Consider the following 50,620-nt stretch of genomic DNA (forward strand, 5'->3'; position numbering starts at 1 on the left):
CTACGGACCTACTGGGCATGCGCGAATCCGTGATTTCAGTATGAGCTGTGCTATTGTCACGGTTCAAAAAATAAATAAATATAACCTTATTAAAATCTCAATATTGATGTTTTGATTAAATTTTGGAGTATTTTTTAAATTCTTTTTTAATTGAACACTTTTGCTCAAGGTTTTGTTTATAAATTTTTTTGTGTAATGTGGTGTCATGCCCAAATGTTTTTATAATTATTTGGTTTTTATTTTTGTAGCACTACTGACAGCTGACTATTTACACTGCATATAAACACAGTGCCTCCGTGATTTGACTTATCTCACGGATTTGCGCATGCTCAGATCGCTCAGAATTATGTCGGCCATGTTTACAAGCGAAATGTTGCTTGTCGTGAGTTTGAGCCCTTACGTTTGCAAGCTAGAGTCAACATCGATATAAATACATAGTATGAATATATAATAACAATGGCCATAAGTGATGACATGCGAGCTCGTTGAGTTATTGGAGTAAAACGATTGAAAAATATTCTATAATTCAATATGACGAATGGATTCGACATTTGACGAATTAAAATATTTTTCCTTATATAGTTGATTCTACGCATTCTCTTATAATCATCTTCTTCGTCATATATCAAATTAGCTGTCCCAATAATAGCTCTAATATTTATTATGTGTTTCAATGGATAATCAATCATTTAATGTAATAAATTGTTTTGACAATTACAATGAGGACGTGGGGTTATGGTGTCATTCATGGGAATTCATATGTATTTATATCGATGTTGACTCTAGCTTGCAAACGTAAAAAATGAGCTCTCTTGTCATGGAATAATTTTTACATAGAATTGCCATAACAACATTTTCGAACGTCCTTATCGGCCTCAAAATGTAAACATTTCCTTAGAATTGGAGTGCTGCACCCGTATTCAGCAGTCCAATTCACAGGGCATTACAATTTAGGGCTTTTTTTCACCACTCACGGCGCTTGTGAAGCTTTTGTATCCTATATAAAAAAAATTTTTACAAGCGTCATCAGCGGCAAAAAAAAGCCCTAAATTGTAAAAAATTTGCCCTGTGAATTGGACTGCAGAGGATGTTCTCATTAGGGCTTTTTTTCCGATGGTGGCGCTTCAAAAACTTTTTGTCAGAGTTCTGCAGTGTTGGGTAAATGGGCGATTTTTCGAGTTATTTACATTACATGTAATTTACGTAAAAAACGTAAATAATGTAAATAGCGTAAAAAACCCATACCTAGCCCTACCTGACGCCAAATAACCTGTTGTTGTAAACAGAAAAAAACATATGTCAATGTCATCTAGCTTTTTTGTGAGAATAAATACAATAATAAATAAATGAACGAACGATCATAATTATTAGATGAGTTTATATAAAATAGTTCATTATATTATTATAATCAACAGCATTAACAAAAAAATTTAGTAACATGTGTGCCAAAAAAAGCAGAGTTAGTTAAAAAATAAGCATGATTTTTGCATATTAATTTATTTAATAATTACGATTATTTAACTAAATGTGAATAAATTTATCGTTTTTTTAATTAACTTAAAAATGACATTTTCGTCTAGTCTCATAATTAAAAAATTTTATACGACTTTGCATTAACCAAGAATTTTATGATAGTATTACACAAGAAAAAAATAATAATTTTTTTGTATCAGATATTTGTTAATTACATATTATATATTTATTTGGTGTTCTGTAGAAAAATTTATAATAGTTTCATATTATCTTTAGCAAATTATTGAAATATTAATTATCTGTTAAGCACAGAGTTTTTTTTGGGGTTTTATATTTAAGCCAAATTCTTATTCAGCTATTTAAAATATTTATATATTTGTATTTAACGACATTTAGTATTATTTTCATTTAAACTACTATAAAATACATCTCAAGTACAGTCTTTCGATTTTTAAAAGTCACATGTAACATTGAATTAAATAAAATAATAATAAGATTGAATAAAATTAATAATTTATAATTTTTATATTAAAATTGTTTATAATTTTAACACCTGACATTGTTTACAATTTTTTTTAAAATAACCAAAGAACAAATTTATGTTAATTAGAGAATATAATAATAATAAGAATAACAAATAACAATAAATATCGAGAGTAATGAAAACATAAAACATATGTTTGCAAAATGGCTACGAAATACATAGTTCCAGACTCTCCACGGCGAGGCGCGCAAGTCGTGTAATTTACCATGTACAAAACAACGTGTAAATTACATTGTAAATTACAATGGGTTTCATACCTACCCAACACTGCACCCGTATTCAGCAGTCCAATTCACGGGGCAAATTTTTTACAATTTAGGGCTTTTTTTTGCCGCTGATGGCGCTTGTAAAAATTTTTTTTATATAGATTTTACATACAAAAGCTTCACAAGCGCTGTGAGTGGTGAAAAAAAGCCCTAAATTGTAATGCCCTGTGAATTGGACTGCAGAGGATGTTCTCATTAGGGCTTTTTTTTCCGATGGCGGCGCTTGTGAACTTTTTATATAGATTTTACATAGAAAAGCTTCACAAGCGCCGCCATCGGAAAAAAAAGCCCTAATGAGAACATCCTCTGAATACGGGTGCTGGAGAGTGGAGTTCTGTATGAAATGCATGGTAGAAGTACTACAGGTATGGCAGTAGTTCATGCTTTTTTCGTCGCGTTCTGCGCAGCCTTATTTTTTCAACCAATCAACAACGCGCCATCGAGCTGTTTTGCTTTTCTTTCTAACACGCAATCTCTATTATAAGATCCTCTCTCTCTAACATACTGTTTTGACAACTATTTTTCATATTGTTGTAAATACTAATAAATACTATGTACACATACTATGTACACAAATAAATGGATATGTGGAGCATGTTTATAAAAAATCAAAAAAATAAAAAAACCAAGACAGTTTAACAAATAAATTATAATATTTTCATTATTGTTGTTTTTTTTATGCCACAAACAATAGAGGTTGTGTTGTATTTATTATACTTGGATTTATTTATTTAATATAAATAATTAGTTTTTATTTTTGATGTATGTGAATCATTATAAAATATACCAAATCTAGTTGAATAAATATGATAACTTTTGAAAAATTTTAAAAAAACTTGAAAATTTTCTTAACAAATTTGTATCGCGCGCGCATAAAGTCTTCCATTTTTGTGGCAAGAAGGCGACCTTTTGATTGGTCGATTCACAGCGGCCAAACCAGGCTGCGCACTGCCATACCTGTAGTATTTCTACCATGTATGGAATGTACTCCATGGACTCCATGCAAGAAGACTAGAAATACAGGAGGACTTACTCCCTATCTCGCCTGTATATAAAAACCGTTCCGCTATGTGATCGCCGCATATTTGAGGGGCGCTAGTAGTACCACGGTAACGTGCGCGAATTGTATCGCTTTTTTTTTACAATGCGCACAATACAAACATACTCTGACAAACATCATATGTATAATGCTCTATTAGTGTTTGTCAGAGTATGTTTGTATTGTGCGCATAAAAAAACGACTTCGCGCACGTCCGTGGTACTACGCGCCCTGTCACGGCGATCACAGCGAAATTTTTTGAGGCAAGTTCGTCCTCCTGTATTTCTAGTCTTCTTGACTCCATGACAAGAGAGCTCATTTTTATGCTGCCGACAAGAAGACTAGAAAGACAATAATTTATCAAATGACCAAATTGAAAGTCTTGAAATGTTTGGAATACGTCAAAAAATGATTGAACGTGATGCAAATGAATTATGGAAATTAATACCAATGACATATTATATTTTTTTTGTGCATTAAGTAGTTATATTGCTTCGATATTATTTTATATATTATGGGTAAGTTTAATGACAATCAACTTATCAATGACAATTTAAGGAGGTTATACACAAATTCATTGCGGGTGTTGCGGGGAGCTTCTGACGTCACAGTCTCAAGTGAAACTTGGCTATACTGTAAAATAATAAAGTGTATAGCGCCTGCGCCCCGTATACAATATATGGGATTGCGGATATGTGTGTGTGTTTTTTAACATGCCATACGTTGCCACATCTAATTTTTGTCAAGTTTATAATTAATTTCTCATTAATTGACCGATCAACATATGAAAATTTTTCGCGCAATTAATAAAACTCGGTTTCTAGTATATGTGTGATTTTTTTCAAGACTTTTTCATCATTTTTTCTATCCGAAAAAAATGGTTGAAATCTCCATAAGAGCCAATGTTAAATATTATTTTCAATAATTAATTACAAAAAATTTAACCGATCAACATAAGAAAATAATTATACCGTTGTATTCAGAATGAAAAGATCTACTTGTATACAAAATTTCAGAACATTCTCATTATATTTTTTAAAAAAAGAGTAATTTGTGTATAACCTCCTTAATAATTTAATTATAAAAAAAAATAGAAAGATTATATATCTATTTAGGGTTAATTGTCCAATTTGGGGTGAATTAAAACCACCATCACCAGAAAGATTATTACGTGATATATGGATGCAACAATGAAGGATGAAATACCAGATGTACCACGTCCAGATTGGGGACATAATATGATTGTACCGCATTTCAAAATCAACGTCATTGTAATTTTTGTTTTAAAAAATGTAAAAATTTTGAAGATTCAAATTATAATCTTTGTTATATTTACACATCATTACAAGTATGATTTTAAAATCAAAGTTTTTTTAGAAAAAATTTAGTTGTATCAACTGTTTTACTCTTATTTTCTTTAGATTTTTTTATGGATATAATGACTTGGTGTTGGTTTCTTGGACTATTAATTTTACTATTGAGAATTGCAATTGTTAATGATTTTGATTTACCTAAATTAACAATTTATAAATGTCCTGTTAAAAAAATTATTGAAGAAGATGAAATAATTGATAAAATTATTGAAGAAGTTATTAGTTATCCAAGAAGACTTAAACGTTTGTTATTTTTTATGCCTGAGTAATTTTTTTTTTTATAGATATTCATCGAATTTTAATTTTCCAGATAATTTTTTTTATTATCACTTAATGTATTTCCAATTTCTTTGATTTTTAGCTTTAAATCATTAGTTTAATTTGATGAATATATCGGTTTTCTCATGAATTTTGGATTTACCAGAAAAAATGATTCTTGTTGAATTTTATTATTTATTTGATAAATAAAACTGTCCAAGGAAAAGCAGTAGCTAAGGAAAAGATGTAGCTAAGGAATCACAGTTGCCAAAAAAATTCTGTTTCAAGCAACATTACTTTCTTAAAACATAATTGTTTGGCAACATTAATTTCCGAGCTACATCTTTTCTTAGCCAGTGGGTGCATGGTAGAAATACTACAGGTGTGTGCGCAGCCTGGTTCGGCCGCTGTGAATTGACCAATCAAAAGGTCGCCTTCTCGCCACAAAAATGGAAGACTTTATGCGCGCGCGATACAAATTCGTTAAGAAAATTTTCAATTTTTTTTTTAATTTTTCAGAAGTTATCATATTTATTCAACTAGATTTGGTATATTTTATAATGATTCACATACATCAATAATAAAAATTAATTATTTATATTAAATAAATGAATCCAAGTATAATAAATACAACACAACCTCTATTGTTTGTGGCATCAAAAAAAACAACAACAATGAAAATATTATAATTTATTTGTTAAACTGTCTTGGTTTTTTTATTTTTTTGATTTTTTATAAACATGCTCCACATATATTTATTAGTATTTACAACAATATAAAAAATAGTTGTCAAAACAGTATGTTAGAGAGAGAGGATCTTATAATAGAGATTGCGTGTTAGAAAGAAAAGCAAAACAGCTCGATGGCGCGTTCTTGATTGGTTGAAAAAATAAGGCTGCGCAGAACGCGACGAAAAAAGCATGGACTACTGCCATACCTGTAGTACTTCTACCATGAGTGGGTGCATTCCTTTAATAAAAAATTTTTTTTCGTTTTGCAATTTCGCCCTGTAATACCGGCCAAAATTTTATAGGAAAAAGCTGTTTTTTGTAGTGGCAGTACTGGCACATGACATTATTTTTTTTGGCTTCCAATTATTAGATGCAATTAGATGGATAACTGTTCAATGTTTATATCAAACTGAAATAAATAGAAAATTGACTTGTTGTGATTGTTTGCTATTGTCACATAGCTCGTACCACACATTATCGTAACCAGTAAAGCCTGGAATATTGCATAGAGAAATTTATCACTTTAGTCGTTGTTTCTGTTTCTAGTTTTTAGTCGGTATTACAGGGCGAAATTGCAAAACGAAAAAAAATTTTTCATTAAAGGAATGCACCCACTGCTTCTCGTTGATATCTTATATATTTATTTAACAAATAAAATACATATACCAACATATATCGAGCAATGACAGCTAATTGTCGAGTCGACAGTCGGTAAGAATGTTCAAAAATGGCGTCTCAGGTATCTTACAGTATCTTACAGTATCTTACTGTAAGTGTAGGAAACCTCAAAAATCGACCATTTACCCATCACTGCATCCTTGTATATCCCTGCAGACTTTTATCTGTATGCATTATAAATTTATAAATTTAGTATACAATCGGTAAATACATATCTGATAAGGGTCAGTTGAATTAAAAGACACTCGTTTCGATAAAAATAGTGTACTGAATGTAGAAAAAAGTTTCCATTCATAAAAGACAGTATATTAAAGGCAAAGTTGTCAAGTAGATGAGAAATTAAAAATGAGTGAAGCAAAAGATAACCCTAATCAGATGGAGGTTGATGAGAATAATGTTGGTCCTGAGGCACCAATGGAAGTTGTAGGTGACGGAAAAGTGTTTACACCATTACTTTTGACCAGTACTTTTGCAAATAGTACACATCGAGTTATGGCATCTTCAGGCACCGTTGGATCAGTTTCTATAAGTCTTCATCCGCTTGTTATAATGAATGTTAGTGAACATTGGACGAGACTTCGGGCACAAGAAGGCAGTGATCAACTTGGTAAGAAAATAACTTTCAAGAATAAATTACATTACTGCTGCTATTAATAATAACATTCTTTATTATTATTATTAGCTTTATTTCATTATTTCGTAAAGCATTTTTGTAATATGCATTCAATTTACTAAACTAATGAGTTTTTTCTTTGTCTTTCTGAAATTTGTTAGTTTACGGTGCACTAATTGGCAAACAAAAAGGCCGTAATATTGAGATAATGAATTCATTTGAACTACTTTTTACTACCATTGGTGATGATATTATTATTGACAAAGACTACTACAACTTAAAAGAGGAACAATTTAAACAGGTTTTTAGTGAGATGGACTTTTTGGGATGGTACACGACTGGTGAGATACCAAATGAGAGAGACATCAGTGTACATAAACAGCTATGCGTTATCAATGAAAGTCCTGTTCTCTTGAAACTCGATCCCAGACCAAAAAATACTGATGTAAGACAACAATTTTTTTTCTTAGTAGTTGAAAGTTTTATATGTAAGATTTTGACAACAATACTTTTTTTTTTTAGCAATTGTCGGTATCAATGTACGAATCCGTTATTGATTTGGTTAATGGGGAAGCCACCATGCTTTTTGTTCCACTAACTTATACGTTGGCAACTGAAGAAGCTGAAAGAATTGGGGTTGACCATGTTGCCCGTATGTGCAGCAATGATTCCAATGAAAGTTCGCTAGGTAATCTTTCATTTAATGAAGCATATTTTTTCCTCTTATGTTCCATTTTTTCAATTAATAATCATATTTTTCAGTTGTTGAGCACCTAATGGCTCAACATAGTGCCATTAAAATGTTGTATCAACGAGTCAAACTTATTTTGGCGTATCTGCAAGCAGTTGAAGCTGGAGAATTCAAAGGAAATCATGAGATTTTAAGAGCAGCAAGATCACTTGCACATCATCTACCTGTTCTCAATAGTGAAAAATTCAAATCTGAGTTCTACAATGTAAGTAGCCAAAAAATGTTAAAATTTATTAAGTATTCAAAAATTTAACTTTCATCGTTGCTGTCTATAATATTTTGATAATAGTTTTTCAATCGATATTACTTTTTGTAATAATTTTTTGTATAATACTTTTTCAATCGATAATACTGAATTGATTTCGTGATAGAATTATACAAGAAATAGAATCTAGTTACTGACTGATAAAAAACCTGACTGTTTCATTTCATGACTGAAAAAAAAAATTACTTACACCTAGTTACCTTAAATTTTATAATAGTTTTCAACCGATCATAAGCAGTTTTTCGAAAAATAAACTTAAATTATTGAATTTAGTAAAATAAAGTATCATTCACATTTTCAAATTTTATTATACGCGGGAAACGTATATTATAACGTATGTTCTGACACGACAAAAAAAAAAAAGAAACAATGACTGTCATTATCTCAACACTATTGAATATTGTGCACAAATTTTAAAAATAGTTTTTACAAGTGTTATGTACTTTATCGATTATATTTTCCAATTTAGCAATGCAACGACTTCAGTCTTATCACTTACCTGGGAATCATCACTAAAGGATGCAATGACATGAACCAGTTCGTCGGCAAATTTAATTTTTTATATGAACGAGCTGGTATTGGTCCTGCACATACAAGACGCATCCGGAATTTATTCTTCTAAAAATTTTTTACTTAAAGTTATTAATTTATAAAAAAAAAATTCTGTTGAAACAATTCAAATATTTCAGAAATTGAAGGATTTGTATCATTCAAGTTATCTTGTATCGATATATAAATAGGTATTGATGATTAAATAAATAAGTTTAGAAGAAACTTTTTTTTTTTTTATGTATGGGTGAAAAACGCATATATATTTTATATTTATGGCATTTAAGTTATTTTAAGAAGCAATTTTCCTCTACCCTGATAATAATTAACACATGTGTAATTTTCGTAAATGTAAAAAAGCTGTTTTTTTTTTTTTTCAATCTTCAATATCTTACGAACTATCAACTGAATTGGCTCGCACCAAGAGTGAAAGTTTTTCTTTTCAATTTTAATATTAAAATCCCGTTATTTTTAGATTGGTATTATGAAAATTCGCGAACATATTACGGCATTTTTAAAAAATTGATGTATCTTGTTACATACTTTTTGAAATGGTTCGAGATAACAGAATTCCGAGTGACTGGGATACCTATTTTGCTAAAAAAAATGAATATGCGACTTCTCAAAGACACAATTTTTATTTGTCACGTTAAAATTAGTAGCGTTCTCGATGAGTCACTTTTCAGCTGCTGTTTATCATTAGTTTTTATGCTCATATTTATGACTTTTAAGGAGACAATTTTCTCAAAACATTTACTACTAAAATTCGAAACAACTACACATTGATAATTATGATATAGAAACTTTTCTCCTGTCTAGTATTTTAGATAATTGATTCTGAACATTGAAACTTTTAACTCATCGTAATCGGAGAATCAACATTGGTTTTTTTTTTTTTTCTAGATTCATTATTTAAAAAAACTGTTCTTACCAATTTTGCGAAAAACTAATTTTTTTTTATTAAAATGTTCTAAAATATTTTGGTGAAAATTTCAATTTTTCAAGTCATACTGATCTAAAGATATTGATAAACAAACATAAATTAATTTTTCATCGTTAGCAAAAAGAAGAGCATCGACAAATTAACAAACTTTCATGAACTTTATGCCATACTTCGATATTTGATATGATTACACAGTCTTACAGGATTACAGATGAGAGACCCGAGTTCAAGTTTCCGTCTATTATCGTTATATTAATTTCATTATTGAAAAAAAAAACAATCTTAATGATAAAATTTATCAATAATTGAAAAAATAATCATCAATAAATTATATTTTTTATTTAATTTTACTACATATGTATTTATTAAATATGCCTGGGACACAATCTTGTAATAAATATTAACAAATTTTAACAGGTACTGACAAAAGTTGATAAATTCTGACAGCAGTAATGAATAGAACACTGAAAAAAAAAAATTTTATCATGTGAAAGTTTACTTCTTGCAAATTTTTGTGTTTGAAGTATGAAAAAAATTTTTCCAAAATATAAATTGCGCCCGTGGATCAGTTATATCCCCCACGGAAATATTTTATAAAAATTTTACAAAAATTATATAAAAGTCATTTTATAAAATCACTTTGTAAAATATGGGCAAAAAAATTAAAAAAATTATGTAAAAGATTTATAAAGTTTTTATAAAAATTTCAATTTTTTTTTATAAATATTATATATATAATATATAAAAAGTTTGTAAATATTTTATAAATTTTTTGTAAATATTTTATAAATTTTTTGTAAAAATTTATCAGTTTATTTCGAGTATTTTAACTCCCCCCTCCCCCCTCTTTTTTTTGTCAAATTTTTATAAAAGAATTATTTAAATTTTCAGAGAATAATTAGAAAAAAAAACTTTTCAACGAAGAAAAGCGTGTAGACTGAGAGGCAACGATGATTTATTATAATATCGGTTATTTAGAACTTTGATATAAATAATAAATAAGTAATTAGATAATACAAGACAACAAAAATATATGTCGTAATTAAATTGAAAACAACCAACGAAAGAAATGAAAAGAATATATACTATGTTTTACCTCGTTAACCTCATGAATTACCCTTTAAAAAAATTAGATCCCCTTAGTTTTGTATCCTAATCAATTCATTTTAATGTCTTCTAAAATTTTATCGTGACAAAATAATTTTAAAAAATGGTACTCTCATGCCAGACTATCATAAGCGCGAATTTTCTATGTTTTTCCTCGTTAATCTCATGCATTTCCCTTCAAAAAAATTAGATCCTCTTAGTTTTTCATCCTAATTAATTCATTTTGATGTCTTCTAAAATTTTACCGTAACGAAATAATTTTTAAAAATGTTCCCCCTATGCCAGACCACCATATAACTGATGGTGTATGGAGATTTATATTTTCACGGGGTTGTTGAGAATTTTTCTGACCGGAAAATCGTTATATAGAAATATAATATGTAATAATAATATAAATGATATTAATTATAAATTTGACTCTATATTACTGAAAACTAATTAATATTTTTTTTGGCCTAGCGGGCGCGAGTCGCCCGTTTGTCGCCCTAAATTTTTGGCGCAAAGCATGTCTTTGTCGCCCTACAAATTGCGGGCGACAAACGGGTGTTTCCCGCTCGCTCGGCCAAAAAATCGGCCGCCCTCGTCTACGTGCCCCGTCGACTCTGCATCATCTGTGTGTGTGCTTCATGCGGGCGACAATCACTCACATTGCGCCCTTGATACACAATATACTATTACTGTAGTCTACTGGAAATTTAGAAGTTGCGTGGGGAGGCCACCAGGATCGATTAGAATTTCCTACTACACTGCAGTAATTTTAATCAAAACAAAAAAAAAAACAACACAAAAAATTAAATAATAACTCAATAACTTGCTTATTATTATAAATATAAATCAAAACTAAAATTACTTTTCTTATTAATATCGATATTTCCCTATCCAATGAGCCTATCTTCGAATTTTTCCGATGTCTAGTAAAATAGATATGATAACCCGTAAAAGACAAGATTTGACTAAAAAATAAATATTTTATCAAAATTGCCCGATTCTGCATTTTTATCATTTGCAAACAATTAGGTTGTTCTTTCAAAATTATTTCAAAACCAAATTTACAAACTATGGTAAGATATAACCACCTAATTTTTTGCATCCACATATTTTTATTTTACATATTTCGTTTATGAAAAAGGGAAAAAATGAGTTACTTTTGTATATAAAAAATTGAGAATTTTTGTTTTGATTTTTGATTTTATATACTTAAATGTAGCTTAGAGAAAATAAAAAAAAAACAAATTCTGCTGTACCATCAATGGTAAAATAACCTACACATGCTTCTGCATAAACACACGTATATGCATCGAGACATGGAGGTATTCACCTCCATGGACCAGTGCCACATTTAAAAGACAGTCAAGTTTTTATACTATGCATTTGTTCTCCAAGGCTCAGAACTCAGAAGCTAAAGGACAGTTGGCAATACCTGTTGCTGAATTCATATCATGGTAGAAGTCAAGAAGACTAGAAATACAGGAGGACGAATTGTAAATAATGCGCCGTGAGCTGGGGCGTTAGAAATACGTGCGCGACTTGGCTTTTTTACAATGCGCACAATACAAACATACTCTGACAAACACTAATAGAGCATTATACACATGATGTTTGTCAGAGTATGTTTGTATTGTGCGCATTGTAAAAAAAAAGCGATACAAGTCGCGCACGTTACCGTGGTACTACTAGCGCCCCTCAATTATGCGGCGATCACATAGCGGAACGGTTTTTATATACAGGCGAGATAGGGAGTAAGTCCTCCTGTATTTCTAGTCTTCTTGGTAGAAGTACTACAGGTATGGCAGTAGTCCATGCTTTTTTCGTCGCGTTCTGCGCAGCCTTATTTTTTCAACCAATCAACAACGCGCCATCGAGCTGTTTTGCATTTCTTTCTAACACGCAATCTCTATTATAAGAGCCTCTCTCTCTAACATACTGTTTTGACAACTATTTTTTATATTGTTGTAAATACTAATAAATATATGTGGAGCATGTTTATAAAAAATCAGAAAAATAAAAAAACCAAGACAGTTTAACAAATAAATTATAATATTTTCATTATTGTTATTTTTTTTATGCCACAAACAATAGAGGTTGTGTTGTATTTATTATACTTGGATTTATTTATTTAATATAAATAATTAATTTTTATTTTTGATGTATGTGAATCATTATAAAATATACCAAATCTAGTTGAATAAATATGATAACTTTTGAAAAATTTAAAAAAAACTTGAAAATTTTCTTAACAAATTTGTATCGCGCATAAAGTCTTCCATTTTTGTGGCGAGAAGGCGATCTTTTGATTGGTCGATTCACAGCGGCCAAGCCAGGCTACGCACTACCATACCTGGATAGCTATTCTCGACATAATTATCCCCTCAGTTATCCCCGGCGACAGGGATAACTATTTTGTGGAAATTCACCTTAATTTATGGCTTTATTTGTATCTTTTTCAATGGTTTCCATCAAACGACTATATCGCTTTTGAGCGTTTTCATGTTATCCCCGGTACAGGGGATAATTATGTCGAGAATAGCTATCCTGTAGTATTTCTACCATGAATTCATATCAACACGACATAATGTTGTTACACGTGGATTATCTCCGGATTGTCTCCGGATTTTCTCCGGATTCCTCCGGATTGTCTCCTGACTTTCTCCGGATCGTCTCTGGATTTCTCCGGATTTTCTACGCAATTGAGACTTCTGGAGATATTATTCCGGAGTTTTTTCGGGTTTTCTCCGGATTTTTTCAGAAAAAATTTCTTTTTTATTTTTCGTATGTAAACTCTTATTTCTACTTTTTCTTATTAATTTTTCCATTTTTTTGAGTTTGTTTTTTTAAGTCAAAATTCCGGAAAAAATCCGGAGATATTATAGAAATAGTCTGGAGATTACTCCGTACATATCTCCGGAGGTCTCAATTACGTAGAAAATCCGGAGAAATCCGGAGAAAATCCGGAGAAATCCAGAGAAAATCTGGAGAGATTATTTCTACCAGGGACTATCATACTTTTTGTCATCATTTGTTGCTGATCTAAAAAATCAAAGACCTCAAAGACCATGGCATAGTTATGATACATGAAGTTAAAATTGATTTTAGTATGACTGAAATTCACGCTATCATGAGAGCAATGAATAATACCAATCTCAATGAATACTTACAATGGTCATGGATCCAGGAACATCTGATGAATACAGTCAGAAGAAAAATTAATAAACAAACAAAATGTCTTTCATACATGCAATCATTATTTTTTGTAGTCCTTTGTATAGCACGAAAGTAAAAAAAAAATATGCATACATTTACATTTTTTTTTAATAGAATAGCATAGCAATTTTTGCGTTGTGTTACAGTAAGCTGGTACCATAAGAGCATCATATTAAAAATCGAGATGGAAAATAGCAATTTTCATTAAAGAACGCCACCTATACTGGCCATGCGACCTTTCACGGTGTAACATAGTAATTTTTAAAATGGTCAAACGCAAAATTTGCTTTGTTTATAAACGCTCAAAAAAAATATTATAAATATTTTGGATGGTGATGAAGAACTGTTGCGTCATGGCTCTCCATACTGGAAAAATTTTAATAAAATTTAGGTTACCGAAATTGAAAAAATTAATGTTGAAACAAGCGAATTGACCAATAAAAAATCAGAAGAAAAAATTGCTGGGAATCAACTGTATTTACCGCAGATTATTGATTATATTCTCGAGTATATTTTGCCATATTTTCTTTTATGGTCGGCAATGATTATACAAGAGTATAAACACTACCGAGAGTCAAATGCAGCAGTTGGAAACTGGTTTCAGACTATAAAGCACGACTACTTCCATGACAAAAAAAATACTCTGATTCCTCGATTCGTCCGAAAAATGAGTGACATACAAAAATTAATAAATTTGTATCCAATCAATTTTTTATCGGACCGCCACAAAAACAATAAAATAAAACAAAAAGGATGCAACAAGATAACAAAATATTCAAAGATAAAATCTAAATCAATGAATAATGTTGGCAACGATATCAGTATCTACAGAGAAAAAAACATCGGTTGAACCGATCAAAGATGAATGGGGACCACAACCAGGCAAAAGAACAAACTCTGATGATATATCCAAGATCCAGTAATTTTGATAAATCTTTTGATACGTCAAGTGCTTTAAAATTAAATTTATTAGAAACCATTGATTATCCTACTGAACAGACGTGGAAACTTGTTATAAATCCTCACATGGCATATGGAGTGAAGTTGACAAATACTTGTTGGCCATCACTCTAACCTGAGGGACTTGTTTGTGGTAAAATAATAAACAGCATGCTGACTCACATTATATAAAATTAAGCGACTTTATTAATGGACCAAGGCGTACAAGTATTTACATCAAAACAAAAAGTGTCTAAAAATATGACAATTTTGTTTTAATTAAACCAAATCTGTTAAAAAGCAAGACGTAATAGTGTCTAAAATTTAGACATTTTTGTTTTTGAGAAAAATAAATCTGTTATAAAGCAAAACGACAGTGTCTAAAATTCAGACAATTTATTTTTCAACAAAACCAATAATGTTATAAAACAAGACGTAACAGTGTCTAGAATTTAGACATTTTTGTTTTTATACGGAAACGAAATCTGTTATAAAGCAAGACGACCGTGTCTAGAATTCAGACATTTTTGTTTTTAATAAAACCAAACTTGTTACCAAACAAGACGACAGTGTCTAAAATTTAGACACTTTTGTTTTTAAGAAACAAAATCTGTAACAAAGCAACACGGCCGTGTCTAGAATTTAGACATTTTTGTTTTTAATAAAACCAAGCTTGTTACGAAGCAAGACGACAGTGTCTAGAATTTAGACACTCTTGTTTTTAAGGGATCCAAATCTCTTATAAAGCAAGTCAAAAGTGTCTTAAATTTAGACACTTTTGTTTTTTAAGAAACAAAATCTGTTACAAAGCAAGACGACCGTGTCTAGAACTTAGACATTTTGTTTTTAATAAAACCAAACTTGTTACGGAGCAAGACGAAAGTGTCTAAAATTTAGACACTTTTGATTTTTTTTCAAGACACATATATTTATTGAATAAGAAAAGAAAATATTAGTTTAATTCCTCCAATTGTTTTAAATGAAGGATATAAGCGGTTTGATGTTTCTAATACTTGAATTGAACCTGAATATAATATATAATCGAGAATTCCATTCTTTTCCAATGAGACATATTCTTGTTTCCTACCAAACTGAATTTTACTTCTTTTAAATGTTTTTTTCTCCTAAAGAAAAATTTCTATTTAACAGAATTTTTTTTTCACAGTGCATATTTGCCGCGAATTCAAGATTAAAAAAATAAAAAAATTAATTTAATAACGGCTGCATTCTCTTTGAAAATTTTCAAAACTCCGGTGGGAGGACGTGTTAACACCGAAATTATAATTTTTATTCATTACCCTGGTAGAAATAATCTCTCCGGATTTTCGTCCGACTTTCTCCGGATTTTCTACGCGATTGAGACTTCCGGATTTATTATTCCGGAGTTTTTTCGGATTTTCTCCGGATTTTATTGGATTTTCTCTGGATTTTTTCAGAAAAAATTCCTTTTTTATTTTTCGTATGTTAACTCTTATTTCTGGTTTTTTTATTGATTTTTCTATTTTTTTTGTTTGTTTTTTTGAGCGAAAATTCCGGAAAAAATCCGGAGATATTATGAAAATAGTCTGGAGATTACTCCGTAAATATCTCCGGAAGTCCCAATTACGTAGAAATCGGGAGAAATCCGGAGAAAAGCCGGAGAGATTATTTGTACCAGGGTATTATATTACAATTATTCATTTTATTAAATTCATTTATGAAACTTTAACCTCAAACTTTAAAAAAAACAAAATAAATAAAAAATAAATAAACCAAAATTTTATTGATGAATTTATAATTCATGAGATTACCGAAGAAAAACATAGGATATTTTTTTTCATTTCTTTCGTTGGTTGTTTTCAATATAATTACGACATATATTTTTTTTGTCCTTTATTATCTAATTACTTATTTATTATTCATATCAAAGTTCTAAATAACCGATAATATAATAAATCATCGTTGTCTCTCAGTCTACACGCTTTTCTTATAGCTGTGCAGTGCCGCTATACCCTATTCCGCTAACTCTCATTGGGCGCAGAACTATCGGGCGCTAGTTTCAGTTCCATAATCATAATATATTACTATTACTAATAATAATAATAAACTTAGTAGAGAATATTTATATATGTAAAAATTAGAATTTATTGCAAAAATTTCTTCAGTTAATTTAATTCATTTAAGGTTGATTCTGGATAATTGAATGTCTTCTTCGGATTTTGAAAAATAATTAATTTTCAAACAGTTTAATTTTTATGCTTATCGCGTGTAGAACTTAAATTTATCAATTTAAATAAATAAAAAGCTGTGGGAAGAATGGTAGCTAAGAAAACGAAGTTAGCTAACTAGAAAGCTATCGACAAATGTCCAAGGGAAGGATGTTGCCTACCTGTTAATTTCTTTGGCTAAATTAATTCTTTAGAAATTAACAGGTAAGCAACATCCATTTCTTAATCATTTGTCAGTAGTAATTTAATTTATTATAATAAATTACAAGCATAAGAAATTCATTTCATATAAAAAATATTCTATATCAATTCAACAAATGCCGATAAATGTAGGTAAAATAGTTTAAGAAAAAAGTCAGTCTTCTCAAGAGAAAATTGTTTTGATTTTTGAAATGATTCTTACTACATATGAAAATAAGTTAATTTGACAGAATAAGTCTAAAGCTTTGAAAAATTTAATGGTTTCTAAGTTCAAAATAGAACTCTCTCTTCAAGAATCGAATCTACTAGTTATCTAGCTAGATATCAAAATATAAAACTATAACATTTTCTCAAAATAAGAAAGTATTTGCAATTAATTTTTTTTTGTATTCGTTTTCAATTTACTTCATTTATTATAAGAAACTGGTTTGAGTATTCAAGAAGAAATAGTCACCAATTACTCAGAATGTTTTCCTTCCTTGAATGATATTCCAAAATTCGAGACACTATTTTTTTATGACAAGAAAACATTTACCGGAATTTATTTTTTGTGAGTTTTTTTTTCGATTTTCGGATTCTTTTTTGATTTCACTTTTTTGGAGAATATGATTGCAACATATAGAAAGTCTGAGTTTTAATTGATACTCAATATGGTTGATTAAACAAGTAACGAGCTGTATCTCATTTAAATGAACAGATAATTTAAGATACCTTTCTTCGAAAATCACTCAATGTTTATGTGAAAGCAGTTCAGGATTTATGAGGAAAAAATTTATTCTTCAACGCAAAAAAACATCACTTAAATTCAAAGAGTTTATTCTCTTTATCAGAGAAAATACTATTCTTTTTTAAGGGCAAAACCTTAAATTTTTTTCAGTACAGCCCTGTGTCAAGCTGGTGCCCCTAATTTTAGCAATCTTGACACGAGGCTTGACTTGTGCATATATTTAATATAATAAAAAAAAATAAAACATGAGTTATAGTTACGTTTACATTTTATATATATTACAAATAGAAACTCTATGGCTTAACTATCGCTCATGCGAGGACTGTGTATTGAGGAACGGTAGAATTTATATAGAACATTTTAATCAACCATCTAGTTGTACCTCGTTGATATAATAGCGTTTTGGAGTTCCACATAAACCTGGGCGCAAGTCCTCGACGAGCTGTATATATTTACAATCAATTATTATTGTTTATTTACATTGTCAAGTGATGATATTAAAGTTAAATAATAAAGTTATTAATAATCGAAATTCTATTAATAAACTGATTACATTTTTTTTTTTAATTTTGTTACAAGCCTGAGACACAGGCGTGTGCCAAGCCCGAAATCCAAGTCTGACACTGGAAAATATATAGCAAACATCCTCAGCTTCACGCAGATTGACACAAGCCGAAGAGCTGTGTATCCAGACTTGTCCCAGGCTTGTACCTGTCGTCCATTCCTACATGGGATATTGCAAATATCGTACATCCCTAATTTACTAATACTTTCTAGCGCTGGCCTTTAAAATAGCCCTCGTGAATATCATGTAGCATAATGGATTAATTATCTTCAACTATTATCACTATAGCATCATACAAACCATTTTTATATGTACGTGTTGTACATATCAGGCTCTGGGTTTTTTTAAAAACAAACTTTGTAGTGTCCTACCAGGGTTAACAAGAAAAAAAAAAGTTCGATAACAATGTTTTTTTTGCACATCACATCGTTTCTTCAATAATAAGAAATTCACGTTGTTCTTTACCCCAGGCCCAAAACATACTTGGGAAGATTGTAGGCAAATCTTGGAATTGCCATCACCACCGACATTCTGAAAAAAGAATAAAAAAGTAGTCAATACATATAATGACTCCCTGATGTTTTTTTTCATCCCTGAGAAAATTTATTTCTGACTTTTGGAAATAAACTTCTTGGCAAAAAATTGATTAGAATAAAAAAAAATCGTTTAATAAAATTTAAGATTGATTCTGGAAATCTGAAATCGCAACAGATTTTTTTTTTTTTTATCTTATGTTTGAATGAAATAATTATCTACATTGTCAATTTTTTTCAATTTTTTTTTGTGTGGTTTTTTTGAGATATTTACTGTCAAAGTTGACAACTTTAACACGCAAGGTATAGGCGGTACATCATATTTTTATTAATAACTTTTTCAAAACGCAACAGAAAACGTTAAATTTCTATCAGTTTGTAGTGCTAGAAAAGACAAATTTTTGATATAAATTTTTAGTATTTCGTCTGTTGCGTTTTAAAAATAAATAACTTTAAAATTCAAAAATTTCGCGAGAAGCGCAGCACACAGACATGAACACAAGCATGGTTTCAGTGTACGATGTAATCTTCGCTTGCTAGTGTGTAGCCACGCACACACATACTACTAAAGAACTTAGTTTTTTCATCAGTGGCGCCACAAAAAATTTTAGGACACGGGAATAAAAAATAGCGTTATTGATATACGGGCCCTTCGTGGCATAAATATTGGTTCGGTGATGCGACTGGGAATCAACCTTAACAGCTGTTGGTTTTAAGAAAAAAAATATTGTTTAAAAAAAATATCTATCATTTTATTCAGATAATTTTATATTTAAAACGATACATCGATGTCACAAGAAATAAACTTCGAAACTTGAATCACTCTGCATCTTGACTCGAACAGAGGAAAACTATTATGATTATAAGAAACGAATAAGTTCTTGATTCAACCGACATGGAAAATGATTTGAGAAATAACTTCCAAAAATATGCGTCCTAACGTTTGTGTCAAAGATAGGATGTTGGCTGCAAATTTTTTATCGTTTATAACATATGGATTATCATTTGTATCAATTGATATATTATTTAATTCAAAGGACAAATGATTCATGATAAACAGTATAGGCAATCAAAAAACTTGATTCCTCTTACTAAAAATAAATTTTTTTTTGGCATCTAGTTATTGTTCAAAACAAATCTCATTTTGCATACTTCAAATAATTTAAGGTTTAAAAAAAAATCTAAATTAAAAAAAAAAAAAAAAAACATATCTATTTGTTCTTATTGTTTATTTATTTCTTTTGACATCAAGTTATGTATAACAAAAGAAAGTCAAACTACCTAAAAACCTAAACTAAATCGAAATTGCCGTAGCCAGGATTTGAAACCTAAAGGGATCTGACCTATGGGCGGAGTTTGGTTGCTCACGCACACATTTATTGTGTAAAGGCTTATCTGTGAGGCAACATGGCGCATTCCAGACCATTTTACTATAGTATGCTATCGTCAACAAACTATACCATATAAAATTTTTCAATGTAGTTTCAATCAAGAAGACTAGAAATACAGGAGGACGAACTTGCCTCAAAAAACCGTTCCGCTATGTGATCGCCGCATAATTGAGGGGCGCTAGTAGTATCACGATAACGTGCGCGACTTGTATCGCTTTTTTTTTTACAATGCGCACAATACAAACATACTCTGACAAAGGGACAAACATCATGTGTATAATGCTCTATTAGTGTTTGTCAGAGTATGTTTGTATTGTGCGCATTGTAAAAAAAAGCGATACAAGTCGCGCACGTTACCGTGGTACTACTAGCGCCCCTCAATTATGCGGCGATCACATGGCGGAACGGTTCTTATATACAGGCGAGATAGGGAGAAAGTCCTCCTGTATTTCTAGTCTTCTTGGTTTCAATGGTCTGGAAATAGTTCGCCGTGCGCCACCAGATGCCATTGTGAATAGGTCGGCACCCGTATTCAGAGGATGTTCTCATTAGGGCGTTTTTTTTCCGATGGTGGCGTTTGTGAAGCTTTTCTATGTGAAATCTATATAAAAAAAATTTTGTCAAGCGCCATCAGCGGAAAAAAAAAGCCCTAATGAGAACAATTTTGCCCCGTGAATACGGGTGCGGATCCCTAAACCGTCAAGTTGAGAAGCGAACGGCGAACGCGTTCGCTGCGCCACGATAGCACACATGTGAACATTTTCTTTCTTCTACTTTAGAAACTTGTTGAATAGTTACTCTGTTTTTCAAACTATATTAATTATATTTAAAATATAACGAAAAATAAATGTTTATTGTTTAAATATGAATAATTTAATGTAATCTCAATTTTTATTTATGTATTTTTATTGTCAAAAATCATTTTATGATCTTTGAATTAAATAATATATCAATTGAAACAAATGATAATTCACTTCTTATAAACGATAAAAAATTTGCAGCAAACATCAAATATTTGACATAAACTTTATGACCCATATTTTTGGAAGTTCGTTTCTCAAAGCAAACTTATTCGTTTCTTATAATCATAATAGTGTTCCCGTTCAGAAAATTATTCATTGTTACATCCGTTGCATTGTTTAAAACAAAAAGTTAGCTGAACAAAATAATAGAAAATTATTGTCAAACAAAATTTTTTTTTTCTGAATAAACAAACAAGAGTTTACTTTTATTAAACAGTTTTTTTCTATCTCGAACAATTTTTTGTCAAGAAGATGACTTTTACTGTCAAGAATACTCCTTCTCATAGTTATCCGAAAATTTTCCCAGTGATTATAAAGCATGTTGTATCTATTTACAAAAAAACCACTATACACATTTCAACACCAGTTTTGTAGAGGTAAATATATTTTAATACGAGAAAGATAGAAACAAGAAACCATTCCGAAGTATAGGATTGTCATAAAGGGGTAGAAGAACGGAGTTTTTTTTTTGCATTTTCGTTTACCTCACTGAGAGAAATATTAACTAAGAATTACAAATGTAAAAGAAAAAATTACAAAATAAATAGTAAAAACTGCGTTCCCCCGTCATTTATAAGAATTATTCGTATATTGATAGATAATTTTTACAATAAAATTATGTAAAAAATCTGGCCATTGACTATATACACTACTAAGCCATAAAATTTACACAATTTTATTGTAATTTTTGTTTAAAAAAATGACTAAATTCACGACACTCACAAGTGAATTCTAGCAAACTGAGAATTTACCCACTACCGGTTTTAGAATTTACTAAATTTTATTATAAATTTTATTTAAAAGTTGGACATTTTTTGTGTTAAGTTCGGCAGTTTGTGCTAGATTCACGGAGAATAGAAATCAATTCCCGGCAACATTTTTTCTTTTCTGTTTACACGCTCAAAACTCGAAAACTAATTGTTAAATAGAAAAAAGTTATTCTTGATAAATTGTTTAGAAATAAATAACTAATAATAAACCTCGCCTAACCCCATACCTAGCTTCAACAGATAAGGCTGTAGAAATGCTTGAAATTACATGACAGTTCAATCATTTGTTCAATCGGTCGGCCATCTTTGTGTTATTTCGCCCCACAAACAGAATTTTTACAAAGCTATATAGTAAAAAATATTTAAGTCTATATGCTAACTTTTATATGTCTACATGATAATTTTTATTATATATATAAGAATATTTATTATATTGTGCAGTATTTTTCATTCAAACATATAATAATTTTTATTGTTTTCACTAAACATGTATGTTCTTTATTTAATTAACTCATAACTCATAATCTAAGAGACTAATCAAAAAAAGTAATTCTTCATAAATTGTTTAGAATTGAATTTTCAATAATAAACTTCACTCAACCCCATGTCTATCTGCAATGGATAACGATGTATAGAGGCTTGAAGTAACCTAGCAATTTTTTGACATTTTACACATTTTACATAATTTTATTGTAGAATTCCAACTCTCGCGGCCAGTCCCAGAATTAAAACAAAAATTACAAAGTACTATAGTAATTTCTATTCAACCATGATTTTAATTTTTAGTTAAAATTTCTCTCAGTGCTTATACTCGATAACCTGATATAATTTTTTTTTTTTTGGTCACCGTTTAAGGTGTAGAGTAAAATAGTTAGAAACCAATATAATTTATGAAAATCGATTCCATGCAAAAAAATACATCTATTTATCACTTTTTTTTGTCTTAGGTAACTTTATTTATTTATAATAAACAAAGTGGGGATAGAGAGATTTTGTTTTTTTTTTTGGTTTAACTTAAACTTATATAAAACTTAAAGTTTGAGAATTTCCATAAACTATTAGTCTGTGGAGGAAAAAAATTTTGAGTTGAATAATAATTGTCAGACCTAAAATATTTTGTTTATACAATAAAATAAACAACATGAAAAAATCATTTTTTTAGTCATTTTTATAAATAAGCTTTGTGACTTGGAAACGTCAATATAATAGCGGAAGGCGAGTAAATTAAAATGCAATAAAATGTGTGTGAAGTCTGGTATCTCAACAAAAAAAAAAAACAAGTTTTCTTTTACAAAAAAAGTGTCAAGTATTCGAAATTGTCACTAACTGTGTGTATATTAATTAAGATGTGATACCAGAAAGACAAGAAAGAAAGATATTTTTGACGTTGTAATTAAGTCTGAACTATTGAAAAAAAAAAATTTTATACTTGACCCCACCTGATGTAAAATATATGTCTATTATAAATACTGAAATTTTATTTGGGAAAAACCAGGTGGAGTCAAGTTTAAAATTTTTTTTTTTTAATAGTTCAGACTTAATTACAACGTCAAAAATATATTTGTTTCTTGTCTTTCTGGTATCACATCTTAATTAATATACACACAGTTAGTGACAATTTCGAATACTTGACCCTTTTTTTGTAAAAAAAACTTTTTTTTTTTTTTGTTGAGATATCACATCCTTTTGTAGAGTAAACAATTTATTTATGCTGTCAAATTAGTTTAGAGGTTATGTCATGCATACAAACAAATAATAACATACTGCGCAGTGCAGCCAAAATATAAACACTGAAAAAAGATCTGGTAACGTTTGTTTTGGTGTGTAGCCCGCGTTACCGTTAAAAATTAAAAATTTTCAATACTCCGGCTAGGGCCGTGTTAAATTTTATCTCTTAAATGGTTTTTAAAAGTAACAATACAATAATAGTACATTTTTCTTTATTTTTCTGAAAATCGATTTTTTTTTTTTTCTTTCGTTCAAGTTAAGGCAAGCTATAACTTCTGTTAGAATCAACAGAATGACTTCATATTAAGCTCAAAAAACGTGGTTTTTAAAACTCTATCGCCCCTTAAGGAGTTTATCCTGATTCCAATAGTCAATTTTTTTCTATTTTTGAAACAAAAGAGACAAAAATATTTCAAAAATTCTATTTTTTACTATTTTATGAAAACTATAATTTTTTTTGAAAAAAGTTTCGACTAAAAGTTGTAGGATTTTACCACACATGCTTTTTAAGTCTTATACAAAGTATCTAGGACGATTTTGTCGAAAGTTAGAGCGTTTTTCAGAAATTACTCGAAAACTGGGAATGCAATAACTTTTGATAAAATTGTAGTAGAGACTTCGTATTAGGCTCAAACAACGCGTCTTCTGAAACTCCATCGCCCTTCATGAAAAAGAGCATTATGTATTCAGTCACTTTTTTTTAAAAAAAAAAAAAACTAAAACAAAAAAAAAAAAAAATTGATTTTTATACCTGACTCTGTCTAGTGTAAAAAGATAGGGCTTAGATTTTAGACCACGCCTATAAAAAACACTTGGGTAACACGTTAATTTTATAATTGTTAATTGAAAATCATGTGGGAAAAGTTGTAATTTAAACGCTTTGAACATGCCCGAACTAAGTGATGTCATGATCCGCGTTCCGAACTGATGTACCATTTTCTTTAGCTACTTTATTTTATTTGGTGATGCTTGTGCAGATAACAGCTTCGTTTGTCTGGGGTCCGTTCAGAAACTCTCATTTTTGCGGATCTTCAAGATGGCGGTGATTCAGCTCCGCACTTTAGATAGGCACTGATGTCCGCCATCTTGAAGATCCGAAAAAATGAGAGTTTCTGAACGGACCCCTGGAAATCGATCTTGCGCATGCTCAGAAGTGAATCTTCGCAATAAAAAAGCGCCTGAAGAAAGCGGCCCGAAGGACCATCCTTTCAACTTGAAACGCGCAGAAGCCAAAATAACAGGTAAAATTTTTTAATCATATTTGAAAACTCACGCACGCAAACGCTGAAAGATTTACGCGGTTTTTTGGGTACATTCGTTCATTTACGGATTCCGTTTCGTTCTGCAATACCGGCAGTTTACTAAAAATACTGGGAACAAATAATGACACAAGTCGCCATACAATTTACCAGACTTCATGGCCTTTTGTCTATCCGTTTTCAGCCAAATGTTTGTATGCATATAGAAAAACTTTTTGATTCAAATAAGAAATAGAGTCACAACTTAGTGCACTATTTCTCTGCTAGACGAACAAAATGAGATGACCGTAGTCGTTCTTTGCTTGAGATTAGATCAGATTAGATATAATTTTTATTATTCAAAAATTGAACAAAGTTGCTTATTATTATTGAAGTTAATTATTATATTTGCCTTAAAAAAAAGAGAGAGAAAGAAGAAAGCCAATAAACTATATATTATATATTAGAGATCTGAGCTATTCACCACCCATGTAAAAAAATATACTTCATCATGAAGAACTTCATCGTGAATCCACCATCATTCGCGATTTGAGTGAACGATCCCGGTTTCATGATAAATCCAGGAAGAATTTAATAAAAATAATAAAAATTTTTAAACACCATCGTAAATAACATTTTATTATTTTTATTAAATTTTTCAGCTCATGGGATAACGCTACGTGGATTAACAGAGAAACTCCAGGGGCTTAATTCTCGACGTGGTCAGACAAAAAATCCTCCTATTTACTACTGGTTGTAGGAGGATTTTTTTCGCCTGACTACGTCGAGAATTCAGGCCCAGGTGATCTACGGACATGATAGATATAAATCTGTTCACAGAATTCGATTAGTAAGCGTAACTTAGGCCATCGTACACATAATTAACAATCGAAAATTTAATTTTATTTAATAAAAGTAGATTAGTCTATTAGGAAAATTAATTAATGTTATATATTATTGATAGCCTCTGCTCCTCAAAGCTCTATGTACAATCTAAGATTTTTTTAATTTTTGTTTGTTAAACTCCGACTTCATTAGTTTGTATATTTCCATTATGATTTGCCATCCACCAATCCTTTACGTACGACAGTGATAGTCCATTATAAATCCAATCTCGCCAGCCAGTTCTCGTTTCACCATCGATTCTTGATTCTAAATTCTGGCATAGTGCTTTACGGTCGTGACTTCTGCCACTCCTTAAATCACAAAGTAGTCTCTTTCGGCACTCATCATTGCATATTGGTCGAACAGGTGAGTTTTTATAATAATGTCTGCAAAAATCAATGAAAATAAAGAAGTGAATAAACTGGGTACACTCAGAGAAGGATAAGTTAACAGTTAACATACCAATATGTTTACATTAAACATACAAAAGTTTAATGTTAAGATATATATATTAACAATAAACATAGATATCTTAACTGTTAACATACGCATGTTTATAGTTAACATACGTATCTTTACGCGGCCAAATATTTTGATGCGCCAGTCTACTTCTTGTCATCTTTTTTTTTTGACATTATATTGTGATACTATTCTAATTGTAATATAATATAATATGTACTCGTGTTGTCACAAATTTATTTAAATTTAGTTTTTTTGTAAATTCATTCTTAATTTTACATTCAATTTTCATATTTACATACGTAAATGTCTTCAACTATCAGCCTAACCTTCAAATTGTGTCAATTACAGATATCTTAATAGTTAACATACGCATATTAACTATTAAGATACGTATGTTTAATGTTAATATATATATCTTTGATGTAAACTTATCAGCCACCACCCATTTTAACATGGCATATGTTAACATTAAACAGGATATGTTAACTGTTAACATATCCTTCTCTGTGTGTACATTTAATTTTGAAATAATTATTTAATTTTGAAATAATTTTTTATTTTTTTGAAATTACGAAATTATATAATTGACATGCTTATAAACAGTTTCAATACTTTTCAGGGCTATAGCCTGATCCGGGCAGGATGATGATGTGGTCAAGATAAAAATATTAAAAATTTTCTTTTGTTATACAGATCACCTGGTCGGGATAGTACCCTATCAAATCCCTAATTTGGGTATCCTGATCCAGGCTTAGTCAAGATAAAATCATCAAATTGAAACATTTTTAATATTTTCACCTTAACCCTGGTAGAAAAATTCCATCAGCCCGACGTTGGCCCGACTTATTGGCCCGACTTTACATGTATAAGCATATATGCTTATACAGGTTAAGGAGGTTATGCACAAATTACTCTTTTTTTTAAAAATATAATGAGAATCTTCTGAAATTTTGTACACAAGTAGATCTTTTCATTCTGAATACAACGGTATAATTATTTTCTTATGTTGATCGGTTAAATTTTTTGTAATTAATTATTGAAAATAATATTTAACATTGGCTCTTATGGAGATTTCAACCATTTTTTTCGGATAGAAAAAATGATGAAAAAGTCTTGAAAAAAATCACACATATACTAGAAACCGAGTTTTATTAATTGCGCGAAAAATTTTCATATGTTGATCGGTCAATTAATGAGTAATTAATTATAAACTTTACAAAAATTAGATGTGGCAACGTATGGCATGTTCAAACACACACACATACCCGCAATCCCATATATTGTATATGGGGCGCAGGCGCTTTCCACTTTATTTTTTTACAGTGTAGTCTGATTTCAGTTTTGTCTGTGACGTCAGAAGTGCCCCGCAACACCCGCAATGAATTTGTGCATAACCTCCTTAAGTCGGGCAGCGCTCACAAATTTCTACCAGGGAAGGCTGAATGTCAAAATGTTGAAAAAAATTCCCTCTCACAAATTTTGATCAAAGTAGGCTCATTTTTTAAGTAAAATAAGGATCTATTTTATCAATTTTTTTTTGTAATTTTCTACCACGATTTAAGCGAGATAATTAGGGTCAAAGTTGACAACAATTAACACTTTTTACACACGCATAGGAAGCATCGGCACGTTTTCACTTCTATTGAAAAAACGCTCTCACAAAAAATCTTTATTTTACTACAGCTTATACTTCTTTAAAGTACGAAAATAATAATAAAAAAATCATCGATTTCTACTTCGGATTTTGAAAGTTATTAATTATTTAAGACGAAAATTTAGGGTCAAAAAGTACCGGGCGAAGCATTGAAAATCTGCTGAAGTAGATTAGTGTGTGTAAATACAAGCCGCCCACACTCATACTTCTAAAGATGCGGCAGTGAACTATAAAAAATGTAGACATAAGGGGGCGCTTATTATTTCTTTAAACTAGAGTGGGTATAAGCAGAGTGAAGCCACCGAGGTCCCATTAGTCCGACATTTTGTGCTCGCCGTATGGAGTAGGTATAAGAAGTTTTCGTCACTTCCGAGCTCACCGTATGGAGTAGGTATAAGGGGGTTCCGTCACTTCCGAGGTAAAAATCATCTATATGGCTCCACTCTGCTTATACTCACTCTACTTTAAACTATTACAAGGGTGCCTCTTTGAACCCAAAGAATTGTCCTACCTTGGGACATTCAGCAATTAAAGACTTTTACTTGAATTAAGTGAATGCACATTGGTCCTCAAAATTATTTTTCTCATTTTCAAGCAAATCTTTTTACAATATGCCTTAAAACTTTTTAATCGGAACAATTTAAAAATTAAAAGAAAAAAAAACATTTCTTAGTAACGAAATTTTTTAAATTAAGTATATAACCCTTTTGAAAAAACGAAAGTCTTCTTTTTCAAAAATTTAAAAACAGACACGAAAAATTTTTTTACGTCTAGAAAGCACGTATAATCTAATACAAGGTAATAATCTCTGACAATCAACAAATTTTTACCTTATACAACAGTTTTTTTTAAAAAAAAAAGAAAATTTCATTTTTGTTTCAAATCCTTTAAGTTTTTTATGCAAGCATAGTTTTTCCATATCAAAGAATTAATACACTTGAATTTAGTGGAAATATATTTATACAAAAAAATTTTTTTTATTCCGTTTTTATGTGTTCCACTTCGATTGAGTTGATGTTCTCAAATAAAAACCGGATTTTATTTCCTATGACAATAATGAATATGATTTTTCTTTTTTTTTTGTTGCGAATGTGATGTTATTCAATGCAGTGCCGTAACAAAGAATTTTTGCGCCCTGGGCAAAATTATATTTTGCGCCCTATTTTTATCGATATAATATATGAAAAAAAAATCATTTGTTAGGTGTACCCTGGTAGAAATAATCTCTCCTGATTTTCTCCGGATTTTCTACGTAATTGAGACTTCCGGAGATATTTACGGATATCAAGAACTTCATCGTGAATCCACCATCATTCGCGATTTGAGTGAACGATCCCGGTTTCATGATAAATCCAGGAAGAATTTAATAAAAATAATAAAAATTTTTAAACACCATCGAAAATAACATTTTATTTACGGAGTAACCTCCAGACTATTTCTATAATATCTCCGGATTTTTTCCGGAATTTTGACTTTAAAAAACAAACACAAAAAAATGGAAAAATTAATAAGAAAAAGTAGAAATAAGAGTTTGCATACGAAAAATAAAAAAGAAATTTTTTCTGAAAAAATCCAGAGAAAACCCGAAAAAACTCCGGAATAATACCGGAAGTCTCAATTGCGTAGAAAATCTGGAGAAATCCGGAGATAATCTGGAGAAAATCCGGAGAGATTATTTCTACCAGGGGTGATATAGATGAAGAATGAATCATTACGAAATCAAAACAATTTTTGTCTTCTAGCATTGTCACTGGAAAATTTATCTATGGTGCCTCCTGTGAGGTGTTTCAATTGTTTTGTGTTTCATTTGTATTCATCTATCATGATGTCATCGAAGTCTATTGAAGATACAATCAATTTGGCACAATGATTCTATTTTATTATAGAAAAAATTGCAGAGAAATTAATCTAGATTATGAAATAATTTATTTGGTTACATCTAATCCTTAGCAAAAGTTGCCAATAGCTCTTTTTGATTAATTAATTATGGCAAATGTATCTAGGGAAAGAATGTAACCAAATATATTAATTCCTAGTCTCAATTGATTTTTAAGCAATATCTCCTATCATAAATTGAAATTATTGTCTAAAATAGCTAAAGAATTTATTTAGACTAGGAAATAATATATTTGGTTATACATTCTTTCCTCAGCAATAATTGGCAATAGCTTTTTTATTAATTAATTATGGCAAATGTTGCTGATGTGACCAAATAAAAATTCCTTTGGCCTATAGTCAATATTAGTAGAATAAAAATCGGTCCATTATTTAACCTGCGTTCGTGGTTAAGTCTGTTAAGGATTTGGACGATTTTTTTCGAATATGAGAAAGAAATGAAATTTATACAGTAGATTTTGAAATACTAATACATTTTATGTGATTTTTGGTAATTGTTTGAAGCTTTTTTTTATTAATTTTAAAGTTGACAACTTTTAACATTGGCTCTTATTAGGGCTTCATGCGGTACGAGACGAGACGAGATTCGACGAGTCTCGGTATCGGTCTCGCTCGTTCGCACCAGGTCTCGGTCTCGGTCTCGGTCTCGCAATTTTAAGATTTTAGGTCTCGGTCTCGTCTCGCAAGTATCGCCGGGTCTCGCTTTTATACTAATATTTATTCGTCCAAGTAAAGTAAAAAAAGTGATTGAATAATACCATGTATATCAAATTCGTGTAAAATAAAAACAATGAATATTGTATTACCCAATTTTTTTAAAATTATAAAATATAAAATAATGCAATAAATATTGAATTATTTTAATTAATAAATTGATTATTAATTTTAATATTAATAAAATTGATTAATCATACAAAATTATGACGAGAATTATTTTTATATACGACGTTTGTTTTTTATCGAGTATCCTATTTTTTCCATCTCATTTTCTAGTTCTTCAACAAATGTCATATTTGAAGAGGCGTTATCAGTTGTAATACCTTGAACTTCCGATTCTAAACCAAAGTTTTTTAAATTAGTCTGAGAAAAGTCTTTAGAAATGCCATAAACAAATAGTATATTTTCTTTTTTTTTTTTTTTACTTCATCGATATGTATTTTTTTTCCAAGAAGTAAATCATTGCTTTTGAAACATCAAATACAAAAAATATCAGTTGAGGAAAATATAATTGGCGTAACTTGAGTCTTTACAATTTTCATTGATACATAAGGCTTGTAAATATCTTGTGACTCTGGCGTCAGTGCCCTACTGTGCAGTGTCTTACTGTGCAGGAATATAACAGTTCTTTTTTTTGAATATGATTCGATACGGTAAAAAAAATATTATTTAAAATTTTCAGAGTCTCGCGAGACTAGCGAGACTTTCAGACGATAGTCTCGGTCTCGGTCTCGGTCTCGCGTCTCGCGAGACGACGCATGCGAGACCGAGACTAGTCTCGGTACCGCATGAAGCCCTAGCTCTTATGGAGAATGCGATTTTTGTCAAAAAAAAATCCATTAAAATACCAATATCTCCAATCGACAATATGACATCATGAAAAAAAATAAAAGAGGTTTGGAGCTTAGTTTTTTTACAATTAATAATTGAAGTATAAAAAAATTTATTTTTATGAGGAATTATTGAAAAATTATTAGAGACCTCTTGCGGATGACTTCTAGAAACACAATATTTTATGCGAAAAAGACAAAAAACAGAGAAAAAATGTTGTCTCACTCTTCGTTTTAAAAAAATCGTCCAAATCCCTTAAAATACGATGTTAGTGATAGGTAGAATTAGGTAGAATTTTAAAGTATAGAGGATCGTGTCTTGGCCGTTGTCAGAAGAAACAAAGAAAAAATTTCAATCGAAATTATTAAGTATTTTTTAATTTAGGTCGTATTTTGCATTTTTAATATTGTTTTTGGACGATTGTCTCTAAACGAACAATGGCAATAATAAGGACGATTACCTTCAAATTTAGAAAGACAATCATGTTTATGTAATACCCGAATGATCATAAATGACAGTAGTCAATTTATTTCCTGAAAATAAATTTTTTTTTCAATTGTTTTAAAAAGAATATTTTTTTTCTTGTCACGCACTTCTAAGTGCGCCCCTCTTTACACTGCGCCCTGGGCAGTTGCCCCTCTTGCCCACCCCTTGTTACGGCACTGATTCAATGCTATTTATTCGAGGGTTCGAGGATTTCATAGCATAATCTGAGAAGTATTTCTTGATGCAAAAGAATATCACACCATTCATCTATGTATCAAAAATAAACTTACTTGTAGTATCTTTCAAAACTTGCAGGCTCGTTTGTCATTTTATCAATCAATGAGTCCCAATCTTTTGGTAACAGTGATGGCATTTTGTATTCGTCTCTAGCACTATACAATTTGTACCAAATTGGATAGTCATACAAATTAGCCTCTTTAAGATTCATCACCCAACTTTCATGATCAACGACCATCCTTGTTGATTGAGGATGATCTCCGTCAATGTAATATATTCTGTATCCAGGATTCAAATCATAATATGGAGAGACTGACGGCCCAATATATGCAATACTCACAGCTCTACCTAAATCCGAAGTGTCATAGAATAATTGAAATTCATCATAGTGAGTATGACCGAAGAATTGAGCAGTTATCGTCGATTCATAACGATTTATAATATGATAATAATTTCTTGACCATACTTTAAGACAATCTGAATGACCGGGGGGAATGTGTCCAATAATATGAACTTTTTCATCATTCATTTCAGCTCCTTGAAGTTCATAAACTAACCATTGGAGTTCAGAAACCGGATCAGTGCTATTAATCAATAACCACCAATTTTTATTATTACAATAATTCATATTGACTGAGAGAATTCTGAAACCAGGTCGTACCAAAACAGAATAAAATGCACCTCTTCTTACGGTATGTGAGACTCCAGCAGGTAACCAACGCTTCCATTGTTTATCAAGTTCATCATAAAGCCAAGAAATACTACTTTCTTCCGGTACAAAAGGTGGAGGAAAGCTATTAACTGGAGCTGATTCATGATTGCCAAGTGCTGGAAATATTGGTACACCAGGGAATGTTTCAATCATTTGTGTTACTGTTTCTCGTAAAATTTTCAAATTTTCTTCTCTCGTTTGATTCCACACATCATGAGGAGGTAAATCTCCAGTCCAAAGTATATAGTCGATATCAGAATGTGTATCTTGAATGTGTTTAAGCATATGATCAATTGTTCTTTTCGGTGTATCACATTTTCTATAGTCACCCCATCGACCAGCAGCTGCTGATGCTGTTAGTGGTGCGCCATTCGTCAATCTGCAACACAATGGTTCATTGCAAGCAGCATTTGCTCCTTCTTGATAATACGGATCATAATGAGTATCAGATATATGCAAAACTTTGAATGTTGGTGCACTTTCTTTTGGAGCAATTGGTGGTTTTATTGATGGTTTCTTGACTGGTGGAAATGCAACCTCCCATTCATGTTGGGGATTATAAGCATCATCACATGCATCACCAATCACAAAGCTACATATTTGTGATGGTCCCATGTTCACTTGCTTCAAAACATAGATGACTTCACCCTAAAATTAAAGAAGTAAAAACATTATAAAAAATTGTAAAAAGAGACGATTATTGATATATAAATTGATGGAAAGACTATACTAGCTGATTGAACTACACCGATTTTCAATGGTTTTCCTGGGCTATAATAAGTTGAATGCATTGTAAAAGTCGACATCCATTACTGTTGCAAAAAGTAAATAATTGTAAAAAGAGAATTGACTCTTAAAACGTAAAAGAGGAGATCATGTAAGAGCTTCTCCAGGAAGTATGGCACGTTAAACAACTCATTTTTATATAAATTGATGAAAAATGATTAATAAAAAGTATTATACATTGAGAAAAAATTTTTTTTTTATTTATTTTAAGTTCCCGAGACGAAATTTTTTAGTCTCTCGATGCGAGACGGCAGCATTTGTCTCTGAAAATTGCCTTACTGAGTGCCACATGCTTTTAAAAATAGGGTAATTTAATAAAACAATTAAAAAGAAAAAAAATATTGCAATTATTTAAACAAATTAAGTTTTATTTAACAAACAACATATTGTTATGAAAAATTCTTAACTTTACGTGGGCTTGAACTGGGGTCTCCTGGGTGACATTCCTTTATCTAACTTACTTAATCACAGCAGTCATGATAACGATCAAACAATATTTTGTCTATTTAAACACTCAAGTGCTGGTTTTTCATTGAGAGACGAAAAAACAGAGACGTTTCAAGGGGTGCGTTCCGTGGCTATCCAGTCCGTACAAACTTCAAAATGGCGACGAAAAAAATGAAAATTCTAATAATGTTAAAAGTTACTATGATACATCATCACTATAGCCAAAGAGAAGGCCAGAGATTTATAATAACTTAAAATATTAAGTATTAGTATTTTTTTCAGGTTTAAGTTGACAGAGTTTCTATTTAATTATTTTAAATCTGTCGAATAAATTGGCTAACGTCAAATTTGATCAGATATTTTCAAATGAAAAAAATCAGATCTACCACAACAAAGGATCAAAATATTTCCAAACTCCGCCATTTTGAAGTTCGTACGGACTGGATAGCCACGGAACGCACCCAAGGGCTCATCAAATGTGCAATGTTGAATAAGCCCGGGAAAAAATTCCGACGATCGTTGACGATCGTATATGCACGATCGTGGAAGACAACGCTTTTGTCCACGTCTCGGGTGATCTTCAAAGATCTTCAGCGATCTGTGGCGATCTGTGGTGATCTGTGGCGATCTGTGGCGATCTGTGGCGATCTTCAGCGATATGTTAAGGTCTTTTGATCTTCGAATATCGCAGAATGTATTTCAAGATCATCAAAGATCGTGGACGATCAGAAAGAAAAACGAAAAACTACTTTAAATAAATATTTCACGAAATTTTAGGAAGAAATAGTGAGTTTTTTATGTTTTATGTATAAAGATCGTCACAGATCGCTGAAGATCTTTAAAGATCGTCACAGATCAGTGAAGACCTTTAAAGATCTTTAAAGATCGTTGACGATCTGTGACGATCTTTGTAGATAAAACATAAAAACTCAATATTTCTTTCTAAAATGTCGTAAAATATTTATTTAAAGTAGTTTTAATTGTTTTTCCTCGTTTTATTTTTTTTCTGATTTTCCACGATCTTTGATGATCTTTGAAGATCGCCACAGATTGCCACAGATCGTTGAAGATCTTTGAAGATCACCCGAGACGTGGACAAAAGCGTTGTCTTCCACGATCGTCAACGATCGTCGAAATTTTTTCCCGGGAGCCCTTGAAACGTCTTTGCAGTTGCATTCAAAATGTATGTAAAGAACATTCAAAGACGCGTGTCTTCTAACGGAAGATGATTTGAAGGTCGACAATGATATAATTATAATAATAATATGATTTACTAAAAATAAGCTCATAACATAGTAAACTTAAAAAAGATCTGATCCATTTGACCGATTTATCCTGACAGTGTTTTAGCTAAGAATGGATGGAGCTTCTCTGTTCAGGATATATGAAGGTTTACCTGATGATACCCTGAACAGGAAACCTTAACGTGTTACTCTAGTAAACTCGAGACCTCTGGCGGATGGAGTATAAAAACATAATATTTTCTATGAGTGCGAAAAGGATAAAAAAAAGAAAAAAATATTGTTTCTCACTTCCACTCATGTATTTAGACAAAGACAAAAATTTATTTTTCTATTCTATGAACAAAATATTTTAGGTTAGAAAATTATTATTTAACTAAAAAATTCGTCTTTTTTTCCTCTACAGGCTGATAGTTTTTGAGAATTCTCCAACTTTTACTTTTATATGAAAGTTTAAGTTGAACCCAAAAAAAAGTAAAATCTTCCTGTCTCACCGTGTTCAACCTCGAAAAAAATAGCAACTTTAATAGTTTATTATGAACAAACAAAGTTACCTAGCACAAAAAAAAAGTTATGAATAGATGTATTTCTTTGCATAGAATCGTTTTTTATTAATTACATTGGTCTCTAACTATTTTGACTTTACTCGAGTAACACCTTAATGAAAAATATAAAATTTTTGAAATAATTTAATGAATCAGATGTTTACAATTTATATTATAAATAATGATTCATATGTAATATACATACACGGAGAGAAATCCGCAGCATATATTACTGTAGTGGTATCATAAAAATCATGGCCGACGTCATTTCAGCGACTAATTCCCACTTACTATAATGATTATTATTATATTTCATCTAAATTTTTTACTGTAGTCTGCCGGAATTTTTGAAGTCTTGAGTTATTGGTATATTTTAGACCAGAAATTACTGTAGTGTACAGCAAGTTTTCCCGCCAGATGACACGAATATTTTTTGTAAATCAAGTGTGTTCCTAACCTCTTCTGAAAAAGTTTATTATTTTTATTTTATTAAGGGAGTTCGAACAACACTTGATTATCTTTAACTTTTTTTTAAATTTTCAGAGTAGGTTTATGAAATAGTTATCTATCTTATGCCAAAATTTCAAAAGTCTACCCCCGCTAGTAAAATAGTTATCAATATTCAAAGTCAACAACTTTTAGCGTGTACGCTTACGGGATAGTCGAAAAATGTTAAAAAAAAAACAACATATATCAAATTTTTACCATGTTCTTGTCTCCACACCTAAATAAAAAACTATCTGTATGAAACTTTAAAATCTTAGAATAATTATAGAAAAAAAAAAAATTCAAGTTCCTGGCTAGAAAGTTTAACAATCATTGTTTAAAAAAAAAAAAAAAGTCAAAGAGTGAAGGAGTGGAGGTAACAAAATACGTTTGTGTGCATATAGATACACACAACCGCACATGTATTGGTGGAAAACAGGACCGTCTACGCAGAAAAAAGTGAAGGGTGCCGCATAAAATTTTATAAATTTTTACTGTAGCATTGAGGGGCCCACTAGGTCACATTTCTTGTTTGTACTTTTTTCGTTCGAACTTAATGAATCTAAATAAAAATGCGGTGAAACACATGAAAATTATAAAATGGTTTATTTTTTAAAAATTAATAAACACGTTACATTTTTATTTTGATGTTAAAACAATAAGGTTTTATTTAATTTTTTGTGTTGTTTTTTTTTTTTGTTTTGATTAAAATTACTGTAGTGTAGTAGAAAATTTTAGTCGATCCTGGTGGCCTCTCCACGCAACTTCTAAATTTCCAGTAGATTACAGTAAAATTTGTTTGATACTTTACAGCATTGTTTGCTGCGGATTTCTCTCCGTGTAGAATTTTATTTTATTTTTAATGTGTTCTATCTATGCATGGAAAATATATATGGCTAAAAAACATGAATTTGTTTGTTTCATCATTTATCATATTTATTTTTTCTTTCATTATATTTAAGTATTGTAATATTGAATTTAATAATAGATGATTATGAAATTAATTAGTGAATTATTAATAAGTTAAATAGTTGGCAATCCTAGTGAAAATAATTTTTCTGGAATCGCACTCGATCATTCCACAACCGCTTCAAATTATTACGACATTTATATACCTATTCAAATTCCGTAAAATATTTTTGACGGGATCGCTCCAGAAAAACGTCAGAAAAATTCAAGTTTGTATATAAAAAAAAAAAAATTTTAAATATTTTGTTCCAATATCATACGGCTGCTACACTGATAAGATGAAAAAATTTGTACAGTTTCCAATAAAAATCTTCGATTTATTTATTTCATCTTCATTTTACACATAGAATTTAAACTAATTAAGAAATTTTCTAAATAGAAAATTTTCGGAAAATTACTAGAACGATTAATGGAAATCTGCATAGTAATTCTTCTAAAAATTTACTGGAAATTATTTCCAGAAAATGCTAACTAGAAAATTTCCAGAAAATTACTAGAACGATTAATGGAAATCTGCATAGTAATTCTATCAGAAATTTACTGGAAATCATTTCCAGAAATGCTTACTAGTAAATTTCCAGTAACTTACCATACCATTCCAGTAACATACCATAACATTTATTTGAAATCGACTATGATATTGCTTACTACCAATTTACTGGAAAATTACTGAAAAATTTTTCTGGTAGTGAAAGAAAATACCTTGACAATTATGAGGTGAGGTATATTAATTCCTTAGCTCCATTTTTTCTTTACATACATCTTTTCCTTAGTAATTTAATTTATTCAAATAAATTGCTATGATTATATAATAATTGTTTTTTGAAATTAATTTTCTTTTTTTTTATTTATTAAATAAATAAAAATCCCACGGACAAGCAGTAGCTGAGGAAAAGATGGAGCTAAGAACTTAATGTTGCTTAAAACATAATTTTTTTGGCAACATTAATTCTTTAGCTCCATCTTTTCCTTAGCTACTGCTTGTCCTTGGACGTTTTTTAATTATTCAATAAATAAACTACCTGCAATTTTATTTTGAAAAGATAAAAATGTCCAAGGAAAAGCAGTAGCTACGAAAAAGAAGTAGCTAAGGAATTATGTTGCTTAAAACATAATTTTTTTGGCAACATTAATTTCGTAGCTCCATCTTTTCCTTACCCACTGCTTGTCCTTGAGATTTTTATTTTTATAAAATAAAATAACATGTAATTTATCTATTAAATGAATGAATATCCCAAAAACAAGCAATAGCTAAGGAATTGATGTTGCTGAAAACATAATTTTTTTGGCAACATTAATTCCTTAGCTACTGCTCGTCTTTTGGATTTTTATTTATTTAATAGATAAACTACATGTTATTTTATTTTTTTTAAATAAAAATCCCAAGGACAAGCAGTAGGTAAGGAAGAGATGAAGATACAAAATTAACGTTGCCAAAAAAATTATGTTTTAACCAACATTGATTCCTTAACTCCATCATTCCCAAATTTACAGAAAGCAGAACCAGAAAAGTTCTCCAGTAATTTTCCAGTAAATTGATAGTCAACTTTACTGGTAAATTACCGGAAATATACCAGTTATGTATTCTGGAAATACGTGGTTATCTGGGTAAGAATTTTTTCAATCAACAGTTATCAATAATATGTGAATTTAATTCGAGTTGAATCCGATTTGAAGGTTAGTGCTGACAATCTCACAACAGAGAAGACAAATTAATTTTTATTTATTTATTTTTCTATTGTTTCAATATTATTGATCAATTTGTCATAAATGATCATGCATTGAGATAATCGATATATTTTTATTGATATCCCTGGTAGAAATATTTCTCCGCCATTATACTTCATTTTTGGGCTATTTCCGGAGAAATTACTCCGGCATGAGATTGATGGCGATGAAATTACTCGACATGAAATCAGTGCTGGATTTTTGTCTCTTTCATTGATCGATCTGAAAGATCTCATGCCAAAATAATTTTGCCGGTACTATTTTCATACTGACGAAATTATTCCGGCATCCATCTCATGCCGGAGTAATATTCCAACCGGGGATAATACGACTATTATTTTAAATTTTGAAAATATTATAAAAGGCTTTAGTTTACCCGCTTAGAAACTGATATATGATTGGCTGCATAAGCCACCCTTTTTTTGGTTGGAAATGTGTTTTTACTCGTTTTTTACCGGTAAAAAACGCTTTAAAAATAAAAACTCGGTAAATCAACAACCCTAGCTTAAAAGAAATATATTTTTATGAATATTTTTTTTCTGTATATAATTAAAAAAAAATCGAGTAGAAATTTAATTATTTACAAACAACCTTAAAAAAAACTAACTTTTTTTTTTTTTCCTTGAATATCCTTTATTTTTTTCCATTGTCAAGCAATATTTGAGAAACCTAAAAATTGAAAAGAATATCGTGAAACCTAGTCACGAAGTGTCGTCGATTGAAACCTTAGTGGAATTAATTGCTCATTATTTACAATTAGGCCCTGCGAGAAAATGTGAACAATAAACCTAATAGGGCCCACAAATATAAAAAAATTACTACGATTAAAAAAAAAAAAAAATATTAATTCGATTTAACATTAATCCATTCGGTTCGTAGGTTTGATAAATGACAAAGTGTGACACCACATATTGTTGAATAAAAAAAAAAGAATAATGCATCTAATAATTTAAAAAAAATATCGTGAAATCTACTAATGGAGCGTCATCGATTGAAACCTTAATCAACGTAATCAATCAATTTTAGGTTTTGAACCTAGCTCTAAAATTAAGATTGTTAAAGCCCAAATATTTAAGTAAGAAATTACATCGATTTTGGAAGAAATAAATAGAAAATAAAACAAAATTCAATTGAAAAGTTAAAAAGTTATCGCAACATAACAAAAATTCACATGAAAAGCAAAAACGCTTTTTTCCGTGCCATTTTAAAGATAGTCGCTGATTACTTCGAAAATTTATGGTTGTCAGCCAGCTGAATTATGCAGTGCCGTAACAAGGGGTGGGCAAGAGGGGCAACTGCCCAGGGCGCAGTGTAAAGGGGGGTGCACTTAGAAGCGCGTCACAAGAAAAAAAATATTCTTTTTTAAACAATTAAAAAAAAAATTATATTTTCAGGAAAGAAATTGACTACTGTCATTTATGATCATTCAGATATTACATAAACATGATTGTCTTTCTAAATTTTGAAGTTAATCGTCCTCATTATTGTCATTTGTCATTTAGAGACAATCGTTCTAAAACAATATTAAAAATGCAAAATAAGACGTAAAATAAAAAATATACTTAATAATTTGAATTGAAATTTTTTTTTGTTTCTTCTGACAACGGCCAAGACACGATCCTCTATACTCTAAAATTCTACCTAATTCTACCTATCACTAACATCGTACTATAACCGACTTAACCAGTAACGCAGGTTAACATGGACCGATTTTTATTCTGCTTGTATTGACTATATATGCCAAAGGTTTGCCTATCCTTTTTTTAATTGACATAAATTGAGATGATTATGGCAAATGGCTGAGAAATTAATTCAGATTACAAATTTATTTATTTGGTCACATCCTTTTCTTAGCAACATTTGCCATAATTAATTAATGAAAAAGCTATTGCCAATTATTGCTGAGGAAAGAATGTATCACCAAATATATTATTTCCTAGTCTAAATGAATTCTTTAGCTATTTTAGACAATAATTTCAATTTATGATAGGAGATATTGCTAAGGAATTAATTTAGACTAGGAATTAATATATTTGGTTACATTCTTTCCCTAGATACATTTGCCATAATTAATTAATCAAAAAGCTATTGGTGACTGTTGCTAAAGATTGGATGTAACCAAATAAATTATTTCATTATCTAGATCAATTTCTCTGCAATGGTTTCTATAATACAATAGAATCATTGTGCCAAATTGATTGTATCTTCAATAGACTTCGATGACATCATAGATGAATTTTCCAGCGACAACGCCAGAAGACAAAAACTGTTTTGATTTTCTAATGATCTATTCTTCATCTATAGGTATCACTTTTAAAATATTTTGTCTTCTATATTAATATCCACAACAATTTTTATTTAAAAAATAAAATAATTTCAGTATATTCTGGCGGTTTTGCTTGTTATACCTATATATTATTGTTAAATACACCTAACAAATGATTTCTTTTTTATATATTATATCGATAAAAATAGGGCGCAAAATATAATTTTGCCCAGGGCGCAAAAATTCCTTGTTACGGCACTGGAATTATGTACATTGAAAATCTGAATTTGTAGTGCTGTAGTAGTGTCTGTAAAGATAGACCGACAACACTACTTATGACGCATCCGTGAAGTGAAAAGATTTTAAGTATAGATAATTGTTATTTTAGCATATAGTATAACGTCACCATTTGATAAAGAGCGGTTAAAAGAACGATTACCAACCAATGTGCGCATGAGCAACTTGCAAACAAAGATTTAAATATTCATAGCAGTTATATTCTTTCCTCGTCTCTCACATGCAATATTCACGTCTTTCTCTCTTTCTTTTTGTTTTTATACTTCTTTTTTTTCTGTCGAATACTTGATATGAACACCCTACTGGTGCCGCACGTGACCAATTTTTTTTTTCAATAATGATAAAAAAAGAATATTAAAAATATAAAAGTATATGATAATCTATACAAAGAAAAATAATAATTCTTCGTTAAAGTTAACTTACCCCAAAGAGAAGCGTAACTCCTTGACAAACTCTTGGGCTCTGAATTTTTAAAGAAACACAAAATTGTAAAATACTAGACATAATTTCATGATCACTTTTTCCAGCTTTGATAAAGTATTGCAATAGTGTTGCACCTGCTTTACACGCTGTACAAGAAACTTTAGACATGACTGAAGTCTCAACTTCGAACATCACTTGCCGTAAATCCATGAAATTCATTGCTTTATCTACTAAAAGCGATAAATGACCACCTTGTTGTATATTTTCAATGTCCCAGAGCATTCGCGAGTAGTTGACCTGTAGAATAAAATTACTGCCATTAACTATACGTTTGATATTAATTATTGATGATAAGGAAAAAACTTACTTTGGCCAACTGTTCGGTATTCATGCTATCGATTATGGTCTGTGGAGTCGGTGGCAACTCTCTAACTTGTCCGACTGATGGCAATAATGTCACAAATCTATCTTCAATCCTCTCTTTTGCGGTTATCCATTTATCTGTTAATTCAGTCCAATTTGTCTTGGCAATATTATCCTCTTTCAGCATCTTTTTCTGGTTTATAACGGCTCCTACCGAACATTTTGATTATTAAACAACAGTGTTTTTATTAGACACTTTTTTTTTCTTCGACGTTCATTCACTTACCTAAAGTATTGTGCAACATTACTATGGCTAGTAATAAACCAGTTAGTGAAATCCATTTTTTAATTATCATGCTATTTATTGAATTTCCAATATACTTTCTGAAAAAAAAAAAAAATTATATACTTATATTTAAAAAAAAAATATGTGTAAATGTACATTTACGTATAGACAATAATTCAACGATTCGTAAATTTTTTTCAAAAATTATAAAATTTAGGTCACTTGGAAACAAACTAAAGTATTAGGCAATCCATTGACCTTCATTGATTCTTTCACGTTCGATGTATGCACATGATCATGAGTATGATGTTTTTAATATCTTTCATCAGCCTTTATTAGATTTCAAATTCCAGAATATTCCTTGGGTTACAGACGTATAATAATAATTTTCGTTCAAGTACCAGATAATGCTGAAATTAAATAGGTTGTTGTCGCTAACTTTGTTATCAGCATTGAACATAAGATAATTATAATTATAATTACAGTTATAATTAAAAGGCAATATATGAAAAATATAAACTCGCGGACAATTTTTTGACTGCAAATAGTTTTTTTTAAAGAATATAATATTTTATTGATAGGCATGCTGTTAGATCGACACATTTAAAATTGACACGGGCTAGTTAGACACATAAAATTTTCACAAATAAAAAAGACACAAATTAATTAGATACAATTTAGAACGACACAAATTAAATTCACACGTATTAATCGGACACATAATATTTTAATTATTTTATATGACACACAAAAATATTACACTCATAATTAGACACAAAATAATTCGACACAAAATAATTAATAAAAAATATAATAGACACATATAAATTATTATTAGACACATAAAAATACAACAAAAATAAATTAGACACATTAAAAATAGAAACATTGAAGATAGACACATAATAAATCGACACGTAATAATCGGACACATTAAAATAAAAAACTTCAAAGAACGACACAATAAATTAGACACTATTTAAAACGACACATATTAATTAATATTTGACACATAAAAATACGACAAAAATTAATTAGACACATAAATATAAAATTGTTGAAGTTAGACACATAATATATTGACATGTTTTAATCGGACACATTAAAATAAAAGAACGACACAAATAAAATTTAAACCTAATAGTTGGACACATAGATGAGTTTGAGTCCCACATAGACAAATTCGTCTATTACAGTGTGTCGGTAATTCAGAAAAAAAATGAGAGATGGCACTGAATGTGTTTTTCTCTTTTTAAATGGTCAACGTTTTAAAAATTGAATTGATTTAATTAGATTACATAATTAGTTGCAAAAATAATGAAATAACATAATTGAAAGACAAAGAATATGTGATATTTAATTATGTTATCTAATTAAATCAATTCAATTTTTAAAACGTTGACCATTTAAAAAGAAACATTCCTCATCTCATTTTATTCTGAATTACCGACACACTGTAATAGACGAAAGGTCTATGTGAACTCAAGTTTAAACCCTACTAATGTCGTTCTTATTTAATGTGTCCGATTAAAACATGTCAATATATTATGTGTCCTTCAACAATTTTATATTTAATGTCTATTAATTTTGTCATTAACAATTAATTAATATGTGTCTATTATATTTTTTATTAATTATTTTGTGTCTAACTATGAGTATAATATTTTTATGTGTCTTATAAAATAATTAAAATATTATGTGTCCGATTAATACATGTAAATTTAATTTGTGTCGTTTTAAATAGTGTCTAATTTATTGTGTCGTTCTTTGAAGTTTTTTATTTTAATGTGTCCGATTATTACGTGTCGATTTATTATGTGTCTATCTTCAATGTTTCTATTTTTAATGTGTCTAATTTATTTTTGTTGTATTTTTATGTGTCTAATAATAATTTATATGTGTCTATTATATTTTTTATTAATTATTTTGTGTCGAATTATTTTGTGTCTAATTATAAGTGTAATATTTTTGTGTGTCTTATAAAATAATTAAAATATTATGTGTCCGATTAATACGTGTGAATTTAATTTGTGTCGTTCTAAAATGTATCTAATTAATTTGTGTCTTTTTTATTTGTGAAAATTTTATGTGTTTAACTAGCCTGTGTCAATTTTCAATGTGTCGATCTAACAGCATGCCACTGATATCAGTTATGATATTCATTGCAATAAATAGTAATCGGAAAAAGCGAAGATTTGTATGGTTCTCATGATTACGGTTTTTTTAAACTTGGTATATGGGTTTTTTCGCTAATAAACTTTATAAAATAAAGACAAACGGTAATGGGTTTGAATTTCATCAACCGTTATTCGACCCACCAATGGGTTGAACCAACTAAAACTTGCTTTTACTTTGGGATTTTTGTCTTTTTTTTTCAAAGCGATGTATGAATGTGACGCACACATAATTCCAACAGCGCAAATCGTGAACATTGGTTTTCAAGTTTGTATTCATTATTTACATATTTATCACATATTCATCATACACATCAACTTAAAATAATTCTCATATAATTTTCTTTTTACCTGAAGAATCCAATTCTTCGAAATAAATGTACAGAATTCGAACAATTCTGTACACCGAAAAAAACAAATTGTTGTGCTAAACTTATTAATTAAATTTTTTTAACAAATATCGAAATTGCACATACTAAACAAAATTTTAATTGTATAGTTGGGTTGGTGCAAAAATTTTAAAAAAATTAATTTTTATGATTTTTGTAAAAGATAGATTGAAAAAAATTTTATAGAAATGCAAAATTTTTTTTTATTCCGTAGCTAATTAATAATTAAGCTTTAAAGTTTATTCAAAAAGTTAAGCATCCTGAACGTTTTGCTATTGGTCTGACGTCACAATTCGCTTTTTGGTTGCGCGCGCTCGGTTCAAACGCAAGTAGTAGTAGTGATAGACAGAGTGTGATGAGTGTGCATTGTATGTGTGAACTGTATTACGTGCTATGGTGTGTGTGTGTATTGTATTATTCCATAGTTTTAAGGCAGTATGTAAATCCTAAGGTAGGATAATTCTTTGGGTTCAAAGAGGCACCCTTGTAACCATAGCTTAAAAAAATAATAAGTGCCCTCTAATGTCTAAAATTTGTATACTTTACTGACGCGTCTTTAGAAGTATGAGTGAGGGCGCCTCGTATTTACACACACTAATACTACTTCAGCAGATTTTCAATGCTTCGCCTGGTACTTTTTGACTGTTTTTGACCCTAAATTTTCGTCTTAAATAATTAATAACTTTTAAAATTCGTGGTAGAAATCGATGATTTTTTTTTAATTATTTTTGTTATTAAAAGAAGTATAAGCTGTAGTAAAATAAAGGTTTTCTGTGAGAGCGTTTTTTCAATAGAAGTGAAAACGTGCCGATGCTTCCTATGCTTGTGTGTTAAAGTGTTAAATTGTTGTCAACTTTGACCCTAATTATCTCGGTCAAATCGTGGTAGAAAATTACAAAAAAAATTTGATAAAATAGATCTTTATTTCACTTAAAAAATAAGCCTTCTTTGATCAAAATCTGTGAGAGGGAATTTTTTTTCAATATTTTGACATACTGCCTTAATCAGTTCGAATGAGTTCGGGACGCGGATCATGACGTCATAGCTCGGGCATGTTCGGAGCATTTGAATTACAACTCCTCCCACTCGATTTTCAATTAAAAATTACTCAATTAACAAGTGATAGAAAAAAATATATATATATCACATTATCGGTTATAACTTATAACTTATAAGGTATATAAAAATGCAAAAAAAAAAAAAATTGTAAACCAACCCAAAAGGTGTACGTTTTTTGGAAATAATATATTTTTTTGGGGAAGTAATCAGACACTCATTATTTTTATGTGGGTTATGGAAATTGACTACTGTTATTATTATACGTTTAAAAGGATATATCATATATTAAGCTTGGCTATATAGACATATTGGGATAAGCATAAGCTGCCAATACTTGAGTTTTATTTTTTTTTTTTCATATATAATTATCGATTTATTAGAACCATATATATTTACACCATGAATTATTGGTATCACTTGGACTTGAACTCGGTACTTCCCGCGTGACATCTCAGAACCTTTACCTAATATAAATATAAATTTTATTTGCATTTGTTCTCTATATATTTATAAATGTCAAGAAATCAAAAAAAAAATCAGTCTTGGTGACCCGAAGGACAACCGAAACTCGGCTGATAAATGGCAAGGTTGGCCAGTCTTTAATGCGCCAAGTCTTGACTTAATTGTAAATTCTTATAAACTTGGCCACCAAATAATTTACTAAGGCTTGGCTGATGAATATCTCGAAAAAAGCTGGCTAGCTCTTCTTCAATCAATGGTTGATCAAGCAATGACATACGAGTCTTGGTAAGCAAAGAACCAGACAAGAGTCAGCCAAGCCTTGGCCCATGGATGGCGCACGATTGGCTGCCATTATCAAGACAATGCTTGGCCGTGTTGTGAATCTCGGCAATTCCTACACGGGAATCCATGAATAAACGGATGCACCCTAATGTACTCCAAAAGTTTCTTAAAATTTGCCAAACTTGAATTTTGGACGACCAAGTGACTTGAGAAACGCACCCATGAACACAATACCGAGGTCCACACAGACCATCGGGCGTTATTATAAGAAGTTATTAACGTATTTATGGTTTGGTCAAAGACGATTCAGCAAAGTGGTTGTGACCTTCTTCGTATTATCATATGTATATTCATATTTATATATGAATAAACGGTATCTATGTACCGGACAAGAAAGCAAGGCATAAAAAGATGTTGTTCACAAGCACTGACTTTCTCTTTTACTTGTCGTAAAGGATATTTTCCGGAATTGAGATGGTTTAATTTATAACAACATCAATAAATCTTTGAAAAAATGAACCTACTATTTCAACGGAATGAGCAAAAAAAAATTTATAATATCAACAGTAGAACAATTATTGATAGACATTTTATTTCTACCATATTATCAGCAATTCAATAGCTGTTTAAAGTACAATGAAAGCGTTTTAATGACTATAAGATCCGAATAATGACAGTTCAAGGTCAACTTATTATACTGTTATGTATATCGAACCATATTTAACAAAAAATGTGGGGACGAGATAAATCAAAAAGAAAAGAAATATAATCAATGAGGTCGTTGACCTTAAAAAATATCTACAGAAATGGGGCGAGAGAGTACAATGATATACCTGATTTTTTTTTTTTCATTTCGATTTTATAATCACTGAAAAAGTATGTACTAAAAAAGATGTAAATATATATTTGGGTGCCTATTTTTTTTTTAACAATTTTGTATTATTCGGGTCATATATACATAATATTATTATGTAATTAACCTTTATATAATAAGAAGGATATGGAAAATAAATATATACATTTTCAAAAAAAAATCTTACGATACATATATATATATATACCCAATTTGATAATATGTTAAAAGTCACGGACGCACCTTCCCACGTCTACGGAAATCTTTAAAGATATCCAGCGGTATATAAAAAAATGATTTCTGGACATATAAAAATAATCGTTGGTTATCTCCAAAAGTTTGCAAAGTACTCCGAGAAAGATTTCCGTATGTACTCAAAATTATCATCAAATAGTGTATCTGTGTGTATCTTCTCAGGTATAAAAGAAAATGAAAATAAAATGTTTTGTTTACAGTATCACTAAAAAATGCTTTTTTTTCGAAGACTCACCATTGTTTCTTAACGTCGTTTTTTATTTATTGTTTCTATTTTTGTGCTGGTTGGCTATTTAAATTTAAAAAAAATCTTCATATTTTTAATTGATTTGAAAATTTGAATACTAGAATTTTTAAGAGAGAACTAACAAATTAGAATTTGATATGCAATGATGATAATTTACGAAAAAAAACTACCGTTGTGTTTGAATCATATAACGGTTAAAAATGAATGTTTTTACCTACTAAAATTAACATTTAAATATGCATCCTCAAGGCTGAGCGCAAATTGGGTTTTTTTAACCAAGCTGATAAAAAGTTGCTATTTGAATTTTTAAATTTTATTGGTCCGCATAGAACAAAAAACAGTTATACTAACAATTAAACTTTGATATTGATAAAATAATCTTTTATTGAAAATCATTTTTTGATACAGCTATTTAGCAATATTCCCAAATAATCTATTTTCTTTAATTATATGACACAAAGAAAATAAAATCATTATATCACTTAGAGGGTGTTTGTTTTATTTTTTTTATAAATTCTGAGAATTGTCAACTTTGGCACTGAAAAAAACCAGATAAGTTTTCAATTTCACAAAAAAAAGTTTAGCAGAACTTTAAGTAATTACATGAAAAAAAAAACTATTCGCATAAACATATATCTCTTTTTTTTGAATTAGAAACTTGTTGATAAAGTGAAGAGAATAGATTACTTACATTTGATTTGACCCCACTTAATAATGAATAAAGAATACGATTCCGTTCATCTATTTAATTTCAATACCATCAACAAAAATTTTTAACTGTTTTTAACTTAGGTTTATTTATTTTTATTATTCGTTTTGGAAAAATGATTCCCTTTTTTTTTTAATATTACGTTAATAATACAAATTTTAAAGCTCGTAAAAGAAGACTATATTTCGAAGTTTCGCACTTTATTGAACAAAAAAATAACAATAACGAAATGTTGAAATAAACATATCAAAGAAACGGATGTAGCTACGACACTACACTCGGCGATTGTACATTGCAAACTGAGGCTCAGAAAACGTGATTGGCTTACTTATGCTACTACTCAACGTAAAATATATCCGTTATAGTAGTATCGAGTATGTATGTTATGAGACTTCTTGGATATATTTTAATATTTGAAAAGTTACCTGTCCTCACAGCAAGCTAGGGTACTGGTTGCTAGTAGTTTAAGAAATCATTTATTGGGAAATCAGTTGGCATTGCCAACCCTGACATGCGCATTACACTTGGTTGACAGGTTATGGAAAAACTAAAACCGAACCTGGAGGAGTTTAGGGATGGTTTAGGAAAGTCTAGGAAATCATTATAAAAGTTGAGGGAGCGATACTTAATGAGTGATCAATTAATAACAACAGATGTAGAATTAGCTGACAGTTAATTTAAAAAAGAAAAGATTAAGATTATAAAATCATCAGTAGATGTTAAAATACAGTTTAAAAAATTTTAATCAATGATTTTGAATTATAATATTATAATTGAATATTGAATTAGGAGTTGTGTATTTGCACAATGCCATTTTCGTGCCATGAGTATAGCGTAACACTTGAATTTAAAGTCAAAACTAGTCTACCTGACACCCAGGGATGAGCATGTATAAAATTTAATGTTTGAAACTATGTAAAAAACAGTGTATAAAACTATGTTTTAAACATCACTAAGTTTATGCATTGAAATATAATAAAACTGCAGCAGTCCAATTCACAGGGCATTACAATTTAGGGTTTTTTTCCTCTACTGGTGGCGCTTGTAGAGCTTTTGTATGTGAAATCTATATAAAAAAAATTTGAAAAGCGCCATTACCGGCAAAAAAAAGCCCTAAATTGTAAAAAATTTGCCCTGTGAATTGGACTGCGGGGACTCGTTCGGTAAGCTATCAGAGGTAAGCTCCAAAATCTCCGTTGGTTCGGGATCTTGGTGAAGATGACAGTGATTCAGATCAAATATAAAAAAAATTCGAAAACCCCTATTTACTTCCCTAGATTAGTGTCAAATGATATTTGATGTTTTTTCAGTAAACAGAGAAGAATAATATTAGTCAGTTTTTTTATTATTATCAATAATAA

General features: G+C 30.0%; 2 protein-coding genes across 3 annotated transcripts; one reads left to right on the forward strand and one right to left on the reverse strand.

Moving 5' to 3' along the window:
* Nucleotides 1-6,469: 6,469 nt before the first annotated feature.
* Nucleotides 6,470-8,780, forward strand: LOC122849080 (COP9 signalosome complex subunit 6). Its single transcript, XM_044147649.1, has 5 exons — nucleotides 6,470-6,969; nucleotides 7,137-7,420; nucleotides 7,498-7,663; nucleotides 7,738-7,931; nucleotides 8,461-8,780. Exons 1-5 carry the CDS (start codon nucleotides 6,708-6,710, stop codon nucleotides 8,611-8,613), a joined length of 1,059 nt encoding a protein of 352 aa, XP_044003584.1. The 5' UTR covers nucleotides 6,470-6,707; the 3' UTR covers nucleotides 8,614-8,780.
* Nucleotides 8,781-16,430: 7,650 nt separating this feature from the next.
* On the reverse strand, nucleotides 16,431-49,706 carry LOC122848899 (sphingomyelin phosphodiesterase). 2 transcript variants are annotated; one of them, XM_044147356.1, is made up of 7 exons: nucleotides 49,685-49,706; nucleotides 42,830-42,927; nucleotides 42,548-42,753; nucleotides 42,181-42,477; nucleotides 32,334-33,640; nucleotides 26,198-26,383; nucleotides 16,431-18,961 (listed from the first exon to the last, which is right to left on the reverse strand). In XM_044147356.1, exons 2-7 carry the CDS (start codon nucleotides 42,897-42,899, stop codon nucleotides 18,892-18,894), a joined length of 2,136 nt encoding a protein of 711 aa, XP_044003291.1. In that variant the 5' UTR covers nucleotides 42,900-42,927; nucleotides 49,685-49,706; the 3' UTR covers nucleotides 16,431-18,891. The 2 variants fall into 2 exon arrangements, with proteins under 2 accessions (XP_044003291.1, XP_044003284.1); XM_044147349.1 differs by lacking the exon at nucleotides 49,685-49,706 and adding an exon at nucleotides 49,242-49,612.
* Nucleotides 49,707-50,620: the final 914 nt, after the last annotated feature.

Source organism: Aphidius gifuensis, linkage group LG1 (genome assembly GCF_014905175.1).
Source record: "Aphidius gifuensis isolate YNYX2018 linkage group LG1, ASM1490517v1, whole genome shotgun sequence".
Lineage (NCBI taxonomy): Eukaryota > Metazoa > Arthropoda > Insecta > Hymenoptera > Braconidae > Aphidius > Aphidius gifuensis.

Excerpts from the sequence above, each read along its gene's own strand:
- LOC122849080 (XM_044147649.1), top strand. The coding sequence starts at position 6,708 with ATGAGTGAAGCAAAAGATAACCCTAATCAGATGGAGGTTGATGAGAAT. Across the intron at positions 6,970-7,136 it reads AGAAGGCAGTGATCAACTTG|TTTACGGTGCACTAATTGGC; the intron begins GTAAGAAAATAA and ends GAAATTTGTTAG. Across the intron at positions 7,664-7,737 it reads TTCCAATGAAAGTTCGCTAG|TTGTTGAGCACCTAATGGCT; the intron begins GTAATCTTTCAT and ends CATATTTTTCAG.
- LOC122848899 (XM_044147356.1), bottom strand. The coding sequence starts at position 42,899 with ATGATAATTAAAAAATGGATTTCACTAACTGGTTTATTACTAGCCATA. Across the intron at positions 42,478-42,547 it reads ATACCGAACAGTTGGCCAAA|GTCAACTACTCGCGAATGCT; the intron begins GTAAGTTTTTTC and ends TTTATTCTACAG. Across the intron at positions 18,962-26,197 it reads TATAATGGACTATCACTGTC|AATGTCGGTGGTGATGGCAA; the intron begins GTACGTAAAGGA and ends TTCTTTTTTCAG.